Source organism: Telmatherina bonti, assembly GCF_933228915.1.
Source record: "Telmatherina bonti genome assembly, chromosome: 17".
NCBI lineage: Eukaryota > Metazoa > Chordata > Actinopteri > Atheriniformes > Telmatherinidae > Telmatherina > Telmatherina bonti.
In genome coordinates, this window is record NC_136615.1 from 32,788,819 (window position 1) to 32,860,907 (window position 72,089).

Here is a 72,089-nt window from a genome sequence, read left to right on the forward strand (position 1 = left end):
TTGTGTCGGGATTGTAAACCTGGACGGATTGAAATGCTGGAAAACCTCTGTATACCACTTAAACGGTCAGATATCCATCACAATCTATCCAACAGAGTTACACACCGTCGTTTCTGAGACAATGATAATGATAGATCTGATTGGGTTCGGAGAGATCTAGAGGAGTTTTAAGGATCAATTGGGACAAATAATCCACTCACGTCCTTTCTCTTTGTAAAAAGTTTAAATTACACATTCGTGGCCAGTGTTTCACAGCCTCTGAATCTGCTGACTCTCTCTGACTCTCCATCCAGAGACCTCTGGTCTGAAACCAAGTCTGGAAAGAGTCCAAGTCCAAGTCTCCGCTCTGGGAACCTGATATTTGGCTCCATATCAGGGTAAATAATTCAGGATTTGTTTACGTGCAGCTCTCTAAGAAGTGGAAATGAAGCTGAGATGTAGTGAATAATTAAACTTTAAAATCTTTAAACATGTCCAGTTTCTCCTTTTATCTGGAGGATTTGTGGATTGAATCAGCTGACAGACTTTTGGCAGCAGTGTGTTCTTCTTTTAACGCCCACAGGGGGTCAGGATTGACCACCACATAAAAAACCTCCATTTCTCACCGTTGAGGAACTGTCAAAGGAACTGTTTGAGGACGTGGACGTTCAAAAAAGCAGATTTCTGTTTCAAACTTCATTTTAGGGCTGCCAGGATTAGTCAGTCAGTGATGATTATGTTTAATAATAAAATATTCAATGACTAATTTAACTTTTTTTTCTTAAAATTATTTTAATGCTGTTTTTTTCTCTGAAACTACAGCTGTACCTTTGTCTGGCTTCCTGCCTTGATACACATGCACAGTCGTGACTTCGGGGTCAGCCGTGACGTAACTGGAAAAGTTACACTTTCATTACATTTTTTGGCAAAATAAAGCGATATTTGTTAGTTTCGACAAACAACATTCGTGGTATGTGGGCGTTTCCATTGAACAGTGTTTAGCACAGAAGCTTCGTCGTAAAACCTCATCGACTGCTCGAGATTTTAAGACAACTGAGGCTTACGCAACGTTACCATGTAGCATTGTTTTGGGGTTTTCTACTTGCTGTGAAGAATTTACTCTTTGAAGCTTTTCTCCCTCATTTTATTCATAAATTTGCTGTTGTTTGTTCCACACCACGCCACATTTACTGGAAATGAACTGGTCACGACCCCACAAGCCACGTCTTTGGGCATGCAAATGTGAAAAAAGTGTTTCCGTTACACTTTTGCGATGTCGAAACTACCTCATGAGATCATCGAAATTTTTTAGTGACATTTGAGACTTTTTTTTTATCATGTTGGTGTTTCCATTCGCGTTTTTTAATTACGATATTTAGTTTTTGTACAGTTCAAGGTGTAATGGAAACGCAGCTAGTATCGTAGTAGCAAGAAAAGAGTATTTCATAAATATTCAGAACAAGCATGTTGCAAAATCTGCAATGGCGGTGCGACGAGGAAGTAGCCTAACAGGAAGCACGTTGTAGTTGATTCAGTTGATGACAAACCAGGAAACTCATCCCAGTAAACTAGTTGGTTAAATAACTGTGATCATTAACATCAACTGTGAGATAAAATGTACTTTTTGTTGATGATATATTTTAGGTTTCAGGTGTCGATCTCATTTGATTATGTCGTAGCATCCAGTACCTGAAAATGTTCAATGCCAGTGATAAATGAAGAAAAGCCTGTACAAGTTTTTATCTTTGTTTTCTGAAGCCAATTGGCTTGTTTTTCTTTTTATTACAAGCTGCAAAGTTCATTAAAAGTTGTTGAATGAGTTTATCATCTTAATTGTCTTTACATTTAGATGCCACATAACATTTGATTGAAAGATGATTATGGCATGTCGGTGCCAGAAGCTTAATTTTACAAATGATCCCATTGGGTCGTGGGGGCAGCAAACCAGATTTCCCTCTCCCCACCCATATCTGCCAACCCTGCGGGGGGGATCCCAAGGTGTTCCCAGGCCAGCTGAGAGATATAATCCCTCCAGCGTGTCCTGGGTCTTCCCTGGGGTCTCCTCCCAGAGGGACATGCCCGGAACACCTCACCAGGGAGGTCCAGGAGGCATCCTGACCAGATGCCCGAGCCACCTCAACTGGTTCCTCTCGATACGGAAGAGCAGCGGCTCTACTCTGATCTCCTCCCGGATGACCGAGCTCCTCACCCTATCTCTAAGGGAGAGCCCGGCCACCCTGCGGAGGAAACTCATTTCAGCCGCCTGTATACGAGATCTCGTTCTTTCATTCACGACCCACAGCTCATGACCATAGGTGAGGGTAGGAACGTAGATCGACTGGTAAATCGAGAGCTTCGCCTACTGGCTCAGCTCCTTCTTCACCACGACAGACCGGCGCAGAGTCCGCATTACTGCAGACGCCGCACCGATCCGTCTGTCGATCTCGCGCTCCATCCTTCCCTCACTCGTAAACAAGACCCTGAGATATTTAAACTCCTCCACTTGAGGCAGGACCTCACTCCCAACCTGGAGAGGGCAATCCACCCTATTCCGGCTGAGGACCATGGTCTCAGATTTGGAGGTGCTGATTCTCATCCCAGCCACTTCACACTTGGCTGCGAATCGCTCAAGTGAGAGCTGGAGATCATGACCAGATGAAGCCAACAGGACCACGTCATCTGCAAAAAGCAGGGACCCAATCCTGAGGCCACCAAGTCGGATCCCCTCAAAACCTCGGCTGCACCTAGAAATTCTGTCCATATAAGTTATGAACAGAATCGGTGATAAAGGGCAGCCTTGGCGGAGTCCAACCCTCACCGGAAACGAATCAGACTTACTACTGGCAATGCGGACCAAGCTCTGACACCTGTCATACAGGGACTGCACAGCTCGTACAAGGGGGTCCGGTACCCCAAACTCCCGGAGTACCCCCCACAGGAGCCCCAGGGGGACACGGTCGAATGCCTTCTCCAGGTCCGCAAAGCACATGTAGACTGGTTGGGCAAACTCCCATGCCCCCCCCAGGACCCCAGAGAGGGTATAGAGCTGGTCCACTGTTCCGCGACCAGGACGAAAACCACACTGCTTCACTTAATTCCCAAATTTTTTGTTTTATAATATACAAAAAATTTAAATCTATAACTTTCTTAATACATTTAAACATTTATTTAATGTTGTTTAAATAATTTGTTCCAAACTTCATCATCAAATATTTCCCAATTCAGAGCCTTTTACACGACCAGCAACATCATAAAATCAGTTTACAGATGTGAGAACTGGAATGATGGTTCCCTTTTTAGGCTCTTTGTAAGTATGAAGCATTCTGGATTAGCTACAGTGATCTGCAGTTTTTTTAAGCAGTCATCAAGACTGCTGAAAACAGATGATGGTGAAGTCTTTCTAAATCATGCTGAGTCATCAGTCTCCTGAAGCTTGGCATACACAAGCATTTTCTAAATCTAAAGATTCATTTTTTATTCTCCATACAAAGAGATAAAAAATAGGAATTGAACAGTTGTGATTGTACGCTATGTGGTGTGCTCTGACGGAGCCACGGGCGATCTCGAATCTAGTCCTCTAAGCCAGAATCCTTGTGTGATCAAATGTGATCTAACAAAAAAAAAGAAGAAGTAACAGTAAAACACAACACCCAGGATGGAGGAGGACAAAAAAGACTAGGGAATGGTGGTGGTCGTCTTGGGACTAAAATAAATACATAAACATGGAAAAATGCCTGGAGACAAAAGGAAGTCAGACTTTGGATGGACGGATGGATGGATGAGGATGAATGGATGGACGGATGGATGGAGGGATGGATGGATGGATGGATGGATGGATGGAGGGATGGATGGACGGATGGATGGAGGGATGGATGGATGGATGGATGGATGGATGGACGGATGGATGGACGGATGGATGGAGGGATGGATGGACGGATGGATGGATGGATGGACGGATGGATGGATGGATGGATGGATGGATGGATGGATGATGGATGATGGACGGATGGAACAGGGATGAAATTGAACATTCTTTGCTATCTATGATGTTTAGATATTGCATGTTTGGATGTTTGTGCTCTAAATAGAGAAAAAAAAATACAGAAATAAAAATGCTGACTTTGTGTGAAACCTTGGAAAAGCATTTTTGCTGAACACGGTCGAACTCTACATTCAGAACTAGGACCAGATCCTGGCTTAGGAAGAAAGACCAACAGTTCTGACTTCTATCTTCTCCTGAAAACGCTCAGAGCATCACAACGATGAGAATCAGACGGTAAAATAAAGAATGAGTAGAGAAAAATTGGAAAAAAAATTTGAAGAATGAAATTATACATTTATTTTATTTGTCTGTGAACTTCCTCATTTTTTTCTTCTTTATTGACTGATTTATTCTTGTTTTGGGCACTCCCATCATTCCATACCTTTAGTTAAATCTGATGGATCACATTGGAAACATGACTCTATTCATCTTCTACCGAGTCTGTTGCTGCACCAGATGCTGGATTTTATATTCCATAAATAAAGCAGACTGAAAATATTTCTTTGCATGTTTATCTGTTTAAATAAAAGTTGAAATTAATTTTAGAAAATATCCTGATGATTATGGATGTGGGGTTTATTATATCAATTATTTCATCATGTTATTACGTCCCCATTCTGTAGCGTCATTATGTCATGTATGTAAATAAAAGTTTGTTCCTCAGCGAGAGGCTGGATAAGCCAAATGTATCGTCTCATCTGTCATTGTTTGTTTCTGACATGAAGTCAAACTGAAATAAAATAATTTAAATGTGCTTACAGCCACATGATCTGGTTCATTTCAGATTTAAGTAAAATAATTAATCTTATTCTACAGAACAGTGTTTCCTTTGTGCTGTCAGAGTTCCTGTTAGCATCCAGCATGACTGGATCTGTTTTATTGTCTTTCGTACCAATTAAATAAGAATAATGATGAAACTTGATTTAGTCTTAATGTTTTAATCCTGGTAAATCTCTGCAGCATTAAATAGTCCCGTTAAGAACAAAGAACAATGCTGGAAAACAACAGACGGGAAAACAAGACAGAAGCGTAAAAAAGTCAGAGAATTATTATTTAATCTCACAACAGTTATTGAACAATTATTATTATTATTATTATACAGGATCATTCTGTACAGATGTTGGACACAATCACAGATGTTTGGTTTGATTAAAAAAAAAAATTAAATATAATATTTTATTATTTTTAACAAGGAATTAACAACAATCGTCTGCTTTCAGTGTGTAAATATGTATTGTTTCATCACAATAAATCCTTCTGGGCATTAAAAACAAAATGACAAACAAAAAAAACCCCAAACAAAATGAAATTAATGAAATTAAACAAAACAAAATAAATAAAATTAAACAAAATAAATAAAATAAAACAAATAAGATTAGATTAAATTAAAGAAAAAAACAAAATGAAATTAAATAAATAAAATTAAACAGATAAAATAAAACAAAACAAAATGAAATAAATCAAATAAAATCAAACAAAATAAATAAAATAAAATAAATAAGATTAAATAAAAAATTAAACAAAATATAATAAAAAGAAAATAAATAAGATTAAATAAAATAAATAAAATGAAATAAAAAAAAAAATAAAATAAAACAGGAGTGAATCTCCTTTTTAAAGGTAGAGTTGAAGCTGAAAAGACTTGGATCTCAGGCTGACATGTTGGACCTCCTACAGACCAAACATGGAGGTTTGGTTTCAGTGAAACTCCTCCTGGAATTAGACGGAGCCTTTTCTGCCTTAAATCCCCTCAGAGGCTTCAGTGTCTCTTCTTTCCCGCAGCCTGAGGACTCCGTGAAGGCAGCACCGTCCAAGACCAGCAGGTTCCTGAGCTTCTGTTCAGACCCGGACCCGGTCAAACCTGGATTCAGTCAGACCTGCACTACTGCGGACCAGATCTCAGTCAGACCCGGACCCAGTCAGACTAAGTCAGACCCGGACTCAGGATGCCACATCCTCTGTAGGACCGCCGGTTCCGTTGGACCTGTGGATCTACGGCGTCTGTCAGAAACAGTTTATGGAAGTGTCGCGCGCGGAGAGCCGCGTGTCGGGCAGCGATCACCTCCCTTCTTCTTCTTCTTCTTCTTCTTCTGCTGCTGCTGCTGAAAAGATGCTGAAGGACATAAAAATCGAGGATCGTCTCGAGACCGACAGCAGCTCGATGATGATGATGATGATGATGGGTGAGTTTCATCTGAGCGGAACCACCTGGTTCTGGAGAATTTGGTCCAAATTTAGTTTCTTTCACTATTTTCTAATTTCCACTCAATTAAGGCTTAGTAGAAGAAACCGCCTTTAAATGAAGTTAAATAAAGAAATAAAAGATAATCTGTTAATGATAAATCAATCAATAAAAAAAAACTACAACTTCTTTACTGCAGATTTATTTTAACATTTACCTTATTTGATTTGAACTTTTTATTTTATTTATTTTTATGTAAAGGAAAATCTGACCCGTTCCATGACGTCATTTCTTTTCACGTCATTTTAATAAAAAATAATAAAATGATAAACGAAAATAAATAATAATAAACTTAAAAAAGAAGAAGATGAGCTCAGCTCAGTTTATTCTGAGCAGTCGGAAGGAAGGAGAATTTGGACCAGATCATTTATTTATTTGTTTATTTGTTTATTGATTGATTGATTAAATGAGTTGTGTGTTAATTTGCCAGCAGCCTTTTTATTTTCTTTATCTGTAACACGGATAAAAATGAACTGATAAGTAAATCTTTCCTTGTCTCAGATTAATTTTATGCGCGCGCTCCTCGACGAAGAAACATAAACATAAAAAAGATAAAAATGTATGAATGACATGTGGTTTCAGGTTAAACTGCAGGAAGGAAGCACGTAGAGGCGCGTGCAGCTCCATTTTAAAACCTGGAGGTGTGTGCGCGCGTGTGTGTTTGTGTAATAATAATAACGGACTGTAACGCCCCCTTTAATTTAATTTAATTTAATTTAATTTAATTTAATTTAATTTAATTTAATTTAATTTAATTTAATTTAAGGTTAGTATTTGTAATATTTTCTCTCTGGCTGGGATGTCCCAGACTCTCCTCATCAGGCTGTGTGCGCGGGCTGCACGCGCATCATCTCAGACCGCTTCCTGATGCGGGTCAACGACGCGTCTTGGCACGAGCAGTGTCTGCGGTGCGCCGCGTGCCAGCAGCCGCTCACCGCCACCTGCTACGTGAAGGACACCAAAATGTTCTGCAGGAGCGACTACCAAAGGTAAGGGGAGGTCCGAGGAGCCTCCGAGGGCCCCGAGGGCCGTCAGGATTCACTAACATCAGCGCGTTGTTCGGGAAATGTGGAGAGAAAAGCATCAAAATAAAAACCCAAATATCTGTAATTTTAGCTGATATAACAACAACAACAATAATAATAATATTAATAATAATAATAATAAAACCCAATAAGTTTGTAAAAAAAAATCGGCTGAAGGACTCAAAGAAGAAAGTTTGTTTATTTATAATTGTTTAAACACACAATAACAGTTTCCAAATGGAAATATTTGGAGTATAAAGAAGAGATTATAACAGTTATAATGAATATTAATTAAAGTTTAAATAAATTAATAACATAAATTAAGCATTTATGTCATGTTAATAGTTTAAGCCTTCAGGATGATGGTTAGATGTGTTTAAATTCAGAGGAAATTTCATTTGTTCTTCTTAAAATACATTTTTATGTTCTGTTTTCCTAAAGTCTGCGGAGGAAACCGTTCAGGACTGTGTCAAAGTGTTGGTGAAAATGGTTTATTTGCTAATTTTCCACTTCGATGGACGTTAATGAGCCACAAGCTGATGCTCACTGAAGAATAAATATAAACAGGATTTAATAGAGTTTATAGAAAATTTGTGGTATATAAATATAATAGCATAGAATATTTACAAATAAAATAATTATGTATTAAATGACTTTAGAAAAAAATGATTGAGCAAAATAATTTGTGTTTTTTTTTAATAACTGATGCATCAGAGGAGAAAAACCTTTAGATTTGTGTCTGAATGTCTAAAAATCCTCATAAAAATATTAAACTGCTCACGAAAGAGTCCAATGGACCGGGTTGGTCCTGGTCCTGGTCCTGGTCATGGTTCTTGTCCTGGTCCTGGTCCTGGTCATGGCTCTGGTCCTGGTCCTGCATGTTGTCATTCCAGACAAACTGGCAGATATAACCGTCCACCTGATTGTCACATTGTCTCTCTGCGTCTGGCATCTCTGAAACGATCTTTGTCCTTTGCTAGCAACCAGTTACTAGCAGCCGGTAATCATCACCCAGTAACCAGCAACTAGTAACCAGCAATCAGTAATTAGTAACTAGTAACAAGCAACCAGCACACAGTAACAAGCAACTAGTAACTAGAAACCAGTAACTAGTAACCAGTAACGAACAACCAGCAACCAATAACCTGCATCTAGTAACCAGTAACAAGCAACCAGCACCTAGTAACAAGAAACTACTAACTAAAAACCAGTAACCAGTAACAAGCAATCATTAACTAGTAATCAGTAACTAGTAACCAGTAACCAATAACTAGTACGTAGTCACAAGCAACTAGTAACTAGGAACCAGTAATAAGTAACCAGTAACTATCAACCAGCACCTATCAGCCAGCAACTAATAACCAGTAACCAGTAATAAGTAACCAGTAACAACAACCAGTTCCTATCAACCAGCAACTAGTAACCAGCAACTAGTTACTAGTAACCAGTTATAAGTAACCAGTAACAAGCAACCAGCAACCAGGAATTAGTAACCAGTAACGAGCAGCCGGTAACTAGTAACCAGTAATGAGTAATCAGTAACTAGTAACCACTGGAATAAAGTGAAATACAAATAATTCTTTCATTCATTTTTCTTCATGGGGTAATGGGGAAGCTGGATTCTATCCCAGCAGTCACTGGGAGAGAGGCAGGTACACCAGGACAGGTCACTAGTCCATCACACAGAGAGACTAAAGTCAAATAATGAAAAGTTTAAAACAAATAAATAAATTAGAGAGATGAAAAAGAATAAAACAAAAGAACTTTGTTACAAAGTTGATCTTTCCACTGTAGCTCGAGACAAACCGGTCACTCTTCATTTTACTCTTGTTTTAAACCTGAAAGTTGTTTGTTGTTTATTCTTCTTCTCCAGACTAAAACAACCTGTTTTCAGGCATGAAATATGAAAGTCTGGTTCAGTTACAGTTAATCTGCTCGTCATCGCTCACATCATAACAACAGTTTCTATTTCTGTCTGTTAGCCTGAATTTGTTCATTTCTTCATGTACGTGTTACAGTTCCTGTTGGTTCCTATTCATCCTGTAAATGTTCATGCTGTCAGGCTCCAATCGCAGCCATCTTTATTAACTCTGGAAGCTCCAGGATCTTTTTCTCTTTCTCCTTTTTATTTAATTTCAGTGTAAATAGTATAAATGCATTCCCTGCAGTCAGCTGACTGGACATTTTTAGGGGCCCTCTGGAGCCCCCTGGACTCCATATGTAGATGCTGAACTATAGGGGGCCCGACATGGAGACTTGGGGAACTCCACATGCTTTGCTGCTCATTAATGACGTATAAACAGCTTAATCTCATCAGATAACATCACTTAACGAGTAAATAATCTCCTTTAACTCAGATCAGCTTCAGAAACCGCTGTCTTGAAAGTTTTCATTTTATTCTGGATTAAAGCGATCGAGGCTGATAGAAGGCGAGGAGCTGAACATCTTGGCGCCAGTCTGTATGGAGAAAATAAAATCTCTCTGACAATGGTCTTAAATGGACACTATTCACTCATGATATATTAAATTTACCACCCAGGCTAACATCAGTTATCAGCTGAGACTGGGTATCATGGCAGGAATACATCTTCAAGCCTCAAATATTAAGTTTGGTTCTGGAATCATCTCAATAATGTTATTTAGGTTTTTTTCATTATTCACATTGATTTGTCACTTCATTCTGGTTCTTTCAGGATGAAGGATGACTTTAAAACTTGACCTAAAATATAATGGTCAGAAAACTGTAAGTTTCTGTATCTGAAGTTATTATTTGACCCTAAAACAACATGAAAAGAAAAAAAACTAGAATCATGTGCATGTATGTACAGTTTATTACTTTGTTGTAGATCTGAATCATTCTAATGCAGAATGTGTCCACCAGGAGACAGAAGACAACTGGATTTAAAGATAATTTTTATTTATTTATTTATTTATTTTTACCATAAAGTGATGAAATAGGTCTCAGAAACAGAATAAATATTTTGTAATTTACAATAAAAACCTTTTCATGCATAGTGGCCCTATAGTGGCCAACTATTTAAAAGTATTTTTTTTCTTGCATATTCATGAATGAGGATAGTATTTTTGTATATAAACTACTTCAGTGGAAGTTAGTGAGTCATCCAATATGTTTCCACTCACTAGATGATAAATAAATATATGATATAATTGAACATAATGTAATTACACAAGTTTGTCTTTGCAATAAATAGGAAAAGAAAATGATACAGCTGAATTTTATACAAGATTTACATAATATCGTTATGATTATATATTATTTTATCTATATTTTATAGAATACATTAAATAAATTGTAAATCATGATAAATTCTATCACATTTAAAAGTCTTGTCTCGTCTCATCTCGTCTTCGTGCCGCTTATCCGGGGTCGGGTCGCGGGGGCAGCAGCCTAAGCAGGGAAGCCCATAACTTCCCTCTCCCCAGCCACATTTGCCAACTCTGCGGGGGGATCCCGAGGTGTTCCCAGGCCAGCCGAGAGATACAATCCCTCCAGTGTGTCCTGGGTCTTCCCCGGGGTCTCCTCCCAGAGGGACGTGCCTGGAACACCTCACCAGGGAGGTACAGGAGGCATCCTAACCAGATGCCCGAGCCACCTCAACTGGTTCCTCTCGATGCATAAATTTCTCTATCTGAAGTCATTATTTGACCCTAAAACAACATGAAAGGAAAGAAAACTAAAATAATTTGCGTGTATGTACAGTTTATTACTTTGCTGTATGTCTGAATCATTGTAATGCAGAATGTGTCCACCAGGAGACAGAAGACAACTGGGTTTAAAGCTCATTTTTATTTTTATTTTTAACCATAAAGTGATGAAATAGGTCTCAGAAACAGAAAAAATATTTTGTAATTTCATGATATTAACCCTTGTATGCATAGTGGCCCTATAGTGGCCACATCTTCCTGGCTCTCCAACATTTCCTACCCCAGCTGTACAGGGGGGTGGCCAGGTGAGGCGGTGCTTTAGGTGCGATGGCCTCATGAACCCCTGGAGTGTCCCAGTCTGTTGGATCCCCCATGTAAACACTGTTCCACACATCTGTGCAATCTCTGCTTTGTTTCTAAAATTCTTTTTAAAACATCGTTTCATGTCAGCGTTGAGCAGAAGAACCAGGTGGAAGTCGCCGAGTCAGGATTCAGGGTGCAGAAAGTGACCTGGTGAGCGCTACCGGTCGCCCCCTGGTGTCAGTGTAAGATCAGGAAAACCTGGATCTGTGGCGGTCGCAGGTTTTTCCTCAGACTGTTGGCTCTGCTGTTGTTTGAAGTGGAGGTCAGACGAGCTGCAGCATAAATCACTATGATTAGATAACGCGCAGACGGTGGGAGGACGAGAACCTGAAGCAGAGTCCGATGAGGAGACGAAACCCGAGCTGTAAACGTTTTGAAGGGAGCTTGTTATTCTTGGCCTCGGATTGGCCGTTGATCAGCTGTGGTATCCAAACAGAACTGGGCTTCAAGCAGCTTCTGCTGCGGTGACTTCTTACCCCCACTTCTCTGTTCTTTGCCTCCTCTCCCAGGAGGTGCAGAGCGTATGAAGTCCTGGACGGCCTGCTGGGTTTGGGGGGAATATTTACTCTCCGATCTTCAGCTTCAGGGGTCTCTCCGGTGATTAATGTTCCACACGCAAAGTCCTCTGGTTTCTAACTAAATAAACGCAGACAAATCCCACAGACCTCCTCTCGTAATGGTGGAAACTTCAGCAGGGAGAGAAACAAAAATCCCAGCAGAGGAAACGCAACGATTCAAAACATTAAAAATATGAGAAACCAAACTACAAACAGCAGCTGATGTCTGTTTATGCAGCTTTATAAACCAATTAATTCCATTAAAATGATCTTTTATTGGCAGATTGTCGATCTACATCCGTTTCTCTTAATATTCAGCTCTGTGTTTTTGTAAATTATAAAAGTTGTCTATATTTTCTTGAATTAAACTCTAAACTTTAAAAAAAATTACTTTGAGGAACATTTTCAGAAATTTTTAGATCCAGTTTGTCTCAGGTTGGTGAAGTTCTTTTGGACATATCAGTCAAAATATCAAAAATATCTTAATCAATACTAGTGTAATCAAACTAATATTGAAAACTCATGCTCCAGGCAGACCCAGAGGCATGGTGGAGAATATTTATGTAAATAAAACTGTTAAAAGTACAGTTTTAGTCATCAGTATCAATTTAATTGATTAATTTTCAGTTAAACTGATTGTCACTTTAAACTCAAAAAGTATAAATGATGCACTTTTATATAATTTATCATTTCTATCTCATTGTAATTTGCCATTTAAATTAATACATTTTAGTACTATCAAATCCAGTGTGAGTATATTTGACTGGATATACTCTACAGCATTAACTGTGTAAACCTTGTTTCTATGTACCTACAAACTGTCAAATATCTTTCCTGGCTTTACACTAATCAATCATCCAAAGTTTAAATGACAAAAACACAGAGAAGCAACAACATTTTATTGAGATTTAGCAGTTGGGGATGCATCCTAAAAGTATCAGCATTGGTATCAGCACCAGTATCAGCATTGGTGTCTATATTGGTATCAGTATCGGTATCAGCATTGATTCAAGCAACAGTATTGACATCTGTATCAGCATCAGTATCAGCGTTGATATCAGCATTATTATTGGCATTGGTATCAAAATCGGTATCGGCATCGATATCAGCATTGGTATCAGCATTGATATGAACATTATAATTGGCATTGGTATCAGCATAAGTATCAGCATCAGCATTGGTACCAGTATTGGTATCGGCGCCAATATCAGCATCGATGTCTCTATTAGTATCAGTATTGGTATCAACATTGCTATTAGCATCAGTATTGACATCTGTATCAGCATCAGTATCAGCGTTGATATCAGCATTATTATTGGCGTTGGTATCACAATTGGTATCGGCATCGATATCAGCATTGGTATCAGCATTGATATGAACATTATAATTGGCATTGGTATCAGCATCAGCATCGGTACCAGTATTGGTATTGGCGCCAATATCAGCATCGATGTCTCTATTGGTATCAGTATTGGTATCAGCATTGCTATAAGCATCAGTATTGACATCGGTATCAGCATTGATATGAGCATTGGTATTGGCATCGGTACTAAATCTCCAAAACTATGACATGGAGAGAGAAAAAAAGCAATATGAGGAGCGAAGTATAAGCATGCAGCAACCATTTAACTTCCATTTCCCGCACACAAAGCACCCCCAGAACACCCCCCCGAGGATTGAGTCAAGGACAGGAACCGGTAACTGAAACCTCTCTTACTCCCACCGCGACCCATTTGGCGATTGCCAGAGATTTACCTTATTATAAAATCCAGAACTTTGCAGGCATGTACTCGCTGTATAAAACAGCAGAGATGCTAATCTGTCAGTTAGCCTGCAGTGGAAAAGCTCCGTTGCAGCAGTTTGCTGTTACTCTTCACAGAAGTCTTCCCTAGTAGGTCATCCGTTGCTTTCACACGCATTTTCCAAGGGTTTTTTTTCTCCTATTTCATTATTTATTTCAGCTGATTTGTTAGGTTCATGTCCTCCCTCATATGATGATATTAGCTATTAGCGATAGCCTGGTACCAAATAGCATGGAGGACATGCTTGTAGCTTATCGGCATCATTAACACAACAGAATTATGTATCGTTCTGTACCTCACCACCTGATGGGACTCCAACTTGTGCAAGATGTTGACACATTTCTGACTCTCCGCAGCTTCGGTAGAGGTAATAATGTGCACGTCATGTATGTCATCTCGTCACCCAGTTTGGTCTTCATTAAACGTTCGGCTTGCTTACACTTCCTGTTTGATGGCGAACGACTGTCATTCGCCATGGTTACGTTTGCCATAGGAACTAAATATTTTTAATGTGACATCATGAAAGGATTTGACAAGTTATGAAGGAGTTTGAAGCATTTGGGGTTAACTCACAGTGTCAAAAAAAAAAAAAAAAAAGCATTTCCTGTTGGAAGAGGGCGGGGCTTAAATTGTCTGTTCAGGGCTGGATCTTAACTAATCTCTGTAAAGATCGTTTAAACCAGCAGGGGGGGGTGCGTTTTGGGGTGGGCTAGGGCACATTTCTTTGTGTTTCCTCATGTAAAAACTGGGACAGGTACCCTAATGTCCGACCCAACCTGTCCTACATTTTTGTTCCCAATCTAACCAATCCCACTTGATAGAGTGGAGCTTGAAACACAGCAATTTGTTGATTGGTTAAAAGAATATTTTAAATAAAGACAGCTCCCATGTGACAAAACAAATGTTCATCATGTAAGAAAACAAGAGAATAATCAATACTTGGACATAAACATCCTCAAACATGTTCGAGGACTGTACGGTCCTGATGTCCTCCATGTCCGTCCAGCTAGGAGACACCAAACAGTTTTCGTCAAAGTGTTAAGACCTGAAACATTGACAGGAACTTTTTAATTTTTCTGTTTTAAACAATGTGATTTACTTCAGCTTCAACATGAAAAGTAACCCGTGTTCTCCTCGAACAACCCTCCAGCCAGTCAGAGCCGATGCTCTCCTTCAGCTTCCTGTTGTTTTATGACACAACTCAGGTGTGTAGTCGACGCCGGTCCGCCCGCTCTCTTCCCACTGACCCCAGAACAGCTGGACATTCCTCCCTCACACTGAGACAAACTCTAAAACCTGAAAGAGACACAAATCACTGTTAATGGACCAGATGAGCCTGTGATTCCTGCTCGTCAGTCTGAGAGGATGATGATCAATCAGGCTGCGAACGTTCACGACACCTCATCCATCACGTTTAACGCCAACGTGTGTGTTTGATCTGATCTCAGCGCAGCTACACTGCAGAGGTAGGAAGCGTTGGGTCACAACCATACCTCCAAAACACTCCGAAGACACAAGAATAAAAGCTAACTCGTTATTAAGAAGCTCTGCATCTGATGTTTAACGAACTGCAGCTCTGAAAAGGTTGGGATGGGGTTAAAATGTGTCAATAAAATGTGTCGACTATTATGAGTCAGTGTTGATGAAAACCAGCAGACTGGGTTTGATCTGGTTTTAACCAATCAGGTGGGATAATGAGGAGGTTCAACCATCCAATCTCCACAGTTTTATTTATTCCATCTGCTTATTGTAAAACCAAATCCTTACAATTTAATTCTTTTATTACAAAAGAAAAAAAAAAAAATCTGAGCAAATTACCTCAAAATCAGAAGATATGAAATTTATGTTCACATGGGATTTGTTGGAAGAGGGGCGTAGTTTACCAAATTTATCAACGTGGGCACCTGCAATAAAGGAACTGTTTTCTGCCAAATTAAATTACCATCATATAAAAACAAAATGAACAGGGTTAAAACAGGTCTGGATTAAAAACCGAGCCCCAGTCCAGTCAGCTGATCCATATATATATATATTTATATATATATATATATATATATATATATATATATATATATATATATATATATTTGTGTGTGTGTGTTAGAATAGAATGAAAATAGAAAAGAAATAAAAAAGTAAACTATGAATTTCTGAAAAAAAAATTGTGAATCACAAAATTTAATCATATTAATCCTTTATACATAACTGAAGTCAGAAAACAGTACTAATGAATAGAAATGAGGTGAATTAAAATTTTGTGAAATAAGACACTGCTTTTGAATTGAGTTGGAAAAACAAAGAAACTGAGGCAGTCATTTGGAGCAGTTTGCTGATTAGCAGTGGATCAGAACACCTGACGACAGGTGCAGAAGTTCCAGGAAACACCTGACTGCAGCGAACGCCTTAAAGGCTCTACGAATAAATATCAGTTTACAAATGACATTAACTAATATTAGTTTATCGTATTTTTTGCTTGTTTTCTTTTTACAAATGTTTCTTATAAACAACTCAAAAGCAACTTCATAATTTGACTACATTTTTATTTATTATTACTTTTGTCATTTTCATCGTATTTCAGCTGCTTTTTGCTTTTTAATGGGGAGGTTTGAATAAATCTGAGGATAACTGTATAAATTATATATATGTATAAATTATTTCATGCTTTTGTTTATGTAATGAATTAATATATTTATTTAATGTGCATTTTTGCCTTGATATTATTAAACATCACAGGGATACATTAGGGATTAATGTTACTTTTACTAAAATACTACTTAAATTGTTTTTATGTTATTTTAATATTAACCAAGTGTGTCTCACAGGCCCGATCAGACCCCCTGGAGGGCTGTTTTTTTTAATCCCCTTCAGGCCATATATTTGACACCTGTGGGTTAATTTATGGGATAATATTTCTCATCTACAAGTTTCCTATAATGTAGAAAGTTTAAATAAATAGTTGAAAGGTAATTTCAGATCTTTTATTCCATGTATTCATGCATTCATACAATCATTGCTGTTTTTGTGACGTAAACTATCCTCAGTATTTGTTTTTAAACACTGCATTCATCTTTTCCCACATAGTTTTATGTGTATAAATCCGCCTGTTTGGGCTTTTTTTTTTGCTTCTCCTTGCACTAAAAACCTCCCATCTGGTGTTTCTTTCTTTCTTTAGTTTTACAGGAGCTGTTTTTAACTTGATGTCTGGCCTGAAAGCTTCTCTGACTCCTTCCTGAAATCTGAATTTAGTGTCACAAAGGGCAACGTGCATGAACACGCCTGAACACTAGATTGACATCTAAAGCGATCATTAATGAGGCGTGTGCGTGTTTACGTGATTTGGTTCTGATTTGCAGCCATGTTTTTACTGCTCTTTGTTTTCCTGCTGAACGTTCCCTCCTCCCCCCTCGTACCCCCACATCCACGTTGGAAAGCTGCAGCTCAGACTGTCCCTGAACCAAAGGCGTTTCTGGACTCGTAACGGGCCCTGGATCAAAGGGGGGAACCGTCGAAACTGAGCCAAACGGTTGAGCCAACGGGGGGGAAGAGGTGGACGTGGGGCCACAGGCTACTTTACAATGTGGGTCATAAGTGGATGATTTATGGAGCATTCAGGGAGGGACGGCACGTCGGAAGAGTTAGTAGAATTATTTTTATTACCATTGACGAGTCAGAGAGAAAATCAAAACCAGACTCTTCTGTTTCATCAGTTTTCACCGCATTTCATTTCACAGACTTAAGTCTCATTTTATTCAGAATTGTCATTGTTGTTTATACAAAAACACAATGTAAAGAATTAATGTAAACATATAAAAACATAATAAACACAAACATATAATCAGACATGTTTGACAGAAACTTGCAGCTTTTAAATCCACTGATTGGAAAAGATGATAAAAAATACAAATATGAGATAGTGAGATGGTTTTACATGTTACATGATTTAAGACAGGCTCATGGAAATTAGAAACATGCTGCAAATAATCAATAAGCCAATCAGACTTTGGTTTTAAAGCACATAACAGTGTTTTAACCAAATGCAAACAAAAACCAAACAAAACAATAAAAATCAAGAAATAAAACAGCCTATTTCACCACTTATTGATGTAATTAGAGGATTATATTTCCAATCCAAGGGAAAAAATTATTATTTTTTTTATCTGAAGTCATTATTTGGCTCTTTAACAAAATAAGAAAATAAATAAATAACAATAACAACCAAAAAAAAACAACAATAACAATAATAATAATACAAATATATTAGTTATATTTAAATTACAGTGCAAAATGTCTAAATTATTGTATTATTATCATATCCAACAGAGAACAGGTACCACATCAGGTAAAACTGGGTTTTTGAAAAATGTTTTTTCCATAAAATGATGAGATTTCAGAAAATGCATACATATGATAAGTCAAGTTATGTCTCATATGTGATACATACAGCTTAAAAGGTTAAAAACAAGCAAATTTCAAACAATATGAATTGCAATGCATACAGAGATTCCTTCTGATTCCGAATCATTTTATTTTATTCTACACTGTAAATAGTGGGATTATCAGAGTCTGAGGAACATTTTTCTTAAATAGTTCAACAATCTTGGTGAAGCTTTGTCCATCTCTCCATCTGAGAGACTGCCTGAAAGGCTCCTTGTAGCCGTTACTTTTCCAGCCTTTTGTTGTTCCTGCTCCAAACTTCTTGCTGCCATCAGATTCATAATCACCTCATATATACCATCAAATGATAAAATATCTTAGTTTCAATATCTGATATGATGGAAATGTTCTAAAGCTAATTAAATATGAGTTGATTAGTTTTTGTTTTATTGACATTTTACACAGCGTCCCAGCCCCTTACAAGCTGAAAAAAACCCCAAAACAAATTCCACCCAATGTGTCGTGTAGTAAAAAGATTCATTTAGAAAGTGAAACTAAAAAAAAAGTCTTTGAAATTTGTGTAAGGGAACATATCAAGCAGGTAAAACCTGCAGTACTAATAATTCATATACTTCAAAAGGATATTTTTGGATTAGGTCAGAAATATAATGACATCAAGGGTATGTAAGTTTGATTCTAACATTGGTAGGGCTTTAAAAGTTGAGGTGTAAGATGTGTTTACTCTTGGTAGCCAGCACCGGAAGCACTTTCAACAGTAGCTAACAAACTTCTTTAGGCTAGCACTGGAAGCCTGGTAACAGTGGCTAACGCTATCAGCTTTTCTAAGTTAGCACCAGGAGCGCTTGCAACTGTGGCTAACAACACAAGCTTTTCTAAGCTAGCACCAGGAGCCCTTGCAACAGTAGCTAACGCCACTGGCTTTTCTAAGCTAGCACCAGGAGTGCTTGCAACAGTGGCTAACACCACATACTTCTTTAAGCTAGCACTGGGAGCCTTAACAGTAGCTAACACTACAAGCTTTTCAACGCTAGCACCAGGAGCGTTTGCAACTCTGGCTAATAACCAAGCTTTTCTACGCTAGCACTAGGAGCGTTTGCAACTGTGGATAACACCACAAGCTTTTCTAAGCTAGCACCAGGAGCGTTTGCAACAGTAGCTAACACCACAAGCTTCTTTATGTTAGCACAGGGAATGCTTGTAACAGAATGAGTGACAACAAAAAAGCGGAACCAATTATCTGAAATATGTTATGAAGTGTTATGTTACAGCAGCAACAGCTCTGTTCCCTTAGCTATTTGTGGGACGGAGAATGGGAGGGACAAATCAATGGGCGGGATGCATCCCCACCGTCCCCACTGTCCCTACCGCCCTTACTGTCCCACACCTTATCCACCGTCCCCACTAGTCCCACCATCCCCACTTTTTTTTTTTTTTTTTTTTAGCGTCCCCACTTTTCCTACCTTCCTCACCATTCTTACCAGTCCCTAAAGTCCCCACGGTCCCTACTGTCTCCACCTTCCTCACCATCAATCCCTCCATCCCCATCATCCCTACCGCCCCTACCACTCCCACTAACCCTAACGGTCCCATCATCCCCACTATCCCTTTTTTCCTACTGCCCCCAGCATGCCCTCTTGTCCCACTGTCCCCACCAAGCAGCAACCTTCAGCGGGTAAAAGTGAAGCCTGTGCAGAAGTGCATAAAACTGCAGTTCCCCCTTCATCCACTAGGGGCTGCATAACAGAGCGAATCCCCATAGACTCCCATGTTAAAAAGACCAACTTCACAGCAGAAATAAACATGTTTACAGCCTGGTTCAAAATTCCATTTTCAGTTTAATAGGTCACATTTACCTTCGTGACAACTGTGGGAGTGATTTCTTTTCCAACTTGCCCATTTAAAAGTAATTTAATCTCGAACTTCGGCATATTTAGGGGTGTGTCCTTTTGATTGACAGGTAGCCGATCTCTCAACGCAGAACAACCGCGGTTTTTAGGCAGTTAACAACGTGACTTAGCTTTAGCCTGCTCACCTCCGTTAGCTGGTTATCACCTGTTATCTCCAGGTTAGCTCGGTTAGTTCTTAGCTACAAGAAACTGTTCGCTCGATGTCAATCATCCACCATGACTCTCACAGCCCCCCTCTCAGCTCCACCTCTTTGCCCATATTTGTATTTTCCGGGCGAGACAACACGCATGCCCCTGCCAAGATGGCGATGGTGGGAACCGCCCACCGAACTTCAATTCAGCTCTTCAGAAACCTATGGGTGACGTCACAGATGCTCTGCCCATCTTTTTATATATATAGTCTATGGCCCCCACCTACTTTTATGCCGTTAGATGTGATAAATTTGATTTGATTTGATAATTGCACGTGAAATACAACTGGCGAGTTGAGATTAGTCTAGCTTTTCCAGGGACTGAAGATGAAAATCTGGTACATTTACAGAAATGTTCGTTAATCCCTCCCTCTAAAAAAGAACCAATAAATTAAAATCAGATTGAAAGTAAAACAAATAAAAACATTTAACCATTTACAACCCCAACTTGTAAAAATGTGGCCAAATAAGGAAACTAAAGTCAACTCTGTTTGTTTAGACTTTTCATTCAGACTTTGTCATTTTTATTCATAAATCTGAGATTAAACACCGGGTTTATTTCAGCGTTGGACTGCTGGTGTTTGGGAGTTATTGAATCTCCTCTGTGGACAGTAACGATGTTGTCTGATGGTTCTTACAGCAGTGACACAGTGTCCTTGTTGGGATAATATTATTATTTTGGACTTGGACGATCAGAGGAGGTAAGAACATTAAGCCCGGAGTGTTATTGCAGCTCCAGCACAGTGGGGTTGAAACATCTCTCTTCTAACACTCACATCCATCAACCACAGAGCCGTTTCAGTCTGTGTAGGCAGACAAATAAAAAGTAAACGTCTGCTGCGTCACAGTAGATCCAGACTTTTCCTTTCTGAAGTATTGGACCCATTAGGGTGACGATTACTTCATCATATGTGTGTCTGCTCACAGAAACTGTTATTGTGGCTTGTGGCGGGCTGTATTCAGATTGCTAAACGAAGCCGGAGAGGAGGATTGTGTTGTTTAGCCTGGACGGTTCTCATGTTTGAAGACAGCAGCTCTGACTGATACATGTCAGCCAATCTGTAGTTGGCTGCACGCGCCTCCCTCTGCTTTCTCCTGTTTCATCGTCCCCTCCGGGGAATTTTTCTGGTGTTTATCAGGCTGAGGCAACGCAGCACTTCCAGGTCTGATCCAAAAGCGACCCGATCCAAGCTGTTTCATGTTATTGACTTCCTGTTTAACACAGCTCAAGCTACACACACGCCTTTTGTTTTTCTTTTTAAATTGTCATTAAGAGACGTCTGTAATCTCAGAGTCAACAAACATCATGAATCTGTTTGTTCTATGAGATGAAAAATGTTTTATTAATCCAAAGGGAAACTTTAAAGGTTTTATGTTTACTTTTTGTAATTAAAAGTCATTAATAGTTACAACAGCTCTAAAACAGTAATTTCCAAACCTCATCAGGTCATATCTTATTTGCAGTAGAAGAGAAGCAACATGTCAGATGATGAAACCGAGACATTTCATACTGACTGTGAGTCTGATGCAGCAACACGTCTGTAAAAAGTAGTTCCAGGATGATGTTTAGCATCGTTAGCATCTCCTCTTCTTCTAACATCTGTCTGGAAACATCTGGAAGGTGAGGAGACCAGCTGGAGTTTTTCCCGTTCTGGTCTGATGCAGGATTCCAGCTGCTCTCCATGATGCTCCAGATGTTCTGTACTGGTTAAAACATCTGGACTGCAGCAGACCAGTTCTCCTGTTCCACCATCAGGATGTGGTCCAGCATGGTGGAACCTGCAAGGTCTTCCCTGAAAGAGACGTTGTCTGGATGGGAGCAGATGTTTCAGCATTGATGGAGCTTCCCAGATGTGGAAGCTGCCCACGCCATCGGCACTAATGCGACCCCATCCCATCAGAGATGCAGGCTGATAACAAGCTGGATGCTCCCTCTCCTCTTTAGTCTGCAGGACACGCCGTCCATGCTGTCCACAAACTATTCCACATCTTCATCCAGGTTTCCACTCAGAACATTTTAGATGAGCTTTGGTCCAGAGAAGACGGCGTGTTTCTGGATCCTCTTCACATATGGCTTCTTCTTTGCATGATGGATCATCTCTGCTTTGGATCCAGACGATCACCAGCATCCAGCTTTGTCCCCAGCACACAGAGATTCTTCCTGATTCTCCTGATGGTATTTATACACTGTCCATGGAGAGACCTTCAAATTCTTCACACTTTTACATTGAAGAACATTTTTCTTTATTTCTTTACTTCTTTATTTATTTAACTTTTTTTTTTTTGGACCCAGTTTGTCTCAGATTGGAGAAAGTCTGTCAATGTTCTGAGAGACTCTGCCTCTCTGAAATGCTCCTTTTGATGAACAGTCGTCTTACTGATCTGCGGCATATTAACCTGACTAGTTGTGAAATGTTCTTCCACTTGTTTCTGATTTGTACCAAATGTTTTTCCAGACTTTCATTGCTCCTTTTCCAGCTTTTTGAGATTTTGAGTCCTTTGTAATGCAGGATTCTCACTATTTTTCAATGTGTTTTCATGTTTCACATATTAGAGAATAAATTCAATAGATATTAAAGTAAGCTGCAGCTAAATTATGTCATAACAACTAAAATGATAAAAAAATTAAAGGCAAATATTAAAGCAGTAACACAAAATTAAGGTAGAACCAGCTAAGATTAACTGACTTGCTGCTTTTAAAGGATCTCCGTAGATCCGTAAAGAAAAATTTTGCCAGATGAGGCAATTCCTGGTCCAGAAAGTAAAAGTCCAGTCCGGCAGCTGTTCCGACCAGTCACCAAACGAGCTGAATTTAATGAGCAGAGTTTATTTACCAGGTAAATGAGCCTGTTAGTGAAAACACCTGTTCTAAATGTACAGGTAGATCCAAAAACATGCCAGGACTTTTACTTTATGGACCAGGAATTGTCCCCTCTATATTTATGATTATTTCTTGTTAAACTCTGATAAGACTGATGAATCGTTGCCTTCAACAGGTTCATTCACAAATCCTGCTTGTTAGACTGATTCTCTAACTGTCACTCATTCATTCACTCATTCTTACGATCACTGTTGCAGCCCTTTACATCAACAAAAGGAGAAGAGAGTTTCTGACGGGTGCAGCATTTCATTGCTCACATCTGAGGATGCTGGGACTTTCCGGACACCGCCAGCATTGCATCACAAGCACCATGAAAACTATAAAGCAAAATAAAACAAGGGAAAATACATTTGCTTATTGTTTGTAAATTAAAATAATAAACAAAACTGAAATATGAAATATAGTTCCTGACACAGAAAATGAAATGTATGAACTTCATTTCAGTATTGCAAGTAAAATCATAAATCAGTAATCTGGTGCCTTCATGTGCAACATCCAAACTTACACGAAATATTTCAGGAAAATTATACTAACAGACTTAAAACTTCTATACACAATGTACATTACATAAACATTAACAGCATACCTCGCTCCGCTTGCCAAGGGGCACAATTTCCGACTCATAGCCGTTTGCTTTAGCTCACCTTCACACGAGGTGCTGCTAACGTCTTTAGCACGTACACACGTCGGATATAATGTAAGGTAGACAGTTTTGAAACAAATGAAAACAACAGCAGATTAAGGAACGACTTAATTTAACCTTATAGTTTCAACATGCATGTACGATCAGACTGTAACAATTTCACTACGGTCACTTTACTCATTCCTATGATCACTTTACTCATTCCTATGATCACTTTACTCATTCCTATGATCACTTCACTCATTCCTATGATCACTTTACTCATTCCTATGATCACTTTACTCATTCCTATGATCACTTTACTCATTCCTATGATCACTTCACTCATTCCTAAGATCACTTTACTCATTCCTATGATCACTTTACTCATTCCTACGATCACTTCACTCATTCCTACGATCACTTTACTCATTCCTATGATCACTTTACTCATTCCTACGATCACTTTACTCATTCCTATGATCACTTCACTCATTCCTAAGATCACTTTACTCATTCCTATGATCACTTTACTCATTCCTACGATCACTTCACTCATTCCTATGATCACTTTACTCATTCCTATGATCACTTTACTCATTCCTATGATCACTTTACTCATTCCTATGATCACTTCACTCATTCCTATGATCACTTCACTCATTCCTAAGATCACTTTACTCATTCCTATGATCACTTTACTCATTCCTAAGATCACTTTACTCATTCCTATGATCACTTTACTCATTACTACGATCACTTTACTCATTCCTATGATCACTTTACTCATTCCTATGATCACTTTACTCATTCCTATGATCACTTTACTCATTCCTATGATCACCTTACTCATTCCTATCACTTTACTCATTCCTATGATCACTTTACTCATTCCTATGATCACCTTACTCATTCCTATCACTTTACTCATTCCTATGATCACTTTACTCATTCCTACGATCACTTTACTCATTCCTATGATCACTTTACTCATTCCTATGATCACTTTACTCATTCCTACGATCACTTTACTCACTCCTAAGATCACTTTACTCATTCCTATGATCACTTTACTCATTACTACGATCACTTTACTCATTCCTATGATCACTTTACTCATTCCTATGATCACTTTACTCATTCCTATGATCACCTTACTCATTCCTATCACTTTACTCATTCCTATGATCACTTTACTCATTCCTATGATCACCTTACTCATTCCTATCACTTTACTCATTCCTATGATCACTTTACTCATTCCTACGATCACTTTACTCATTCCTATGATCACTTTACTCATTCCTATGATCACTTTACTCATTCCTACGATCACTTTACTCATTCCTATGATCACTTTACTCATTCCTATGATCACCTTACTCATTCCTATCACTTTACTCATTCCTATGATCACTTTACTCATTCCTATGATCACTTTACTCATTCCTATGATCACTTTACTCATTCCTACGATCACTTTACTCATTCCTATGATCACTTTACTCATTCTTATGATCACTTTACTCATTCCTATGATCACTTTACTCATTCCTATCACTTTACTCATTCCTATGATCACTTTACTCATTCCTATCACTTTACTCATTCCTATGATCACTTTACTCATTCCTACGATCACTTTACTCATTCCTATGATCACTTTACTCATTCCTATCACTTTACTCATTCCTATGATCACTTTACTCATTCCTATCACTTTACTCATTCCTATCACTTTACTCATTCCTATGATCACTTTACTCATTCCTACGATCACTTTACTCATTCCTATGATCACTTTACTCATTCCTATGATCACCTTACTCATTCCTATCACTTTACTCATTCCTATGATCACTTTACTCATTCCTACGATCACTTTACTCATTCCTATGATCACTTTACTCATTCCTATGATCACTTTACTCATTCCTACGATCACTTTACTCATTCCTATGATCACTTTACTCATTCCTATGATCACTTTACTCATTCCTACGATCACTTTACTCATTCCTATGATCACTTTACTCATTCCTACGATCACTTTACTCATTCCTACGATCACTTTACTCATTCCTACGATCACTTTACTCATTCCTATGATCACTTTACTCATTCCTATGATCACTTTACTCATTCCTACGATCACTTTACTCATTCCTACGATCACTTTACTCATTCCTATGATCACTTTACTCATTCCTACGATCACTTTACTCATTCCTACGATCACTTTACTCATTCCTATGATCACTTTACTCATTCCTACGATCACTTTACTCATTCCTACGATCACTTTACTCATTCCTATGATCACTTTACTCATTCCTATGATCACTTTACTCATTCCTACGATCACTTTACTCATTCCTACGATCACTTTACTCATTCCTATGATCACTTTACTCATTCCTACGATCACTTTACTCATTCCTATGATCACTTTACTCATTCCTATGATCACTTTACTCATTCCTACGATCACTTTACTCATTCCTATGATCACTTTACTCATTCCTATGATCACTTTACTCATTCCTACGATCACTTTACTCATTCCTACGATCACTTTACTCATTCCTATGATCACTTTACTCATTCCTACGATCACTTTACTCATTCTTCGATAATTTATACTACTATTTTCAGTTTTTTATATAATTGTTTTTTTAGGAGGAGATATCATCTACATATTTCACTGTGTTCACGGTGATTTTACTCAGACACAGTAACACATGTCTGGATTCTGCTACGTCTTTATTAATCTGACACGTCTCAGTTTTCTGCAGGGACGAAGACTAAACAACAACCCTTGGAGTTGTGAAGATGTTCGTCATTTATTTTGGTGATGTGTCTCACACAGGAGTCAGACAAAAAAAGAGACATTGTCATGAACAGGTCTAACGAGTGCGACCATTAATGGGGAAGTTTTAGATCATGTAAAACTGGTAGAGTATTTTCTGAAGTTGTAGTGCTGTTAGAACCAGAACTCTTAATTCTTTTCAGAGGCAGCCGAACCTCCTGGCTGTTCCACACACCACTCTCACCTCCACCTTATCCTCATTTATTATCCAGCCACAGTGTGGTGATCTCATCTCAGACACTGGAGACTTTTTCCACTTAAGTCTTTAAATATTTGCAGAAGTAATCTGACCCCGTGAAGGTTAGATGTTTGACTGATGTGCTGAACACACCTCGTACCTGTAAGAGAAAACACTGATGGTGCCAAAAGAGCTTCTTCCTCTAAATCATCTTCAGTTTTCACGTCAACATGTGGTTTTCTCGCCACATGGAGCTGGATTTGTTTTCTGTCACCACAGTTTACACAGTTCAGTTCCGGTCTGAAGAAAAACTCAAACGTAGAACTCATTTTTCTATGTTTCCAACAGGACATATTTTATTCCCAAAAGATAAAAAAAAAACAAAAAAACATAACAGAGGATAAAACTTTACATTTGATGCTGCAACACGTCTGTAGACAGCTGGAACAGGAGAAACGAAATGCTGGAAAAGTAACTGGAACACGTCAGAAACCACTGGAGGAGAATCTGACTGTCATTTTAACTGGCAACAGGTCAGTAACATGACTGGTTTAACTGGTAACAGGTCAGTAACATGACTGGTTTAACTGGAAACAGGTCAGGAACATGACTGGTTTAACTGGTAACAGGTCAGTAACATGACTGGTTTAACTGGAAACTGGTCAGTAACATGACTGATTTAACTGGCAACAGGTCAGTAACATGACTGGTTTAACTGGTAACAGGTCAGTAACATGACTGGTTTAACTGGAAACAGGTCAGTAACATGACTGGTTTAACTGGTAACAGGTCAGGAACATGACTGGTTTAACTGGTAACAGGTCAGTAACATGACTGGTTTAACTGGAAACTGGTCAGTAACATGACTGATTTAACTGGCAACAGGTCAGTAACATGACTGGTTTAACTGGTAACAGGTCAGTAACATGACTGGTTTAACTGGAAACAGGTCAGTAACATGACTGATTTAACTGGCAACAGGTCAGTAACATGACTGGTTTAACTGGGAATAGGTCAGTAACATGACTGGTTTAACTGGCAACAGGTCAGTAACATGACTGGTTTAACTGGTAACAAGTCAGTAACATGACTGGTTTAACTGGAAACAGGTCAGTAATATGACCGGTTTAACTGGCAACAGGTCAGTAACATGACTGGTTTAACTGGGAACAGGTCAGTAACATGACTGGTTTAACTAGCAACTGGTCAGTAACATGACTGGTTTAACTAGCAACGAGGTGACTGGTTTAACTGGTAACAGGTCAGTAACATGACTGGTTTAACTGGCAACTGGTCAGTAACATGACTGGTTTAACTGGCAACAGGTCAGTAACATGACTGGTTTAACTGGTAACAGGTCAGTAACATGACTGGTTTAACTGGGAACAGGTCAGTAATATGACTGGTTTAACTGGGAACAGGTCAGTAACATGACTGGTTTGACTGGTAACATGTCAGTAACATGACTGGTTTAACTGGCAACGAGGTCAGTAACATGACTGGTTTAACTGGCAACAGGTCAGTAACATGACTGGTTTAACTAGCAACTGGTCAGTAACATGACTGGTTTAACTAGCAACGAGGTGACTGGTGTAACTGGGAAAAGGTCAGTAACATGACTGGTTTAACTGGCAAGTGGTCAGTAACATGACTGGTTTAACTGGGAACAGGTCAGTAACATGACTGGTTTAACTGGCAACAAGTCAGTAACATGACTGGTTTAACTAGCAACTGGTCAGTAACATGACTGGTTTAACTAGCAACGAGGTGACTGGTTTAACTGGTAACAGGTCAGTAACATGACTGGTTTAACTGGCAACAAGTCGGTAACATGACTGGTTTAACTGCGAACAGGTCAGTAACATGACTGGTTTAACTAGCAACGAGGTGACTGGTTTAACTGGGAACAGGTCAGTAACATGACTGGTTTAACTGGCAACAGGTCAGTAACATGACTGGTTTAACTAGCAACAGGTCAGTAACATGACTGGTTTAACTGGTAACAGGTCAGTAACATGACTGGTTTAACTAGCAACAGGTCAGTAACATGACTGGTTTAACTGGTAACAGGTCAGTAACATGACTGGTTTAACTGGCACAGGTCAGTAACATGACTGGTTTAACTGGCAACAGGTCAGTAACATGACTGGTTTAACTGGGAACATTCAGTATCATGACTGGTTTAACTGGCAACAGGTCAGTAACATGACTGGTTTAACTGGTAACAGGTCAGTAACATGACTGGTTTAACTGGGAACAGGTCAGTAACATGACTGGTTTAACTGGCAACAGGTCAGTAACATGACTGGTTTAACTAGCAACAGGTCAGTAACATGACTGGTTTAACTGGTAACAGGTCAGTAACATGACTGGTTTAACTAGCAACAGGTCAGTAACATGACTGGTTTAACTGGCACAGGTCAGTAACATGACTGGTTTAACTGGCAACAGGTCAGTAACATGACTGGTTTAACTGGGAACATTCAGTAACATGACTGGTTTAACTGGCAACAGGTCAGTAACATGACTGGTTTAACTGGCAACAGGTCAGTAACATGACTGGTTTAACTGGTAACAGGTCAGTAACATGACTGGTTTAACTAGCAACAGGTCAGTAACATGACTGGTTTAACTGGCAACAGGTCAGTAACATGACTGGTTTAACTGGCAACAGGTCAGTAACATGACTGGTTTAACTGGTAACAGGTCAGTAACATGACTGGTTTAACTGGCAACAGGTCAGTAACATGACTGGTTTAACTGGTAACAGGTCAGTAACATGACTGGCTTAACTGGGAACAGGTCAGTAACATGACTGGTTTAACTGGTAACAGGTCAGTAACATGACTGGTTTGACTGGTAACATGTCAGTAACATGACTGGTTTAACTGGCAACGAGGTCAGTAACATGACTGGTTTAACTGGGAACAGGTCAGTAACATGACTGGTTTAACTAGCAACTGGTCAGTAACATGACTGGTTTAACTAGCAACGAGGTGACTGGTTTAACTGGTAACAGGTCAGTAACATGACTGGTTTAACTGGCAACTGGTCAGTAACATGACTGGTTTAACTGGCAACAGGTCAGTAACATGACTGGTTTAACTGGTAACAGGTCAGTAACATGACTGGTTTAACTGGGAACAGGTCAGTAATATGACTGGTTTAACTGGGAACAGGTCAGTAACATGACTGGTTTGACTGGTAACATGTCAGTAACATGACTGGTTTAACTGGCAACGAGGTCAGTAACATGACTGGTTTAACTGGCAACAGGTCAGTAACATGACTGGTTTAACTAGCAACTGGTCAGTAACATGACTGGTTTAACTAGCAACGAGGTGACTGGTGTAACTGGGAACAGGTCAGTAACATGACTGGTTTAACTGGCAAGTGGTCAGTAACATGACTGGTTTAACTGGGAACAGGTCAGTAACATGACTGGTTTAACTGGCAACAAGTCAGTAACATGACTGGTTTAACTGGGAACAGGTCAGTAACATGACTGGTTTAACTAGCAACGAGGTGACTGGTTTAACTGGTAACAGGTCAGTAACATGACTGGTTTAACTGGCAACAAGTCAGTAACATGACTGGTTTAACTGGGAACAGGTCAGTAACATGACTGGTTTAACTAGCAACGAGGTGACTGGTTTAACTGGGAACAGGTCAGTAACATGACTGGTTTAATTGGTAACAGGTCAGTAACATGACTGGTTTAACTGGCAACAGGTCAGTAACATGACTGGTTTAACTGGTAACAGGTCAGTAACATGACTGGTTTAACTAGCAACTGGTCAGTAACATGACTGGTTTAACTGGTAACAGGTCAGTAACATGACTGGTTTAACTGGCACAGGTCAGTAACATGACTGGTTTAACTGGCAACAGGTCAGTAACATGACTGGTTTAACTGGCACAGGTCAGTAACATGACTGGTTTAACTGGCAACATTCAGTATCATGACTGGTTTAACTGGTAACAGGTCAGTAACATGACTGGTTTAACTGGGAACATTCAGTATCATGACTGGTTTAACTGGCAACAGGTCAGTAACATGACTGGTTTAACTGGTAACAGGTCAGTAACATGACTGTTTTAACTGGCAACAGGTCAGTAACATGACTGGTTTAACTGGGAACAGGTCAGTAACACGACTGGTTTAACTGGCAACAGGTCAGTAACATGACTGGTTTAACTGGGAACAGGTCAGTAACATGACTGGTTTAACTAGCAACTGGTCAGTAACATGACTGGTTTAACTAGCAACGAGGTGACTGGTTTAACTGGTAACAGGTCAGTAACATGACTGGTTTAACTGGCAACTGGTCAGTAACATGACTGGTTTAACTGGCAACAGGTCAGTAACATGACTGGTTTAACTGGTAACAGGTCAGTAACATGACTGGTTTAACTGGGAACAGGTCAGTAATATGACTGGTTTAACTGGGAACAGGTCAGTAACATGACTGGTTTGACTGGTAACATGTCAGTAACATGACTGGTTTAACTGGCAACGAGGTCAGTAACATGACTGGTTTAACTGGCAACAGGTCAGTAACATGACTGGTTTAACTAGCAACTGGTCAGTAACATGACTGGTTTAACTAGCAACGAGGTGACTGGTGTAACTGGGAACAGGTCAGTAACATGACTGGTTTAACTGGCAAGTGGTCAGTAACATGACTGGTTTAACTGGGAACAGGTCAGTAACATGACTGGTTTAACTGGCAACAAGTCAGTAACATGACTGGTTTAACTGGGAACAGGTCAGTAACATGACTGGTTTAACTAGCAACGAGGTGACTGGTTTAACTGGTAACAGGTCAGTAACATGACTGGTTTAACTGGCAACAAGTCAGTAACATGACTGGTTTAACTGGGAACAGGTCAGTAACATGACTGGTTTAACTAGCAACGAGGTGACTGGTTTAACTGGGAACAGGTCAGTAACATGACTGGTTTAATTGGTAACAGGTCAGTAACATGACTGGTTTAACTGGCAACAGGTCAGTAACATGACTGGTTTAACTGGTAACAGGTCAGTAACATGACTGGTTTAACTAGCAACTGGTCAGTAACATGACTGGTTTAACTGGTAACAGGTCAGTAACATGACTGGTTTAACTGGCACAGGTCAGTAACATGACTGGTTTAACTGGCAACAGGTCAGTAACATGACTGGTTTAACTGGCACAGGTCAGTAACATGACTGGTTTAACTGGCAACATTCAGTATCATGACTGGTTTAACTGGTAACAGGTCAGTAACATGACTGGTTTAACTGGGAACATTCAGTATCATGACTGGTTTAACTGGCAACAGGTCAGTAACATGACTGGTTTAACTGGTAACAGGTCAGTAACATGACTGTTTTAACTGGCAACAGGTCAGTAACATGACTGGTTTAACTGGTAACAGGTCAGTAACATGACTGGTTTAACTGGGAACAGGTCAGTAACACGACTGGTTTAACTGGCAACAGGTCAGTAACATGACTGGTTTAACTAGCAACAGGTCAGTAACATGACTGGTTTAACTGGTAACAGGTCAGTAACATGACTGGTTTAACTAGCAACAGGTCAGTAACATGACTGGTTTAACTGGCACAGGTCAGTAACATGACTGGTTTAACTGGCAACAGGTCAGTAACATGACTGGTTTAACTGGGAACATTCAGTAACATGACTGGTTTAACTGGCAACAGGTCAGTAACATGACTGGTTTAACTGGCAACAGGTCAGTAACATGACTGGTTTAACTGGTAACAGGTCAGTAACATGACTGGTTTAACTGGCAACAGGTCAGTAACATGACTGGTTTAACTGGTAACAGGTCAGTAACATGACTGGTTTAACTGGGAACAGGTCAGTAACATGACTGGTTTAACTGGTAACAGGTCAGTAACATGACTGGTTTTACTGGTAACATGTCAGTAACATGACTGGTTTAACTGGCAACGAGGTCAGTAACATGACTGGTTTAACTGGGAACAGGTCAGTAACATGACTGGTTTAACTAGCAACTGGTCAGTAACATGACTGGTTTAACTAGCAACGAGGTGACTGGTTTAACTGGTAACAGGTCAGTAACATGACTGGTTTAACTGGCAATTGGTCTGTAACATGACTGGTTTAACTGGCAACAGGTCAGTAACATGAACTGGTAACAGGTCAGTAACATGACTGGTTTAACTGGGAACAGGTCAGTAATATGACTGGTTTAACTGGGAACAGGTCAGTAACATGACCGGTTTAACTGGGAACAGGTCAGTAACATGACTGGTTTGACTGGTAACATGTCAGTAACATGACTGGTTTAACTGGCAACGAGGTCAGTAACATGACTGGTTTAACTGGCAACAGGTCAGTAACATGACTGGTTTAACTAGCAACTGGTCAGTAACATGACTGGTTTAACTAGCAACGAGGTGACTGGTTTAACTGGGAACAGGTCAGTAACATGACTGGTTTAACTGGCAACTGGTCAGTAACATGACTGGTTTAACTGGGAACAGGTCAGTAACATGACTGGTTTAACTGGCAACAAGTCAGTAACATGACTGGTTTAACTGGGAACAGGTCAGTAACATGACTGTTTTAACTGGCAACAGGTCAGTAACATGACTGGTTTAACTGGTAACAGGTCAGTAACATGACTGGTTTAACTGGGAACAGGTCAGTAACACGACTGGTTTAACTGGCAACAGGTCAGTAACATGACTGGTTTAACTAGCAACAGGTCAGTAACATGACTGGTTTAACTGGTAACAGGTCAGTAACATGACTGGTTTAACTAGCAACAGGTCAGTAACATGACTGGTTTAACTGGCACAGGTCAGTAACATGACTGGTTTAACTGGCAACAGGTCAGTAACATGACTGGTTTAACTGGGAACATTCAGTAACATGACTGGTTTAACTGGCAACAGGTCAGTAACATGACTGGTTTAACTGGTAACAGGTCAGTAACATGACTGGTTTAACTGGCAACAGGTCAGTAACATGACTGGTTTAACTGGTAACAGGTCAGTAACATGACTGGTTTAACTGGGAACAGGTCAGTAACATGACTGGTTTAACTGGTAACAGGTCAGTAACATGACTGGTTTGACTGGTAACATGTCAGTAACATGACTGGTTTAACTGGCAACGAGGTCAGTAACATGACTGGTTTAACTGGGAACAGGTCAGTAACATGACTGGTTTAACTAGCAACTGGTCAGTAACATGACTGGTTTAACTAGCAACGAGGTGACTGGTTTAACTGGGAACAGGTCAGTAACATGACTGGTTTAACTGGCAATTGGTCAGTAACATGACTGGTTTAACTGGCAACAGGTCAGTAACATGAACTGGTAACAGGTCAGTAACATGACTGGTTTAACTGGGAACAGGTCAGTAATATGACTGGTTTAACTGGGAACAGGTCAGTAACATGACCGGTTTAACTGGGAACAGGTCAGTAACATGACTGGTTTGACTGGTAACATGTCAGTAACATGACTGGTTTAACTGGCAACGAGGTCAGTAACATGACTGGTTTAACTGGCAACAGGTCAGTAACATGACTGGTTTAACTAGCAACTGGTCAGTAACATGACTGGTTTAACTAGCAACGAGGTGACTGGTTTAACTGGGAACAGGTCAGTAACATGACTGGTTTAACTGGCAACTGGTCAGTAACATGACTGGTTTAACTGGGAACAGGTCAGTAACATGACTGGTTTAACTGGCAACAAGTCAGTAACATGACTGGTTTAACTGGGAACAGGTCAGTAACATGACTGGTTTAACTGGCAACAAGTCAGTAACATGACTGGTTTAACTGGGAACAGGTCAGTAACATGACTGGTTTAACTAGCAACGAGGTGACTGGTTTAACTGGGAACAGGTCAGTAACATGACTGGTTTAACTGGTAACAGGTCAGTAACATGACTGGTTTAACTGGCAACAGGTCAGTAACATGACTGGTTTAAATGGTAACAGGTCAGCAACATGACTGGTTTAACTAGCAACAGGTCAGTAACATGACTGGTTTAACTGGTAACAGGTCAGTAACATGACTGGTTTAACTAGCAACTGGTCAGTAACATGACTGGTTTAACTAGCAACGAGGTGACTGGTTTAACTGGTAACAGGTCAGTAACATGACTGGTTTAACTGGCAATTGGTCTGTAACATGACTGGTTTAACTGGCAACAGGTCAGTAACATGAACTGGTAACAGGTCAGTAACATGACTGGTTTAACTGGGAACAGGTCAGTAATATGACTGGTTTAACTGGGAACAGGTCAGTAACATGACCGGTTTAACTGGGAACAGGTCAGTAACATGACTGGTTTGACTGGTAACATGTCAGTAACATGACTGGTTTAACTGGCAACGAGGTCAGTAACATGACTGGTTTAACTGGCAACAGGTCAGTAACATGACTGGTTTAACTAGCAACTGGTCAGTAACATGACTGGTTTAACTAGCAACGAGGTGACTGGTTTAACTGGGAACAGGTCAGTAACATGACTGGTTTAACTGGCAACTGGTCAGTAACATGACTGGTTTAACTGGGAACAGGTCAGTAACATGACTGGTTTAACTGGCAACAAGTCAGTAACATGACTGGTTTAACTGGGAACAGGTCAATAACATGACTGTTTTAACTGGCAACAGGTCAGTAACATGACTGGTTTAACTGGTAACAGGTCAGTAACATGACTGGTTTAACTGGGAACAGGTCAGTAACACGACTGGTTTAACTGGCAACAGGTCAGTAACATGACTGGTTTAACTAGCAACAGGTCAGTAACATGACTGGTTTAACTGGTAACAGGTCAGTAACATGACTGGTTTAACTAGCAACAGGTCAGTAACATGACTGGTTTAACTGGCACAGGTCAGTAACATGACTGGTTTAACTGGCAACAGGTCAGTAACATGACTGGTTTAACTGGGAACATTCAGTAACATGACTGGTTTAACTGGCAACAGGTCAGTAACATGACTGGTTTAACTGGCAACAGGTCAGTAACATGACTGGTTTAACTGGTAACAGGTCAGTAACATGACTGGTTTAACTGGCAACAGGTCAGTAACATGACTGGTTTAACTGGTAACAGGTCAGTAACATGACTGGTTTAACTGGGAACAGGTCAGTAACAGGACTGGTTTAACTGGTAACAGGTCAGTAACATGACTGGTTTGACTGGTAACATGTCAGTAACATGACTGGTTTAACTGGCAACGAGGTCAGTAACATGACTGGTTTAACTGGGAACAGGTCAGTAACATGACTGGTTTAACTAGCAACTGGTCAGTAACATGACTGGTTTAACTAGCAACGAGGTGACTGGTTTAACTGGGAACAGGTCAGTAACATGACTGGTTTAACTGGCAATTGGTCAGTAACATGACTGGTTTAACTGGCAACAGGTCAGTAACATGAACTGGTAACAGGTCAGTAACATGACTGGTTTAACTGGGAACAGGTCAGTAATATGACTGGTTTAACTGGGAACAGGTCAGTAACATGACCGGTTTAACTGGGAACAGGTCAGTAACATGACTGGTTTGACTGGTAACATGTCAGTAACATGACTGGTTTAACTGGCAACGAGGTCAGTAACATGACTGGTTTAACTGGCAACAGGTCAGTAACATGACTGGTTTAACTAGCAACTGGTCAGTAACATGACTGGTTTAACTAGCAACGAGGTGACTGGTTTAACTGGGAACAGGTCAGTAACATGACTGGTTTAACTGGCAACTGGTCAGTAACATGACTGGTTTAACTGGGAACAGGTCAGTAACATGACTGGTTTAACTGGCAACAAGTCAGTAACATGACTGGTTTAACTGGGAACAGGTCAGTAACATGACTGGTTTAACTGGCAACAAGTCAGTAACATGACTGGTTTAACTGGGAACAGGTCAGTAACATGACTGGTTTAACTAGCAACGAGGTGACTGGTTTAACTGGGAACAGGTCAGTAACATGACTGGTTTAACTGGTAACAGGTCAGTAACATGACTGGTTTAACTGGCAACAGGTCAGTAACATGACTGGTTTAAATGGTAACAGGTCAGCAACATGACTGGTTTAACTAGCAACAGGTCAGTAACATGACTGGTTTAACTGGTAACAGGTCAGTAACATGACTGGTTTAACTGGTAACAGGTCAGTAACATGACTGGTTTAACTGGCACAGGTCAGTAACATGACTGGTTTAACTGGGAACAGGTCAGTAACATGACTGGTTTAACTGGCAACATGTCATTAACATGACTGGTTTAACTGGCAACGAGGTCAGTAACATGACTGGTTTAACTGGGAACAGGTCAGTAACATGACTGGTTTAACTGGCAACGAGGTCAGTAACATGACTGGTTTAACTGGCAGCAGTTCTATGGTCCATACATACGTACCTGATATGAATTGGTCACTGGACCTGCTATGTCCCAACCAGGGACCCATTAAAACTGGTTCCATCACACGTTTGTCATTTACTTCTGTGTTGACACGTCTGAAAAACACCTCATGAGAATTTAAAACTTTTTAGCAATATTTGAGAGGTTTTTGTAAATCGAGTTTGCATACAGTTTTTTATTGCGATATTTCAGTTTTTGCGCCGTTCTGGGTGTAATGGAGACTCAGCAGATCTCACCATCTTCCGCAACAGACGCGTCATACGTGTTATCGGACCGGCTCGGTTCTGTGGGCTCCATCCAGAGGAGACATGAGGTCACAGTTTCCAGTAGGACAGTTTGTCAGAGGCCAGACTGTGGTTTGGTGTGCAGGTCGCCGCCCTCCACCCAAAAGCACAAACTAACCTCAACCAACACTAACTCCCCCCTTACATACACACACACGCACACACACACACACACACACACACACACACACACACACACACACATACACCAGTGGGCTTGTCTCAAAATTGTCCTGAAGACGTTTAAAACATGAACACAGTCAGAAATACAGAAAAAAAATTCATTTTATTCTATAAAAAATGCATGTAATAAAAGTCATCCTTCATGCTTTCAGTCCTCTGAACCGACGAAAGCCGTTCGTGAAGCAGGTGTGTGTGTTTTACAGGTAAACCTAGCAGAAGTGAAACTGAAAAAATGTGGCCTTTGGTAAGTGTGTCACAGCTGGGATGGTTACTGCTGCGTATGTTGGTTAAATTAGAAACAGACTCGTCACCGTCCTGCAGTCTGTAGCTGCTCAGCAGTCGGCTGTGGGTGTGTTTATTATCCTCACACAACAAAAACCCCACCAGGCATTAAAACCAAACCATCACGTTGTTCTACAATACACATTATTCAGTTAATCAGAAAAATAACTGATTGAAGATGTATTAAATCTATAGATTTTTAAACAGTTTGATAATTCTGTGAACAAACTTTTTTTTATAGCAGGAGAAAGAAATTAAAACAAGATATTATTTACTCAGTTCACAGATTCATTTAAATGTGACCTCCATGAGTAAGTAAACCTTTATTTATGTTGCACTTTTTTAAGATAAAATAATCACAAAAATTCTCCACATTTAAACAAAACCTACATGGAAAAAACAGAACTAAAGTTTAGACTAAAACAAGTCTAAGAGTTTTCAGTTGCATTTTAATAGACAGTCATCATGTTTATATAGGAATTTATATTCTTCTTTAATTCCAAATAAGAGTTAATTCCACTTCAAACTGATGAAAATGATCATGTAAACACCTAATTAAATTTATTCCGAACTAAGTGGCTGGTTTATTTGCATTTTAAACCCGATCTGATTAATGCTCATTACCTTTTCCCTTCCCGATGACCCGCATACTCCACGCTTTGTTTTGCCTCACGTGTTCGGTATCTATCTTCCTTCTCAGTTGCTGAAAAAGTGAAGTAGTTTGCTCGTGTCGAGCTGCTGCTTCAACATTATTTTACAAATAACAGCAAAACTGGTACTTATTATGTAGTTTCCATGTTACGACTGAAAAGAGGAGAAGCAGGAAGCAAACTTTGTTTGTTTCCTGTAGTCGTAAGTACATCACGCCCACGCCCTGTCCAATCAGAACCCTTCCCAACCTGCAGATCTAAAGTGGAATTAAGTAAAGAAGTTGTTGTGGAACAAAGTCTGTCAAAGACAAGGAGTCTGGTTCTGAAGTGAAAAAGATTACAAAGTTTATTGAACAGAAAAGTAGAACAGAACAGAATAATACAAATTACAATTTAGAGAGACAATCTAGAGGTCCAATGGGGCGGAAAGTCTGAAAATGCTCTAACTGGGTTCTGGACTGAATCATCCTTTTACCCTCACATAAGGGCGTCAGTTGTCTGCCGATGGGCTGTTCCTACCATCACCATCTTAGCAGGGGCATGTGTGTCGTCTCACCTGGAAGATACAAATATAGGCAAAGAGGTGGAGCTGAGAGGGGGGCTGTGAATGTCATGATAGATGATTGACATCAAGCAAACTTCGAGCTGCCTGTTGCTAAAAGCTAACTGAGCTAACCCGGAGATAACAGGAGATAACAGGAGCTATCCAGCTAACGGAGGTAAGCGGGCTAAAGCTAAGTCACGTTGTTAACCGGCTAAAAGACTGTGGTTGTTCTACGTTCTTTTTACTTGAAGCGGGAGATCGGGTACCTGTCAATCAAAAGGACACGTCCCTAAATATACCAAATTTTGAGATAAAATTATTTTTAAACGGGCAAGTTAGAAAAAAACTCACTCCCCCCACAGTTGTCATGAAGGTAAACCATTAAACCTATTAAACCAAAACCAGGCTGTAAACATGTTTATTTCTGCTGTAAAAATGTTTATTCCTGCTGTAAATATGTTTATTTCTGCTGTGAAGTTGGTCTTTTTAACATGGGAGTCTATGGGGATTTGGTCTGTTTTGCAGCCCCTAGTGGATGAAGGGGGAACTACAGTTTTATGCACTTCCACATGGGCTTCACTTTTAACCGCCTGTTGCTCCGTCCATCTTTCATATACAGTCTGTGCTCAGAACGTGACACAATGAAGTTAGCTTAGCCGTAGTTTTTAAGTGATAAAAACAAGATCTAACGAGTGGTTTGACAGGTGTTTATAATCAGGGCTGAGTCGAGGCTTACGGGACTCCAGAGTGACTTACTGAAACTTCCCAGTCAGGGATTAACGAAGTGTGTTTAGTTCCGACATGTGACATGACACTGAACGCAGCGCAGTGCATTTACATATCCTGATGTTAAAGTTCTGTAATAAAGAGAAGCAGATAGACTAGATATGGATCCGTTTTCGGATCACAACTTAAAAGTTTTTCTTCCTACTGATGAAGCTTAAACCAAACCGATGATGATGATAAACTTTAAAGTTCTGGCTGCAGTTGTGAAGGAAAGTCAGTCTCACTCTGGGAGTCCACCACTGCTCCAGCCAAGATTTAATGTCACCATAACCTGCCAGCAGCTGCCATGGCAACCTCCCTTTTCCCACCATCCCAGTCCCCACTGTGCCAGGTTCCTAAGTGCAGTCTCTTCTTTCTCTGAAGTTCCGCTTTCAGGAGTGAAAGATAAACAGATCGGAGTTGGATCGGGTTACTGGATGTATGCTGGCTGTTTCCCCAACATGCTGGATTTAAACTGGTGGAAAGTTTCAGATCAGATGGAACTGGTAGAAATCTGCAGCATCTCACCTGGTCTGTGGAAAATGTGGGACAGTAATGTGAGGACATGTGACCAACGACGTCTTTACGCTTTATCTGGTTACTCACCGATGAAGTCGGGTTGAGTCTGTGTTGGTGTTGTTGTCTCCAGACTGGGAATGAGTCCCCCAAAAGGAGACTTTTAGTGTCTGTTGTCCAGCTGAAGTTCATTCCGGTTCACCATAGTCCAGCTGCAATCCAGTTCTAACAAATCCAGTACAAGATCCACGTTAGTTCGATTTATGATGGCTGTGTTCATACAAGAAACCAAAGAACTGGACCAGAACCAGGAAAGAAAACTTCTATCAGGACCAGAACTAGGAAGGAAAAGCTCCATCAGGACCTGAACCAGAACCAGGAAGAAAAACCTCCTTCAGAACCAGAACCAGAACTAGGAAGAAACACCTCCTTCAGAACCAGAACCAGAACTAGGAAGAAAAACCTCCATCAGGACCAGAACCAGGAAAGAAAACTTCTATCAGGACCAGAACCAGGAAGAAGAACCTGCATCAGGACCAGAACCAGGAAGGAAAACCTGCATCAGGACCAGAACCAGGAATGAAAACCTCCATCAGGACCAGAACCAGGAAGGAAAACCTGCATCAGGACCAGAACCAGGAAGGAAAACCTCCATCAGGACCAGAACCAGGAAGGAAAACCTGCATCAGGACCAGAACCAGGAAGGAAAACCTGCATCAGGACCAGAACCAGGAAGGAAAACCTCCATCAGGACCAGAACCAGGAAAGAGGACCAGAGGAAGGATGGTCCTCGTGGCCTGGTTGGGGGTGGAAAGGACAGGGAACAGGGGTCATCGGGGGTCCAGTAGGCCCAGAAGGTTCCTCTGTGGCAGATATTGGTTAATGGTGACCTCTGACCTCTTACTAGGCATTTAAACCCTGATAGAACTTCCTACAACACTTCTGTGCCTTTTTGGTCATTTTTAGAAGCCCGTCCCACCTGACTGATGATGGTGATGGTAAAAATGGACCAGAGTTCTGCTGCTGGTTCCGACCAACCAGCTGATCCAAGCAGCTTCTGGACTTTTAGCCTTGTTTATTGTAAAATGCTGTTTGCTGCTGCTTGTAGTGTGAATCCCTGTTCACCGTCCTCTGCAGCTCGTCTCAGCCGGGCTCTGGACCACCACTGCTAGGGGCCCCACCTCTTTGGAGGAGCCCTGACCCCTGGCCCCGCGCCCTGCGCCTCCACACTGCTGCAGCAGCTTAACAAGCATAAAGAGGTACAGGATTAAAGTGGATAAGAGGACCGGAGAAAGGATGAAGCCATAAAAACAGACTGTGTGTGTTCCGTCACTCTTCTCTTGTTTGTTCTTCCTCTTCAGGGAGGTGAGCGATCAAAAGACCAGGCTCAGTAGGTGGGTGGTGGCTCCGGGTGGCAGCTTGTTGGAGTTTTAATTAGTCGGAGTAATCAAAAGATGATTGTGAATAAGGCAGGGAGGAATAAAAGCAGGCTTCAGAGAGGCGGGGGGGCTTTGCTGTTTGCTCAGCCAAACCTCAAGAAGTCAGACTGAGGCCTGGAGATTCTCTGGAGACTCACTTCGACATGTTTGCTAGCAGGAAAAAGATCTCAGCCATCAATCAGCGGTGTTCATTTGTTCAGGTTTCCCTGAAGTGGTCTGAGGTGGCGGCGCAGACCATCAATGGAAGGATGCCTTGCAGGATTTCTGGCATGAAAACCAGAAAAAGATCCACCGTTGTTCCAGAAGTGTGTGAAGACGTGAACAGAGCGTGTTGGATGGACGCGGTCCAGCTGCAGCTTGGGATGCTGAAAGACTTTAGATGCAGATCTACAGAGAGGGCACGGCGAGCTCGGAGGACCGGTCAGGACGAGGTTCATCATTCATGGTCCAGGTGTGAGGTGGGAGCCAGGTGGAGGACGATGGAAGTCCGACGGCGATGCTGGAAAAAAGATTTTTTTGGTTCTGAGTGAGAGCACAGTCATGGTAATTAGGGTGGGAAAATCGAATTGAAAAAATCGAATATCGGGATTTTTGAGAGGGTCTTGGCTGCAGATTGGACAATGAGGCGGGGCTGGATGTCTAAACCCCGCCCCCTCAACATTTTGATTCGTGGCCATTGCTAAACCTGACCCCCTAACACCCATTGTCCGTCTAACCACGCCCATTTGACATCCAACCACGCCCAATATCCAGCCCCGCCCAGAGGCTGCAGCCAGGGGTTTTTGGGATTTTTTGCTTCACAATTTTAAAATCAAATTTTCTTGTTTAAAAACAAGTTTTTTTTTCAAAAAAAAAAAAAAAAAAAAAAAAAAATCCATTATAAATTTTTGTCATTTTTATTATTTTAATTGATCTTTTTACTTTTTCTTCTTGGGCATTATAGTGGTCTGGCTACTGTGTTGTTTTTTTTCCTAATTTAAAATCAAGAAAAATGGCAAGCAAAAAAAGTTTTGTACATTTTTAAAATTATTTTTTATCCACAAAATTCAGCAATCTTGATGAATCATGAGAATCGCAATTTAAAATCAAATCGGCACCCAAAAATCGGAATCAAATCGAATCTGGACGAAAAATTATCGTCACAGCCGTGATGTTAATGCAGCGTTTTGACTAAAAGTTTTACTTTCAACTCTGCATTTGGATTCTAACAGATGAGTCCATTCATTCACTCATTCATTTTCCGAACCGCTTATTCCAATTCAGGGTCGCGGGGAAGCTGGAGCCTATCCCAGCCGGCTTTGGGCGACAGGCAGGGTACACCCTGGACAGCTCGCCAGTCCATCGCAGGGCCAGATGAGTCCAGTATTTGAAAAATAATGTGATGGAATAAGTTGTTAAATTTAGTCGTGTGATGAGTTTTCTCAAGTATTTGTTTAAAAAATCTTCACAAGGCAACTTCATTTTTACATCCCAGTTCATGAACAAAACATTTCTTTACGTAAAAGTTTTTTGACATTACAGAAGAAAAATTAAAACATGAAGAAAACATTGTGCAAAAATCATAACTGGATGTAAAATAACTGGATTAAATTAAAACATTAAAAGCAAAAAGCCTGAATAAGTTTTTAAACAGGATTTAAAGTTTCCACGTCAGGTGAACATTTGAGCCGCACTCGCAGCGAAATTGTCTCGGTTTGAGTTCAGATCCTCATAGCTTGATAAAAAAACATCAATAAAAACATTTGAAAGGTTAAAACTTCACAGCAACTGAATTATGTAGTGAAATTGGCTACATTTTCAGATATTTAAATGTGATAAGGGAGAAATTAAAATGCCATATAACCAGACTGGAGATGAAAACGCTGCAGAGAAATGGGTCAGAGGGACTGGTTCCAGTTTGCTTTGGTTCTATTTGTTTTTGTTATTTATGAGTTTATTTATTAGGGAAGATGCAGAGAAACACAGAGGACATGTTTGATGTTTTACATTTAGAGGAAATGGTGTTGAGTTAATCTGCGTCCTGGTTGGGATTTTTAAGTAAAAATAAAAACTATGAGAAATAAAGAGAAGGAAAAATGATGCCCATTGTCCACATGGTGCTTATGCTAAAGTGTTATTTTAATATTTTACTGCAGTGGTGTGTTCAGGCGTCTGTGTCTATGCCACAGACTGTATATAAAAGATGGACGGAGCCTCCGTGACATCACCCGTAGGTTTCTGAAGAGCTGAATTGAAGCTCGGTGGGCGGTTCCTACCATCTTGGTAGGGGCATGTGCGTCGTCTCACCTGGAAAATACAAATATGGTCAAAGAGGTGGAGCTGAGAGGGGGGCTGTGAGCGTCATGGTGGATGATCGAGTGCACTCCGAGCTTTCTGTAGCTAAGAGCTAACCGAGCTAACCCGGAGATAACAGGAGATAACCAGCTAACGGAGGTAAGCGGGCTAAAGCTAAGTGACGTTGTTAACCGGCTAAAAACCGTGGTTGTTCTACGTTCTTTTTACTTGAAGCAGGAGGTTGGGCACCTGTCAATCAAAAGGACACGCCCCTAAATATGCCAAATTTTTAGATTAAATTACTTTTAAATGGGCGAGTTAGAAAAAAATTAACTCCCCACACAGTTGTCATGAAGGTAAACCTGACCTATTAAACCGAAAATGGATTTTTGTCTTTTTAACATGGGAGTCTATGGGGATTTGATCTGTTTTGCAGCCCCTAGTGGATGAAGGGGGAACTGCAGTTTTATGCACTTCCGCATAGGCTTCACTTTTAACCGCCGGAAGCTCCGTCCATCTTTCATATACGGTCTATGGTATGCAGGAACTGGTCTTACTGGTGTAGCAGTAACGAACCTGCTGGATGTGGAAACGTGCTGCAGTTTCTCAGAGTCAGGTTGGGATAAAAAGTAAATAAAAAAACATCTAAGATGTTTTAGGTGTCGGAAATCTCCATCTGAACACGTCAGTGGTTCTGTCTGTTGTTCTCTTTCCTTTTCTTTTTTTTTTTACTTTTCATTTCAACAGCTCAGAAATTCTTTCCAAAAAGCCATTTATTTACCAGTTTGTAAATAAATGAATGAAAAGGAACACACTTGGGGTGTTTGACAGGCCGCTGTGTGTGTAAAATATTCGTATTTGATGCCTGAAGAGGAAGAATTTTTCAGCTTTGTGTCTCCCGTCACAGATAAACGTGTTGCTGTGTGACTTCAGCTCCAGCAGCCAATCGTGTAAAACTTCTTCTCCGGATTTTTCTCCATCTGAAAACCTTCTGCAAGAAGTCTGATGTAAAGCTTGAGCCCATCCTGTCATAAGAGCTTTACCGTGTGCTCTGATGGTTGTGATTCAGATGAAGAAGCAGCCGGGGGTCTCGCCGGCTGCAGCAGGAGCCTTCGTTACCTATTTCTCCTTTTTCTCTACTTTCATCTGAGTTTTTAGATATATTTCCTGATTATCTGTCATTGCAAAGTTTGTTGTTTTTTTTTTTCATAAAGTGGAACTTAGTTTAAACCAAAAACAATAGCTTCACATTTCAGCCATTACAGTAGTGGTTCCCAACCTGGAGTGCAAAGGGGGTCCCCATGGAGCCCCAGGGACCCCGAGGAGTCCACACAGAGACAAGGTTTTTATCATTTAGGTGTTCGTTCATATGGAACCAGAGTTTTAAGTTCCTGAAAAGACTTTGTATGCTTTCATCAGTGAGACATGTCTGAGAATCACCACAGTCCAGATGATTCGCTCTCATTTTGGGCAAAAAGTACGGTTATATTGGTAGTTAGCAGGGCCGGATTAAAAGTGCAGAGAGTGTTCCAGGGGGCCCCTTCCCCACCACAACATTGTGAAAATTGTGAAACAACATTTCTAACATCTCTCAGCCAATGATACCAGTAGCAATACACTAGACACTGTGGTGTTACTATCTGGCTTTTATGTACATTTTGTTTCATGTCTAAACTGCTGGTGTTTGTCCCACATGGGCCCCAGGTGGGCGTGGGCCCCAAAATGCCCATAAGATGATGGCTGTGCTAGCCTTAAGTTAGGAATGCATCAGTTATGTTGAAAAGCAGCTAAAGGAAGAATAAAAGCCAGTGGGGGGAGGAGATACCTGGACCAGATCGTCTCCTTCCTGCCTGCCAGTAACATCATGGTACACATGTCCACTAACAGGAGAAGAGACTAAAGCTAAACGAGCTGAGAGATGTGAAGCAGGGAGGAAGAGCTGCTGAAAAGAGGAGGGTAACATCTCTTAGAGGAGGAGGAGGAGGAGGTGCAGCTGTACAAACACTGAGCGCTGCTGCAGCTCCCTCACATTTACCTCCTTCCTCCTCCTCCTCCTCATCGTCACACAACCTCCACCAGCAAGTCAGGCTGGAAGCAGGAAGTTCTCAGAGAAATCCCTCCTCCAATAAAACACATTTTCATCACAATAACGCGAAAAGTTGAGCTGCTGAGTAGAATTTAAATAAAAACTAAATTTCTTTCTCTCTTCTTCTAACATCTGGAAACATCTGGGAGGTGAGGAGACCAGCTGGAGTTTTTCCCGTTCTGGTCTGATGCAGGATTCCAGCTGCTCTACATGAAGCTCCAGATGTTCTGTACTGGTTAAAACATCTGGCCTGCAGCAGACCAGTTCTCCTGTTCCACCATCAGGATGTGGTCCAGCGTGGTCCTGCTGGACCAGTTCTCCTGTTCCACCATCAGGATGTGGTCCAGCGTGGTCCTGCTGGACCAGTTCTCCTGTTCCACCATCAGGATGTGGTCCAGCATGGTGGAAGGTCTTCCCTGAAAGAGACGTTGTCTGGATGGGAGCAGATGTTCCAGCATTGATGGAGCTTCCCAGATGTGGAAGCTGCCCACGCCATCGGCACTAATGCAACCCCATCCCATCAGAGATGCAGGCTGATAACAAGCTGGATGCTCCCTCTCCTCTTTAGTCTGCAGGACACGCCGTCCATGCTGTCCACAAACTATTCCACATCTTCATCCAGGTTTCCACTCAGAACATTTTAGATGAGCTTTGGTCCAGAGAAGACGGCGTGTTTCTGGATCCTCTTCACATATGATGGAGCTTTAACCTGCAGGTGTGGATTTCAGGATGAACTGTGGGATTTCTGGATCTTCCTGAGTCCATGAACTGGTTTCCAGTAGAGAAAAATGTCTGATTTCAGCGCAGATCACCAGCGTACAGAGATTCTCCCTGATTCTGAGTATTTTGATGATACACACTGGGAGATCTTCAAAGCCAAAGGAACATTTTTTAAACACAGTTCCACAGTTTTAGACCCAGTTTGTCTCAGTTTGGTGAAACTCTGTCCATCTTTTCATCTGAGAGACTCTGCCTCTCTGAAATGCTCCTTTTATACCCGTCACATTACTGACCTGCTGCTAATTAACCTAATTAATCGTCAAATGTTCCTCCAGTTGTTTTGGATTTGTTACGAGTACTTTTCCAGCCTTTGTAGCTCCTGTTCCAACTTTCCCTGTCACTCATTGGTTTCGCCAGCCAGCTGGACGATGAACCAATGATGTTCTCGCTGATGTTGATCCTCAGGTTGTTTTCCACAAAGTGCAGCGGATGTCTGAAGGAGATATCACCAACAGAGTTTGTGATGCGAGCTCTGGAGAGTGTTTACCACCTCGGCTGCTTCTGCTGCTGCGTGTGTGAGCGCCAGCTTTGCAAAGGCGACGAGTTCGTCCTGAAGGACGGTTGGCTGCTCTGCAAGAACGACTACAGGAAGGACAGGAACCTGCTCGGTACAATCAGTCCAGAGAACTCAGACTCAGGTAGGACGGGAGGGGGGGTTGAGACAGCTGCTGAGAAACAGCTGGACCACTAAACGCAGAAACCTGTTTGTGTCTGATTACAGAGAAGAGCGATGATGAGGAGTCGGATGTGAAGTCAGAGAAACTCCTCGCAGCGGGGAACAGCAGCGATGAGAGCAAGGATCCCCGCCGGCCCAAACGGCCTCGGACCATCCTCACAACGCAGCAAAGGAGGGCCTTCAAGGCTTCGTTTGAAGTGTCCTCTAAACCCTGCAGGAAGGTGAGCGGCTGTGGAATCAGGACGAGCGTCTGGAATCAGCGACGACGATGATGATTCTACGTTTGGTTTGAATCTGACGGTACAGTCCGAACCTCTGGGAAGTTTTCTGTGATCTTGTCTGCAGGTGAGAGAAACTCTGGCTGCAGAGACCGGACTGAGCGTTCGCGTGGTCCAAGTCTGGTTCCAGAACCAGAGGGCAAAGGTCAGTAGCCAGAATCCCACTGTACGTATAAACCGCATCTAAATCATCAGGGTTGGATCAAAGTGTTGTACTCACAGTAAAATACATCAACTATCCATAGAAATACCACCTCATTTCCCAAAGAAATGTGGATCTGAGTGGGATTAGAATAAAACCAGAATTCAGTCCAGATCTCATCAGTTTTATTCCCAGTAAAACTACAAATCAGATGTTTAAACTGAGACATTTTACCATTTCATGGAAAATATCTGCTGATTGTGAATTTGAATGGAGCTGATTTTAGTTATGAACAGGAGTAAGTTTCATGTTTTACTATTTATCTAAAGAAAATTAAACCTGTGCATCACAAAACACGTTCCTATAGATGTATATTAGTAATCAGATTAATACAAATGTAAGCTTAACCCTTTCAGTTCCTGCTCTACCATCTGGTAGAGGTAAATTTACAGTGGGTTTTGATGTATTTCTTTAAAAACATTGTGGAAATAAACCTGCCTGAGCATCTCTACCAGCTGGTTTGGATGTGTGAAACCCAAACTATGTGTTATAATGCTACTGTTTCACTTCACTGTTGTGACATTATTATTAACTTCTTTTCAACATCTCAACCATTTGCTGCAAAACATTTCTTCTGTTTATTCTTGTCCAAAACAAACAGAAAAACACAGAGAAACATTTTTCTCTTGTCTTTTTATTCACGTGAGAGTTAAAATGACCTAATGGGACATTTTTATTCTAAAATAAAATGTTTAATAACAACAGGAACGTCATGAAATCAGAAAAAACAGCAACTATGAATTAATAACAGGTCAGTGAAATGGCATAAAATATGGTATAAAAATATGGTATAAAAAAAGCATTTCAGATTAAAAGACGGACAGAGCTTTACCAGTTTGAAACAAACTGGGTCTAAAAATTGTCAAACAATTTCAGATCCACCATGTTCAGTGTGTCATACATCAGAAAGATCAGGAGGAATCTCTGTGCGCACTGGGTGCAGATGGGATACAAGAACAGGTGAACGTCACCCTCTTCCAGCCTTTTACAGATGTGTTGCTGCGATCAGATTCAACATCAGCCTTTATTTTCCACAAAATGGTCAAATGTCTCAGGAATAAAACACAGGTTCTGTTTGAATTTACATTTTACAGACACATCATGCTTTTTTACAGTTATTTTGCAGTATGGAAACATAAGCTTGACAATTTTAGTGGAAGGAGATACACGTTTCTTCAGGACAAAGGCCAAAGGAAGTCGGCAAAGTAAAAAAACACAACCATGAATTGAACCTAAAGGCACCTCACGGGACAGAGGAGCTGTCGAGGACACAGAATCATCAATATTAGTCAGAGAAGCACGAAACCAGTCAGAGGTTTCATCTTTAATGTCCATCCAGTGTTCCAGACAGGAAATAAGAACAATGTCGTCAACAATATGAAAAGTTATTGTCAAATCTAAAGTGGAAAATTGTCTGAAATGAGGAAGAACTGAGGTGTTGAGGCCAGTTAAAAGCACACAAAACACATCAGTGATACTGTGTTTCAGTGGTTTCGGCCAGTCAGGATCATTTAAATTAACCTAATAAAGCCCTAAACTACTTTTTATGGACACATGACCCCCTCCTAAAACAGTATAGGCCCTGCACGTTTCCCAGATTCCTCCCCCCGAAGGCGGACTCTTAGTTTCTTTTGCCAACGAGCCTGGATCTCTAAACCAGGCCTTCATCAGCTGAGCCCAGAGGATTAAGATAGTATAATCTGCTGTTTGCTGTTCTTGGTGGCATTTGGAAGAATAAGCTGTAAGTATGGCTTCTGTATAATCTTGTCTACAATGCAGCATTACATTCAGCCAGTTTCAGCCAAAGCAACATAAACTGAGGAAAACAAAATTCCAGCTTTAGTGCAGGAAGAAACCCTGGTTTGAACAATATTTAAGACAACGTCCCATGAGAATTTCTAAGACTTACATGGTATTTATCAAGCAGCACAACTGTAAACTTTTAAGAATTAACACTAAAATATGTGACACTCAGCAGTTTCCATTGTCTCCCTGCAGCCAGGAAACAGATAAATCTTTTACTTCTTAGTCCTCCACTGTTTCCACTGAAGCGCCCCAAGGATCTGTCCTGCCCCCCCCCTCCTGCTTTTCATTATTTACCTCCTTCCCCTTGGCAATGTTTTCCTTACATTAGTATACATTTTCACAGTATGTCGATGACACTCCGCTCTATCTCTCCTGTAAATCCAACTCCACCCTCCCACCTTCCTCCATCTCTGTTTTAGTACATATAAATTCTAGTTCTCAATGTTTTTTTTTTCTTAAAATGAACAGCAATAAAACTGAAATTCTTTTATCACAACCAAATCAAATCAAATCAAATCAAAGATATTTTATTCATCCTCGAGGGCATCTGTGAACATCTCTTCTTCCATTCTCGGGGAGGGGGGGGGGTTGCACCAGCCCAAGGCCACTGGGAAGCCAAATGCAAATATGATTATTGTTTGGGTTACAGGCAATATTTTGCCCTTGGCCTTGAGTCCATGACTGGCCTCTCTGGCAGCTCCAAACAACCAAATGGGGGGGGGGGGGGGATGTCTATTTCCACCGATCTTAGAAGACATCCACTCTATATTGGAATCAATTCTGCGGACCAGCTCCGTTACAGAGACCAGACTGGCAGGTGCACTGCTAGCTCAGCACATTCTGTTGCAGAATTCAGGCAGCCTGCCAGTTGTTGCCAGAATCTCATGGGTCTTCAGGTAGATCAGAACTCTGCCACCGCCAATCAGCAGAATCCCAACCACCAACAGTCCAAAGATGTAGACATCCTCCACATCCTCAGTAGACAAAACCGCCAGACACATCAGTTTCCACCTGGCCCAAGAGTCCTGAACGTATCCAGCCAGAAGCGTCCCCCCAGGACATGCGGGCTCCCCTCTGCACAAAATCTACATTATCTAGATCTGGCAGTTTTCCATCAGTATCAACAACTCAAAACACATGTGGTGAATTCATTGCCATAAACATACTACTGATTATTTTTACACACATCATCCTTTTCCAGCAAGAATTTATTTCAAAGAGTAACCCTTTACCAGATCTCCGGTTTCCTCGAGGTCTACCACTTCTATCATCAACAGTTTCTTCAGGGTGGTAGTGTGTAACTCTACAGGTCTCTAACGATGGACAGTTCACCTTTACGGAGGTTTTCCAGGCAGGAGGATTATAATCGAGGCACAAAATGTAGCAGCGCTCAGAGGCATCGGAGATCTAGCAAAGGGTTAATTAAGGAAACATTCAAAACATTTTCATAATATTTCCTCAGTAAGATGCATCCTCAGGTGCATCTTTGCACATTTGACTCACATCACGTCTCTTGTTGACTGTTTGTTGCCAGTTGAATATTTTAAATATTTGATTTTCCCACCTGTTTGCTGTTTTATCTCCCCAGTATCTGCATGCCAGTCACCCTCTGAGCTGAAACTGTGTTTATTTGCAGATGAAGAAGTTAGCTCGTAGACAACAGCAACAGCAGGAGCAGCACAACAGCCAACGGCTCGGCCAAGGTGACGATCTTCATCGCGTGCGTGTGTGTGTGTGTGTGCTGATTCCCGTTAGACTAAAAGAGAAATGCTGTTTATATGCCTCTACTGGCTGGAATGGATCCACTCTAACTGGTGATTACTGGGAGCCAAGTCATTTATAAATTATTTGAAGAAACAACTTGAAATATTACATTAATTGTAGGAACAATAAACAGAGCAGTCACTCAGCAAACACGACCAGTTTTGTCGGCTTTAGAAAGAGTCTGAAGTTCTGAAGCCCGAGCCACATCTCTGCTGGTAAACATGAGTTTTTTGCAGTGCAATAAAAAGGAGCCCTGGTTGTCTTTGTAGCACTGTTCCTCGTGGCTTGTGGGCTTCCTGCCACTCTGATGTGGCAGTGGAAACCAGCACACAGTTTATACAAGTGCCTCGCTGCCTTGGCAAGTGCTGCCTCTGTCTGTTCAGGGACTTCCAGCATGTCAATATTGGCAGTACAGCAGGTTTATTACAGCGGAAGCTGCTGCTGATAACCAAATGAGCTGAGCAAACCCAGAAATGAGGATTGTTTGAAGTAGATGTTGGAATAACAGGGAGCCTTGTGGATAATAGCAGACGTCCTGAGGATAAGCAGTTTAGATAACTCAGCCATCGTATACACATATATATGGAAGTTATATCGCTTCATATTTTTTTTAGACATTTGGACTGAAATCGACAACAAAACAAGTTTGGGTTCTTTTGATATGACTTCATGTTTCTGTTTAAAGTTTAACCTGAAGATTAAAAATCTCTGTTGGCCAACAAACATAAAGCGGAACTTAGGTTTGAAAAGACAACTTAAAATATTAAAAAAAACAAATCTGGATCCACACAACAAGACTATGGAAGCTGATGAAGTTGACAACGTGAAGCCATCTGCATGTGGCAGAACATACAAGGAGTGATAAACACCAGAGGAAGCAGGACGGTAACCAGGAGAACTGGTCTGATGTTATCACTGTTCACTATTTTATCTCCATAGCACCAGTTCACCTCAGTACCCCTTTTCAGCTTGTACCTCCTCCAACCGACCTTACTCTGCAAGGTCCCAAAGTCTATTAAAGTCCAGTCATAACAAATCCATCACATGATGACCTCCATCAGGACCAGAACCAGGAAGAAAAACCTCCATCAGGACCAGAACCAGGAAGGAAAACCTCCATCAGGACCAGAACCAGGAAGGAAAACCTCCATCAGGACCAGAACCAGGAAGGAAAACCTCCATTAGGACCTGAACCAGGAAGGAAAACCTCCATCAGGACCAGAACCAGGAAGGAAAACCTCCATCAGGACCAGAACCAGGAGGCTAAACCTCCATCAGAGGTGGTGGTTAATGATCTCTGGTTGAGTTCTCATGTTGTTCAGAAGAAGAGAAACACGTATGAACGTTAGATGTTTCTACATGCAGAATAAAGAGAGTAAAGAGGAGCCCAGTGCATCATGGGACGTCTCCCAGCAGCCGTGGCTCAAGGGAGGATCAGGGTCACCAAGTCAGACCAGGAAGCCTGATCAAAAAGGAAAGTTTGAAGATCTGAAGGTAGAGAGGAGGTCCTGCTTCCCGAAGCCAGACTGGGATCCGGTTCTGCTTCCCGAAGCCAGACAGGGTTCCGGCTCCACAGAGAGGGTCTGCTCACTGCAGATCCAATGAAAACTCTGGTTGCGTTAAATCTGAACATTCACATAGTTTTAGTGAATCACAAACAACATGGCTGTCTTTACTCTTCCAGAGGTCATGCCTGCTTGTATGGAGGGTCTGCTCAGCTCCTTCTCAGGGTCTCTACCTCCAAACCAGCAGCAGTTGGTGACCAGTGGCTACAACACCGACTGCTTCCAGCAGGGCCTCACGCCTCCACAGATGCCTGGTGATCACATGAACCCCTACGGTTAGAAATGCATCACGATCCAAACTCAGCTGAGCTGAATGAAGTAAATTAGGATTCCTGGCCAGTTAAACTGGTTAAACTGGTTCCAGGACACACTAACAGTAAGACATGTTTCTGTCTTTTTTACCTCAAATCTCATCAGGTAGCGACTCCATCTTCCATGACATGGACAGTGACGCTTCTCTGACAAGTCTAAGCGACTGCTTCATTGACGTGGGCTCTCTGAACACAGCAACAGGGAACCCCATAGACCATCTTTACTCCATGCACAGCTCCTACTTCGCTTCCTGATCCTGTCGGCGACACCTCACCCACCGCATCTTCCAGACTAGCGGATCACCAGATAGTCCTGTAAGGTATCAGCCGGAACTGCAGGATCTACCAATCTCCAGACCTACTGACCTCCACCAGCCAAAGAAAAGGGAATTCTTACAATAAATATGAACTAATTTTGGAGTTTTAATGCAGTACATTTGGCTTTTCATCTAACGGTTAACTGCCATATAGGTACCACTTTAACTGAGTGGGATAAAATCAGCTGTTTTTAATTGTTTTTTCCAAATTCAAATGATTTCCTCTAACACCAGACTTCATGTTTAGGGATTACAGTGTAAACAAACAGTTCATTTACATGAAAAATGAGTCATATTTAGCTCTGCTAAAGTGATTTTAACCAAACACAAAGCTCTTCTGGTGTAAAAGTGGAACAATCAGCTGTTTCTAGATGTTTGTAATGGACCATCTGTAATCACTGTTCTTTTCATGTTAGTAAAGACTAAAAGTATTTATTTCTCACCAGTGTGCATATTGCATTAACAATAAATCAATACATTTCTATTTAAAATGACATCCAATCCCACTGTAAAGCACCAAAAAAAAGAAACATTTCAGTTATTTATATGTGTTTGTGTTTTTTTTATTTGTGCAAGTTAGTATTTGTTATTTATTAACATAATTAAGATATTGTCTAGGAGTTGTACTAAATTTGCCAACTTGCCAAAGGTGTTAGTACTACAAATAAACAAAACGTTGTCCTGAATTCCTGAGTCACTTTCTTTTAAACTGGTTTTTAATGAAGGGAAAAGGGGAGGAAAGTCTCATTCTACCAGGTAACATGTAAATATTGTAGTGCAGTCTTCTGGCTCAGGTGGTCCACCAGGGGGATTATGGATCAGATTGTGAACAACAAGGTTTTGAACAAAGTTTTTACCATAAAATGATGCAAAAGGTCTCAGAAACTCCCTGCCAGCATGTCCATGTGGGGCTCTTCAGGGTTAGATTTGGGATGTAGATAAGGTTCCCATGTGGGGAATGTTCGTCTGGACTCTTCATGTAGCCTCACCTGTGTTTGTCCATATTCAGTGCAATGTCTTTATTGTCACTACAGGACAACAAAATTATAATGTGCAGACCGTCCCAAGGTGCTGGTTCTACAAAAGAAGATTTTGAAAAAATGCACCGATCCACTTTTTGGGAGTTCCAATCCAATACTGATATTTAAAATGTGAATATCTGCAGATATTTGTCAATACCAAATCTGTTTATGTGAACATTATTGTGACTATGGTTATTATTGCTATTATAACTGTAAGATTTCATTAGGTTGTAATAAATGACCCATCCTTTCTGAAGTTACCTCACCAATACAAATATAATAACATTACAGATCGAACAATTTCAACAAGTTTTCTTCTGATTTGGCACATTTTACCCAAATACAACTTTACATGTGTGGTTTTGAAACAAAGATCTCGCTTTTAGTGTAAAAAAAAATGTTAGGAATTTATTTCTTTTAAAACACGTCTGAAGCATGTCTGCGCTGGCTTGACTAGTGTGGTATCGGTTGTGGTAGCGGTACACTTTTATTAATACCAAGTACGAGTACACACGCTTGGTGCATCCCTAATAAAAATGATAAAATATAAAAAGTATAAAGTTATAAAGTACAGAGGTAAATAAATGTAAACGTATAAAAATCTAAAAATGTAAAAAGTCGTCGTAAACGTAAAGTAGCAAAAGTAAAAGAACACACGAGACCTTACATCCATCCGTCAAACAGATCTTGCACATTGTGGAATTGTGCTGTGATGAGTTCTGGCTTCAGGATGCTTGCGTAGCGTTCAGTGCCTTGATGAGCATAAAACAGTTTCTGAGTCTGTTTTTGTTTTTACCTGTAGTATTTGTGAGAAGGTAGCAGTTCAAAAGGTTTACATCCAGGGTGACTGGGATTCCTAAGGATCATTTTAGCCCTCTTGAGGCAGTGCTGGCTGTGCAGATCCTCCAGGGACGGTAGAGAACAGCGCTCTGGAGCTCTTCCTGTCTGCAGCTGTGCAGCTGGAGAACCACATGCTGATGCAGTAGGTGAGGATGCTCTGGATGGAGCATCTGTAGAAGGACACCAGCAGAGACTGAGACAGGTGGTTGTTCCTCAGGAGCCTCAAGAAAAAGAGTCTCTGCTGGGCCTTCCTGATGGTGGCTCTGGTGTGGGTGCTACAGGTCAGGTCATCCGCCACTTGCACGCCCAGGAAACGGAAGCCGGAGGCTCTCTACACACACTCACCACCAATTAGCAGTGGCTGCCTTTCTGGCTTCACCTGCACTTTCGGGTCTCATTTGATATTGCTGTTGCTATGACAACAAAGACATATCATATTACAGACATGAGTGAAGGCTCAAAGAACTTTTCAAACAGCCAAGAACTGTTCGCAAAGAGTGTCCTATTAAAAACGTTCTCTAACCACGACTGCTAGAAGGTTTGAAGTTGGAGGCACTCACAGATGTAATTTATTTCACTTTCATGTAAAGAGAATTTAAATGGCGGCGAGTTAAAAACACCTGAGAATTGTATTCTGGTCTCAGAATCCAAGTTTCTGTTCAATGGGAGTTAGACTCCGCTAGACTCGATCCGGTTGGGGACTCAGCTCAGCTGTAGGGGGGTGTATCCATGCGGACCGAGGTCGTGTTCACGCTGCTCTTTGGTCAAACCAGTCAAACCATTAGAATAATATCTCCACATTCCCACCAGAGGTGGCGCTGCACTAGTATTTAGCAGAAGAGAGGACAAGACCGGCGTGAAGAAGAAAACTCTGTTTCCTCCACCTGCCAGTTAAACATGGAGACCAAACTATGGCTGTTTTGGGTTTTTATTGTGTCTTATGCAAGTATCCTGCAGAAATCCACTGCAACAATGGACGCAGTATGAACACCAGACGAGGCAGAGGACCCTTAACGCCATCGCTATGGATTTACCCACAATGCAATGCTACGCCACATGCAGGAAGTGGCTTTTTTGTAGTCTGCTTCCTGTATTTGGTTTACTTGAACCGAACCAAGACCTGCATTTGTAGGTGGACTGAGTCCGCTTCTTTGATCCGAATCAGAATTCGTTTGGTGCGTTCACATTTCCCCAAACGAAGCGAAGTTTCTGATGCTTGGAGCAACGTAGCTCAACAGCTGTAAGTACCAGCGCTTCCAGGTTTATATGAAGCCAACTCAAATTCCTTTGTTTTGAAATATAATTTGTGCTGTGAAGGAAAACTGAGCGTGGACCGTAAAACATATCAAAATGTCCTTTCAGCCAGTCAAAAGGTTTTATCTTTCATGACCCATATAAACACTAACTGATGTTTCCAGGTGAAAGTAGACCAGAGCTGCATGTCTGCAAAGTGGGCTGCTTTGTGGCTCATTTCTATAAAGAAGGACCCATGGAGTCTGGAGGTGTGATGAAGAGATTAGTTCACAAGGACACTGAGTGGATAATATCATGACTTAGTGGAAGTTGCAGCTTACAGACAGAGTCCAGGAGTCGAGCGAGACGTCAGAGCCGGGAAGTAAGCACACGAGGAATCCTGAGACAGGCAGGAGAATCAGAGTAAGAGGAGATGAGCCACAGATAAACCTGGACGGTCAGAGCCAGGAGAGCAATCTGAATAATCATCTGGGTAGGTGTGTGAGTCGGAGCCGGGGAAAGCGACGGGAAAAAAGCTGCAGATAGTTATGAGGTCCGACGATGAGTGACTGGGAACCCGGTGCTTATAAGGCTGGTGAACTGAACAGATGACAGGGAATGATTAGTAATCAGGAGAACTGCTACCTGGGTAATTGATTTCAGTGGATGTGACCGTGGCAGAGCCTGGTGCAGGTGTAACATCTTCAGCCAAATCCCATTCATTTCAATCGGACCAAAAGGTTTGTTTTACAAATTATGGAAACACTGTCAGACTTTAGTGCAGAAAAAGTCATTAGCACACTATTCCTGATAAAGACACATATCTGGATATGACATATTCATGAGTATTACTATATATGTGAGTATTAATCCATGACATTAGGTGCAGGTATTGTGTCAGGGTCACTAAGCAGAACACGTTTCATAACTGAAAGCAACAATATTTACTCTCTATGCAACAAATCCCGTCCTCCTCTTTGAGCGAGCTGCAAGTGAACGCAGGTGGAATAACGTCATTTGTTCCACTCCGTCAAGCTGCTTGATGAAAGACAAACAATCGCCTCTTTGCCAAACAACTGATCATAAAAAGTGGCAGTTCAGAAGAACAGCCCGTGGTTTGGGTTCAGTCAGGTGGAAGATCCAGGCCGAGACAGATGTCTGAGGGTCTGCGTGATAAAACCTGCCGTCTGACAACAGCAGGCGTCGGCGGAGCAGGCAAACACTTCCCAGGTGATTCGGAGGCCAGGCTTCTGCAGCCTGAACCAAGCATCCCTGCAGCATCTCTAACAGGAGAGCAGTTCATTAATTATATGACTGAATCTGTAACTGATCCCACAGCTATCGACGGATTTGTGTCCTTTGCATTTGCAGTTGGATTTATTTGCACTTGACACACAAAATCTCCTTTTCCAGAAATTCCATAACATTGGCTTAAGTAAAATACATGTAGCGGATGTAAATCCATTTTGATTTGGTTCTTATTCACATTAATCACGGCTGTCACAGTCAAAGAAACAGAATTAGACATTCAATCCTTCATAATTCTGAATTCAGTTTTTTATCTATCAGAACTTGACGCACTAACTTTATTTAACTTTTGAGCCAAACATCAGGTGAACACAGGTGATAATGGAGGATTTCTGGGGTCAGTCGGTGCTCTGAGGGGGGGTGCACTCGGAGCAAATCCGTCTCCCATGGGGTCATGTGACCTGGAGCGCTTTGCTTTACGACCCACCCTCTATAAGTCCAGAGGACTCTGCTTTGTGCTACTTTTCCTCCTCTTCCAACCAAAGTTTTTCATGTCTGAAGAAAGTAAGAAGGTGAAAACCGTGCCTGATGAGGTCAGAAACTCCAGAGGAAAGACATAGTCCACCTTGGCTGCTTGGAGTCTGATGGAAGAACAGTCTGGATGTAAAACCAACTCTCTTTTTGCCTCAGTGTTAGCAGACGGCTAAGTTAGCTCTTTACTTGTTGTGCAAACATAGCAACATGTGATGAACTTTTTCACATCTTTTGGCACCGTTTATTCAGAACAATGACAGTAAGCATCTGATGAGCTGCAGAACGTTGCAGTATACGTCTGGTTCTTTATTTTCTTTGTTGTTTAGTAGAAGCCGATTAGCTTCTAGCTGAAGCTAATCGGCTACAGACCAAAGCTATCATGTCTCACCAAATCTAGAAAATTATGCAAGTATAGTCAGAGTTGATCCCTGGTATTGAACATAAACATAAAACATGTTATACATCTAAAGAATCATATTAAAATGCTTAGAATAAACACAGTTTTACATTTTGGTAAATCTTAGTGAGAAATCAGATTGATTCAGTTGTGTGTGTGTGATGTGATGGAAAGGATGCCTCCCGTTGAATGTTGGACTAAAATACCAAAAATCACCATTAAAAAGTGTTTCTACACATAACGGCAACATAAAATATATATAAGAATATTAATAACAATATAAAAGTTTCCAGATTTAACATAGTTTTAGAGCCACATTCAGCTTCACAAACAATGACTTTAAAGACATTCAACACGTTTCATTCATTTTTTTTACTGTCATATCTAAAAACAATCTGATTTTACAGGAAAACTTTTTAGTCTTAAAGTAAAACTGCATTTTTTTTCTTATTTTTTGTGAATCATCAGTAGCAGCAGTTCTGGTTCCTGTTCCAGAAACTGGAATCATTCAACATGCCACGTTCGTCTACCTCTTGGAGAAAAACGAAATAACAGTGAGGCTTTGTCCCAGGTGTCCCCCAGGGCTCCAGTCCGCGATGGACCCTTTAACGTCGTATCACAAACTAATCTGTCATGTCAGGCGTGAACAGAGTGTCAGTCTGGAGAGACTTCCTGCCTCGAGGAAGAAAACAGCTCAACAAACCAGTCCTGCTGCTGCTGTACTTTCCCTCACAGCTCATTTTATTCAACCTTTATTTCAGCAGGTGAGTCAGAAAATGAGCAAACAACAAAATCTTAAATGCACATCAAACAAGAAAACACCGAAACAATTCACAACAGGTTGTAACAAGACACAGAAAATAATAAAAGTTTACATAAAAGATTAAAATCATCACAGCGACATGCAGAAGGAGAATTAAAAAGTGTGTTAGAGAAGTTGACGGTCAGATAATAAAGGTTAAATTCTAGCTGTATGTCGTACCAGACCGACAGCGCTCTGTGGTTGATGAGGCCTGCAGAACCCAGTTCGACTCCAGGAGAAGGTTTCAGCCCGACTCCATCTGCCGAGGAATGGCTGGAATGTAACCTACCTGCTGTGGACTCATACAAGCATGCTAGTATTCAGCACCATCTCCGTACATACCTGCTGCAGGAGGACGCAACAGGCTCAGTACTGGAGGTCACCACTAGGGGCAGTACATCGCACCTGGACTAACAGTGAAAAATGAACAAGGCCGATCTGCAGGTCACTTAGTATTTCTTTGGCAGTAACTTAAACAGTTTATCAATCTGTTTCCAACTGCTGAGGCACGAGTGTTTGTCGCTGTGCAACATGGAGGAAAAAAATGCTCTTTAAAACTATTCACCATTGTGTTTCTGTTTTCATGCTCCTGCTCGCATGAGTCAATATCGTAACGCTGCAATACGTTACCTCGCAACAGTGCAGGTGGCCTCACGTTCCTAGTGTCCCAAACCAATGCTAGGAGAACTAGGAGAGCATGGCAGCCTTGATTTGCACACGTTGTGAGAGTTAAGCTGGATTTATACTCACATGGTGTCTGCATAAGGTCAGGGATGCCACATACTCCGCATTTCTCAGCAGAGACTTGACATACACCTTTTCCATACATGACGTAGCCCTGCTACGTAGCACAGTTACGTAGAAGTTTCCCCGTGTGATTGGTCAGGTTGTGTTTAAGTGTTTCTGGATTTCTGGAGAGGGTTACGGCCTTACCAATGTGAATAAAAGGCATGAAATTACGAATAATTAGGAAGTGAATTATTGACGTTTCTGTTTATGCACACCAAGTGCAATGCGAAATTGTGAACAATGTTGAAAATTCTTAAACTCACGAGATGAATTCCACATCAAGCCAGACAACATCATGCTGATGCTGCAAGAGAAAAGACAAACAGAGACGTTGGGTTCATCTTGTTCCAGAGAAGACAGGAGAACTTGGGGAGATTTATTGTTTAATCCAGGATCTGAAGCTGGCACACGGCCACTTCAGGACAGACCTCAGGACGGACCTCAGGACGGACTTCAGGACGGACTTCAGGACGGACCTCAGGACGGCTTTCAGGACGGACTTCAGGACGGACCTCAGGACGGACCTCAGGACGGACTTCAGGACGACTTCAGGACAGACTTCAGGACGGACCTCAGGACGGACCTCAGGACGGACTTCAGGACGGACTTCAGGACGGACCTCAGGACGGACCTCAGGACGGACTTCAGGACGACTTCAGGACGGACTTCAGGACGGACCTCAGGACGGACTTCAGGACAGATTTCAGGACGGACCTCAGGACGGACTTCAGGACTACTTCAGGATGACTTCAGGACGGACTTCAGGACGACTTCAGGACGGACTTCAGGACGGACTTCAGGACGACTTCAGGACGACTTCAGGACGGACTTCAGGACTACTTCAGGACGACTTCAGGACGGACTTCAGGACGGACCTCAGGACGGACCTCAGGACGGACCTCAGGACGGTCTTCAGGACGGACTTCAGGACGGACTTCAGGACGGACCTCAGGACGGACTTCAGGATGGACCTCAGGACGGACCTCAGGACGGACTTCAGGACGGACCTCAGGACGGACTTCAGGACAGATTTCAGGACGGACCTCAGGACGGACTTCAGGACTACTTCAGGATGACTTCAGGACGGACTTCAGGACGACTTCAGGACTACTTCAGGACGACTTCAGGACGGACTTCAGGACGGACTTCAGGACGGACCTCAGGACGGACTTCAGGACGGACCTCAGGACGGACTTCAGGACGGACTTCAGGACGGACCTCAGGACGGCTTTCAGGACGGACTTCAGGACGGACTTCAGGACGGACCTCAGGACGGACTTCAGGACGGACCTCAGGACGGACCTCAGGACGGACTTCAGGACGGACCTCAGGACGGACTTCAGGACGGATTTCAGGACGGACCTCAGGACGGACTTCAGGACTACTTCAGGATGACTTCAGGACGGACTTCAGGACGACTTCAGGACGACTTCAGGACGGACTTCAGGACGACTTCAGGACAACTTCAGGACGGACTTCAGGACGGACCTCAGGACGGACCTCAGGACGGACATCAGGACGGTCTTCAGGACGACTTCAGGACGACTTCAGGACGGACATCAGGACGGTCTTCAGGACGGACTTCAGGACGGACTTCAGGACGGACCTCAGGACGGACCTCAGGACGGACATCAGGACGGTCTTCAGGACGGCCTTCAGGACGGACTTCAGGACAGACTTCAGGACGGACTTCAGGACGACTTCAGGACGACTTCAGGACGGACTTCAGGACGGACTTCAGGACGACTTCAGGACGGACTTCAGGACGACTTCAGGACGGACTTCAGGACGGACCTCAGGTTGGACTTCAGGAAGGACTTCAGGACTACTTCAGGACGACTTCAGGACGGACATCAGGACGAACTTCAGGACGGACTTCAGGACGGACTTCAGGACAGACTTCAGGACGGACTTCAGGACGACTTCAGGACGACTTCAGGACGGACTTCAGGACGGACTTCAGGACGACTTCAGGACGGACTTCAGGACGACTTCAGGACGGACCTCAGGTTGGACTTCAGGAAGGACTTCAGGACTACTTCAGGACGACTTCAGGACGGACTTCAGGACGAACTTCAGGACGGACATCAGGACAAACTTCAGGACGGACCTCAGGACAGATTTCAGGACGGACTTCAGGACGGACATCAGGACGGACCCCAGGACGGACTTCAGGACGGACCCCAGGACGGACCCCAGGACGGACTTCAGGACGGACCTCAGGACGGACCTCAGGACGGACTTCAGGACAGACTTCAGGACGGACCTCAGGACGGACCTCAGGACGAACTTCAGGACGGACCTCAGGACGGACTTCAGGACAGACTTCAGGACGGACATCAGGACGGACCTCAGGACGGACTTCAGGACGGACCTCAGGACGGACTTCAGGACGGACATCAGGACAAACTTCAGGACGGACCTCAGGACGGACTTGGGACAGATGGAGGATCTGTTTAGCAGCGAGCTGCTTGCTTTAATAAACAGAGAAGACATAATAAAGACGCTCGGCCATGATGACACAAAGTCTGAATGGAACAGCAGCGAAAGTGATTGATCCATCAGTCAACATGGCTTCTCTGATTGGTCGATTATATATCTGTCAGATGCGATTATTTAAATATCAACTTCAGTTCGAAAAAATAAAACTTGCACAATCCATACCTCTAGTTCTGGATTTTAAAATAATGGATATTCTTTGACAAACGCCAAGAGGGTCGCGGTTGGAGAAAGAGTTTCGCTCACCTCGGGTCGATCTTTGGCGAGGGGGGAGAGGGTGGCTGTGTGTCTGGGTGACGGAAGTTATATGGTTTCCGCATGTTTATTATCCTCATGTCGATTTATTTTCTCTCCGTATCATAATCCAGGAGATTTACAGGAAAATAACAATGCAGGAAAGACGGGTAAAAAACTGGAGTTTTCCGGCCAAAATAAGATCATTTACAGGTATGAAAATGACTGGATGGAATTCCTCATGTTTACTTTCTACAGATCCAATAAAAATTATTGCTGTGTGAATTATTCAGACAAAATATTCGGAGTAGGTATGCAAAGGCCTTTCGGCCAAGTCTGTTATTGGAGCCCAAGAACAGAAAACCGAAGAGGATCATTTTGAACCTCAGTATGAAACTAGAAAAACACTCGGAGAGCGCAAACATCCTCCAAGCACCAAAAAGAATCCTTTACAAAAATTCCTGGATCCAAACAGTGATCTGGATCACCACCAAAATTTAATCAGTTCTTCCTTTTCGTATTTCACAACTCCTGAAAATTTCATGAAAATCTATGAGAAGTTGCTTAATGCAGCCCATCCGCCTTATGATGGTGCTGGACAGCATGCTAGGCATCATGGTGCTATGAGACGAGTTAAGGTTGAAAATTTACTTAAGTCCTCTTTATTCTTTTTTTTCCATTAAGGCGTGTCAGGAACAACCTTTTCCATCTGTGATATTTATGTGGGGGAACACAAAGCAGTTGTACTGAGAGAACCCAAATGGCAGCAGGCCTGTCTAAATCACTTAAGCAGTCAGTAAAATGGTTGCCATCTTTGAGCCAACTTCAGTTATCTTAAAACATCTCTTTTATAACCCACAGCTTGGAAATGCTGGGGCTCACCTGTCAAGTCATTTCAAATCAGTTAAGAGCCTTGAGGGTCAATGTCAATATTTCTCAGTTTGTCTGAAAGGAGTTCATGATTCACTCAATCAAACTCTTTCGTAAGATCTACAAATGAAGGCGTAAAGTGCTGATTTCTGTTCAATACTTCATATATTCAACATGTTGTTGTGATTGTCATAATAACACAGTTATAAATAACATGATGACATTTGAACATCGAACACTTGCATACAAGAAAAAAAAGTGTCAACCTAAATATCAACATTACTACGTTGAACAAGCAGAGCAAAATGCTAAAACACTTCCAAAGCAAACATCTCTGCGCCGCACCAGCCCGAGACTGGAGGGTGTTCACTCAGTTCTTCACTCTTTCTACAGTCTGTCACTGAGGCTCTGTTGTGGCCTGAAATGTGAGCTGCTTCCCCGATTCGTGGCTCGGCTTTGTTTATTGTTTTATAAAAAGCTCCTTCTTTGCTCTGCTGACATCACTGGAAGGTGTAGAGCTCATTTTAGACCTGAACTCAGTGAAATCTGAACTTCTGCTGCAGGATTCATTAATAACAGAGGACGTCTGACGACATTACTGGGAAATAAACATTAAAGATGGCTGACACCTGTCTGCAACTACATTAGCAACTTACCACATGAGTGGGACACTTGTCCTCCTACAAACCACCATGACTAATGGTTTGTACCAGCGAGGCCAAATCTGTGTTTTCCAGGTGTTCCTCAGCAACCAGAACATTTTACTTCAACTGAAACAGTATAAATTTAGCAGGATGGATCTCCCAGCTATGCAATTAGTGCAGTTTTCCCAGCCAAATTGTGTTAAAGTGATTGGTCTGTAGCAACATCTCTTCTGGGTCTCGATCCTCCTGCTCCATATTTACATGCTGACTGTGGGAAATTGTTGCTTTTAGGATATCTTGTTCCTTAACTGGATCATTACTGGTATGTTTTAATTTTTTTTGGGTCACTGACCATGTCAGAGTCATGCTAAATCTGCTAACCATCACATTAGCGTTAACTTTCCTCGAGGTTGGGTGTAGCAACAATGTTTAACCAATGTGTAGTTTCTGGATCACTTATTTCTAATTGTTTTTGTCATATTCCAAGTTCTCTTTCTTTAAGGAAAAAATTAGTGAGAAAATAGGTGGCATTGCCTTAAATTCATAGTTTAATTCATGAACTGTGTTTTACACTAAATTAAAAGAACTATTTTACTGTTGGTGATTGTTGGACTCATCTGGTGGTGGTTGTGTCCATCTGGTGGTGGTTGGACCCATCTGGTGGTGGTTGGACCCATCTGGTGGTGATTGGACCCATCTGGTGGTGGTTGTATCCATCTGGTGGTGATTGGACCCATCTGGTGGTGGTTGTTTCCATTTGGTGGTGGTTGGGTCAATCTGGTGGTGGTTAGGTCCATCTGGTGGTGGTTAGACCCAGATGGTGGTGGTTGTATCCATCTGGTGGTGATTGGACCCATCTGGTGGTGGTTGTTTCCATTTGTTGGTGGTTGGGTCAATCTGGTGGTGGTTAGGTCCATCTGGTGGTGGTTAGACCCAGATGGTGGTGGTTGGGTCCATTTGGTGGTGGTTGGACCCATCTGGTGATGGTTGTGTCCATCTGGTGGTGGTTAGACCCAGATGGTGGTGGTTGGGTCATTCTGGGGGTTGTTTGGATTGTCTTGTGGCAGTTGGGACTGTCTGGTGGGGGTTGGGACTATCTGGTGGTGGTTGGACCCATCTGCTGGTGGTTGGGACTGTCAGGTGTTGGTTTTTGGGTCCATCTGGTGATGACTGGGAGTGTCTGGTGGTGGTTTATAAATACATGAACTGTGTTTTATAATGTAATAAAGGAACTATTTCATCATTGGTAGTTGTTGGGCTGATCTGGTGATAGTTGTCACCAGACACATATAGTGATTGTTAGGACTACCTGGTGGGGGTTAAGCCTCTCTTGTATTTTGGACTGTCTGGCGGTGGTTGGGTCCATCTGGTGGTGGGTTGGACTGTCTGGTGGTGGTTGGGCCTGTCTGGTGGTGGTTGGACCCATCTAGTTGTGGTTGGGATTGTCTGGTGGTGGGTTGGACTGTCTGGTGGTGGTTGGGCCTGTCTGGTGGTGGTTAGACCCATCTAGTTGTGGTTGGGATTGTCTGGTGGTGGTTGGGACTGTCTGGTGGTTGTGCCTGTCTGCTGGTGGTTCGACCCATGTGGGGGTTGTTGGGACTGTCTGGTGGTGGTTGGACCCATCTGGTTGTGGTTGGGATTGTCTGGTGGTGTTTGGACTCAACTGGTGGTGGTTGGGCCTGCCTGGTGCTGTTTGAAACCATCTGGGGTTTGGGCCTGTCTGGTGATGGTTGGGCCTTTCTGGTGGATGTGTCTGTAAGCTGGTGGTTCGACCGATGTGGGGGTTGTTGGGCCTGTTTGGTGGTGGTTGGTCACATCCATTGGTGGTTAGGACTGTAGTGTAGTGGGTGGGTCTGTCTGGAGAGATTAAATTTGTCCTCAATTTAACCTGCTTGTTGGAAAATTATAATCTTTATTTTATTTTAAATTTGTTTTAACCTGTTTAAATTTGAACAGTTGAATAATGTGGTACCCGTTGAATAATTTCAACTTTTTATTAATTACCAAATACACTTTAAATTAATAAGGTTGAAATTCCAAAGATGCTGTTGTTGTTTAGTCATAACCAGTTGATTTGCCACCTCCTTTTTATCAGTGCCCCTCCACCCTTCTCACCAAGACTGTACTTACAGAGGCATGATAGTGAAGTTGTCACATACTTTTAAATAAATAAATGAAAATGTCACTGATAGAGCAATAATAACATCAGCCAGCAGGTGTTTTGTTTTTAGATTAGAACAGGGTGGGAAAATGGGGAATTCCAAGCAATAAAACAGGTCTTTACAACATCTGCATCTGACAGCACTGGTTTGCACTTGTTTGGTGTGATGGATGGATAACTTTCTAACTTTTTCATAATTAGATCAACTGACTGGAAGTGTCACTTGTGGTGACAGATACAATGAAGATGTCACCAACTCCCCAGTCTCCACAGCATTTCTGTGAGGTGTTTCTGGTTGTTTTGGTTCAGTTAAAAGACTTCATGGTTTTCCTCAACGCTGCCTGCACAGTGACAAACATTTAAAGAGTCACGGTTTTTCCTATGGGCTTCTGGGAGACGGAAACTAAAGCTAAATAGAGTTTAAATGTCAAAACAGCTACTGATAATCTGTCTTTGCTCCAAGTCACAACAGCTGGAAAAGCTTGTTGAAATGATACAGTTTTATATAAACTAAAAGTATTTGTGTAAAAAGTCTCACTATAGATGCTATTTTCTATCAGGAACATCTGCTGTGGCATTAAACTTAGATTATTGCCATCTATGAGACTCCAACCTGGCCCTGCGATGGACTGGCGAGCTGTCCAGGGTGTACCCTGCCTGTCGCCCAAAGCCAGCTGGGATAGGCTCCAGCTTCCCCGCAACCCTGAATTGGATTAAGCGGTTCAGAAAAATGAATGAATGAGACTCCAACCTGTCTGTCACTAAGAGCTGACCTAACAGTAGTTAACCAGCTAATGGAGTGAAAGCAGGCAAAAGCTAAGTCATGCTGTTTGTCAGCTAAAAACTACGGTTAGGCTACATTCTGCCTTCCTGTACCTGTCAATCAAAAGGACACGCCCCCAATTATGCAGAATTTTTAAATTAAACAGAAAAAATAAAAAAACTTTACTCCCCCCACAGTTGTCATGAAGGCAAACCCTGACCTATTAAACCTAAAATGTTTTTTGTACCAGGCTGTAAACATGTTTATTTCTGCTGTGAAGTTGGTCTTTTAAACATGGGAGTCTGTGGGGATTTGCTCTGTTTTGGAGCCCCTAGTGGATGAAGGGGGAACTGCAAGTTTTGGCACTTCTGCTTCGGCTTCACTTTTAACTGCCGGAGGTTGCTGCTTGGGACCAACAGAAAACATCCTTCCAGATAAAGAAGATAAACGTTTATTGCGAGGATGAAACAGAGTGCAGAAATTAAAACATTTGGTTTTGTTTTGTTTTTTTTCTACTGAAATTTTTTTTTCTTTCATATGGACTGCTGTTTTTTGACTGACCATTGACTTGTGATGTGGATGTGAGATCTATATGCTTGTCTTGAGTGATCAGAGATCTCTGTGAGAGTTGCACTGTTTTCTTTCTACACATGGTTTGTATTTTCTTTCTTTAAATCGCTCTAAAATGCTTCTCTAATGCAGCGGAAATCCCGAGTTTGATACACAGGGAGCTGGACGGGAACTCTCCGCCTTCCTGAAGCCTTTGCCCTCCGGACAAACTGGGCTTTTTATTAAAGCATTAAGGGCATGTTAGCCATGAATGTGCACCAAAGCTGCTCCAAGATGTGGCTTTGAATTGATAATATGACAGAATGGAATGATGTGCAAAAAACACGGGATGGGCGACACATGAACATGATTTTTTATTTTGTTTTGTTTCTGTCATTCAGGTTTTTATGTGTCCAATCATAATAACTTCACATGCAGGTCATATATCACAGATGCAGCACACATGTAGCAACAGTTTGAAACAATAAAACAGCAAAACAGTTTGGAAAATAAATAAATAAATTCACCCTAATACTCAAAAGGCACCCCTGGTACTCCTCATGGTTCATGCATTTATCCTTCTCACCAGACCTCTAAGATGTTTACACCTCTTATGTAACCCAACAAGACTTCCCGTACCAAACTGGTTTGACTTGGGACATTGTCAACCCAGGCAATCATCTTTTCAAAGGCAGCGGTCTCTACAGTCCCTGGTGTATGTGGACTCTTCCAGTTGCGCCGTATGAGCTGAGTCGTGACAGTGAAACTAGTTACTGTCAGCCTGCGCTCTGCTTTGGTAAAACCTGGTGGAGTCCACCAACAGGCATGGTTGTGAGGATTCTGGTAAAGGTCATTTCTCAAGGTTCAAGGTTATTCAACATCCAGGGCAGACCCACAGGACATCCCCAGATGGCGTGGACGGAAGTGTCCAGCTGCTTGTGACATTTCCAGCTTCACTGGAAAAATCCCATTTTAAACCATTTTGCAGGTGTAAAATAATATCTGTGTAGATTTAATAGTCTGTTGTAACCCATCCTGTCCCAAATCTCATCCCACTACTGAGATCCCTTTAATCTCACACTACCTTTCTTCAATATTGAACATTTTTCTGCTAAATATCTGTGTTTGGAAGATGAAGACAACTGCACCTTCATCTGCTGGTTCTATTTGATTTTATCTGAACCAGTGGCCCCATCGTCCCACCAGCCCTCTAATGTCTGCCCATGTGGTTCCCCAGTCTTTCTGTACATAACTTTCTGACATTAAAACTCCATGTCCTGGACTTGTTTGATGACACAGTGACATCTATCATGTGCATTTCCAGGAAAACAGCATCCCGAGGCTGAGAAACCAACAATATACAACGTTTACATCCGAGAACTGACGTGACGTTTCACTTCATGGTATAATAAAAAACTGGCTGTTTTAAACACACGTCGCTGATTCAGCAAAGATATGCAAGAAGATGCAAAGAGAGAAAGAGAAAAGGGTCATCGTAAGATAGCCTTCTGCTGGCTGGAGAGACCCAACAGGTCAGATAGGAGCAAGATGGACGCTGGACTAGCTGTCGATGGGGGGCGTGTGACAGTTCTATCGTGTGTCTTTTAAGGGGCGCTATTATGGTATTTGGAGTTTTCTGAGCTTTCTACAGTGTTACAGTGTTGAATCCTCATCAGACATGTGAACAGCAGTGTTTTTTTTTATCACCTAAACCCATGTTTGAGTTTGAGTTTGAGTTCCAGCACGCTCTCCGTTCGGTTTCCATGGCAATGAAAAACGCGTTGTTTTAGAGAGTTTTTTCTACGTGGAAATCCTTGTGACGTCCCAGGGGATAAGGTTCGGTGATTGGTTACCTTCTACTGGTTAACAAGGACATGTACAAACACATCAGGCGGGTGGAAAACGTGGGATAAAGTTATTTCCAACGATGGCTGGTGAGTTTACCAAAGAGAGACATCCTGCTGCATTCGTTGCTGTGGGTTGCTGTTTTCCACTTCGTTTTCAGGCTCTGATTCAGGTTCCAACATGTAGGGCTGTATGCTATGTGTTGACATGGTATTTTGTTATTTTATTGAGTTCATATGAGCCTAATCCTTCTGTTTATGAGATGTTACAATGACGGAGAAAGCAGGTGCGGTGCGCGCTCCCGATGTCGTGCAGTGGCGGGAGGCGGGGCTTAATGCGGAAGAGTCTCAATCCACTCGTTTTGCCCGCAGGCTGATCTGACAGCCTACGGAGAGGGTCGGTCTGAAGTAAATAAAGCCATTTGGGACAATAACTCGATCAATCCCAGCCCTTCTGGTCTCAGAAGTAAAAATAAATTAGCCTGAAATGAACATAATAGTTCCACTTTAAAGACCAGTCTGATTGATGTCTCTCTCTCTTTTTCTTTTTTAAAGAAAAACACACAAAAAAAATGGTTATTTTCCATGTAACAGATTTTGAGAGCTGGGAATTTTATTTCAAGATCTGCAATAAATATTTACAAAAATAAAATTGTAAACTTAAAATTAATCTTAATGTTTCTATAACAGTTTTGGTAAGAGAAACCTTTGGTCTTCTAATGTCTGGAAAGACAGTAAACATGACCTACAGGGGGGAAGTTGTACTGTAGAATAACCCGACAGCCTGCTCAGGTTTCACATCATTTGACACTAATCTCACAAGGAATGAACCAAATGTCAGAGTTGCATCATGCTGCAGATTCCACAAGTTGTTATCCTTGATTTGAGGTCGCAATACAAAAAAAATATTTAAAAATTAAATAAATACAAGTAACATAAATAGACTAAAAAGTGCCATTTTATTTCTGTAAATAAAAATATGCACCTTTTATTTATAAATATTCCCATATATGTGTAATTATTACTCACATTATGAACAAAGTTTGCGTGAACATCTTCCACCATTAAAATGTTCACAAAACTACACGTTAAGATTTTTTTCTTCAATTTTAAACATATTTCACAAGTGATTTTTCTTAACAGCAGAACATTCTGCATAAAATCCAGCATTTTGCTCTGTCAGCTCTCACATCTTCAAGCTTTTGCATTTAAGCAGAAACAGTATTTATTTCATGTTTCCCTCCTGTCAGTAAGAACAGGAAACTGAGGCTACAATTCACACAGACTCACCAGAACTGGACAATAGAAGATGGAGAAACGTTGCTGGTCTGATGAGTCTCCAGTTCAGCTCCACATTCACATGGTAGGATCAGAATCTGCTGGAAACATCATGACAACATGGATCCATCCTGCCGTCAGGATCAACGCTTCAGGCTGCTGCTGGTGGAATGGTGGGGGGAGGTTTTCTGGTCCCACTTTGGTCCCCTTAGTACCAGCATGACATGGTTTAACCTCCACAGCCTACCTGAGTCCTGCTGCTGACCATGTCCATCCCTTTCTGAGCACAGTGTAGCATCTTCTGATGGAAACTTCCAGCAGGATGATGCACCATGTCACAAAGCTCACATCATCTCCACCATGACGATGAGTTCACTGTCCTCCAACGGCCTCCACAGTCACCAGATCTACATCCAGCAGAGCAGCTGATGAATCTGATTCAGCTCCATCAGATTCAGTCATTTGTGATGTTATTAACCGTGTTAATGATGTTAATCAGACAGCTCTGATGGTGCG

General features: G+C 41.6%; 1 protein-coding gene across 1 annotated transcript; it reads left to right on the forward strand.

Annotated features, from left to right (window-relative positions):
- Positions 1 to 5,705: 5,705 nt before the first annotated feature.
- Positions 5,706 to 53,804, forward strand: LOC306768170 (LIM homeobox transcription factor 1-beta-like; the record flags this gene model as incomplete). Its single annotated transcript, XM_079256401.1, has 10 exons — positions 5,706 to 5,711; positions 5,804 to 5,891; positions 5,986 to 6,204; positions 7,072 to 7,252; positions 47,353 to 47,585; positions 47,669 to 47,844; positions 47,969 to 48,046; positions 51,546 to 51,612; positions 53,358 to 53,513; positions 53,656 to 53,804. The coding sequence occupies 10 exons, from the start codon at positions 5,706 to 5,708 to the stop codon at positions 53,802 to 53,804; spliced, it is 1,353 nt and encodes a 450-aa protein (XP_079112527.1).
- Between the last annotated feature and the right edge of the window lie 18,285 nt (positions 53,805 to 72,089).